General features: G+C 39.7%; 3 protein-coding genes across 6 annotated transcripts; 2 read left to right on the plus strand and 1 right to left on the minus strand.

Moving 5' to 3' along the window:
* Positions 1–1,892: 1,892 nt before the first annotated feature.
* Positions 1,893–17,355, minus strand: RCHY1 (ring finger and CHY zinc finger domain containing 1). Its single transcript, NM_001083754.1, has 9 exons — positions 16,867–17,355; positions 15,224–15,343; positions 14,640–14,755; positions 8,260–8,338; positions 6,273–6,317; positions 6,105–6,163; positions 5,987–6,013; positions 4,936–5,056; positions 1,893–2,553 (listed from the first exon to the last, which is right to left on the minus strand). Exons 1-9 carry the CDS (start codon positions 16,954–16,956, stop codon positions 2,425–2,427), a joined length of 786 nt encoding a protein of 261 aa, NP_001077223.1. The 5' UTR covers positions 16,957–17,355; the 3' UTR covers positions 1,893–2,424.
* On the plus strand, positions 16,304–44,766 carry THAP6 (THAP domain containing 6). Of its 4 annotated transcripts, none has more exons than XM_059887607.1 (5): positions 16,304–16,750; positions 18,097–18,199; positions 30,504–30,711; positions 35,075–35,200; positions 41,640–44,766. In XM_059887607.1, the coding sequence occupies exons 2-5, from the start codon at positions 18,120–18,122 to the stop codon at positions 41,892–41,894; spliced, it is 669 nt and encodes a 222-aa protein (XP_059743590.1). In that variant the 5' UTR covers positions 16,304–16,750; positions 18,097–18,119; the 3' UTR covers positions 41,895–44,766.
* Positions 44,767–59,505: 14,739 nt separating this feature from the next.
* On the plus strand, positions 59,506–70,025 carry ODAPH (odontogenesis associated phosphoprotein). The gene is made up of 2 exons (XM_059887787.1): positions 59,506–59,572; positions 68,003–70,025. Exons 1-2 carry the CDS (start codon positions 59,506–59,508, stop codon positions 68,365–68,367), a joined length of 432 nt encoding a protein of 143 aa, XP_059743770.1. The 3' UTR covers positions 68,368–70,025.
* The last annotated feature ends 2,064 nt before the right edge of the window (positions 70,026–72,089 follow it).

Below are 72,089 nucleotides of genomic sequence, written 5' to 3' on the forward strand. Positions count from 1 at the left end.
TAATGCTAATGCGTAAGACTTGTAAACAGTAGATGTTCAAATCAGAGCTTTGTCACTATTACATACTCACTGCTACTCAACCAACCAATGAGTCTATGATTAAAAGCAATAGTATAGGGACATCCCTGGTAGTCCTGGGGTTAAGACTCCATCTTCCAATGCAGGGGGCACAGGTTTGACCCCCGGTCAGGGAAACTAAGGTCTCATACGCTCCAAGGTGTGGCCAAAAAATTTTTTTAAATCCATATGATTTAAGTTTAGCAGATTAGGTAACAGAAATAAAAAGTAACACAACTGGAAAACTAGTCTTTCCTTATCTGTACACTGACTTGTAATACCTAACAAGATAGCCCATTACTAGGTTATACAGGTCCAGTACTTTGGCCACCTCATGCGAAGAGTTGACTCATTGGAAAAGACTCTGATGCTGGGAGGGATTGGAGGCAGGAGGAGAAGGGGACAACAGGGGATGAGATGGCTGGATGGCATCACTGACTCGATGGACGTGAGTCTGGGTGAACTCCCGGAGTTGGTGATGGACAGGGAGGCCCGGTGTGCTGCGATTCATGGGGTTGCAGAGTCGGACACAACTGAGCAACTGAACTGACTGAAGCAGACACATTTCTCCACTGACAAGATATTCTTGCGATCTCGAGTCATCTTTCTCTTCGTGGTACAGAGGAGACCCTTACAAATGAAAACTTCCTTTATAAATGTAACTTTCCCTTAAAAACCTTAACTTCTATCGTGTTTTCAGAGCTTCCACACAGCTCTTTCGCAAAAATAATCAGATCAAAATAATCTTTATGCCTAAAAGGCATATTCTGTGATGCCGTATTCTGCTCTCCTTCACTGTATAATAAATCACCCAACACTCAGTGCCTTAAAAAGGAAAAAGAAAAAAAGATATCCCATTCCTTCCCCAAATCCAGATCAGCACTCATGCTCTGCCCAGGCCGAGGAAATGGACCAAGGGACAGAACACAAGAAAAGCAGACAATATAGAATAAAGATCTGGGCCCAAAACCGGAAACCAATGCTGCTGCCTTAGCCAGGCAAAGAGATTTCAACAAAAGAAATAAATGTACGAGAAATGTTAGGATTTTTAAAAGACCACTTTCCTTATACACAGGCGATTCAACTAGATCAAAGTTGGAAACATAATTGGTGTTTAATAAAATATCTGTCAACCAATATATATACATTTTACTTCCTATCTAAAGCTTTTTATAAAAAAGACTAAGTAAATACTGGGACACTGGTGTAAAAAAGTTCATTGCAGTTGCTCAGTCGTGTCTGACTCTTTGCAACTTTTTTCCCACGAACAGTATGAAAAGGCAAAAAAACGTTCAGGATCAAATATTTTTGTGTACCATGTTTCTAAATTAAGAGGTATATTCAATTCCATCACAAGTCCCTGAAAAAGTTACATTCTATGCCACTTTGACTCATCCATACCTACTTACAAGCACTGAGAAGAAAGAACCCATCCCATTCACAACAAAGATAACCACTGCATACATAAGAAAAACAAGGAAAAAGCTAGTCAAGTATAAGGAACATTAGAATCTGAGGGCAGGAGCTTTCATCTCTATTGTTCACTGTTGTCTCTATATTGTCTAGAAGCATACTCAGCACATAATAGCTGCTCACTAAATACCTGCTGACTGAATGAATAATTATTCTTTGAAAAAATAATTTGGGGCAACTAAAACAATTTTTTTCAATGTTGATTGTCTTAAGGCTTAGAAGAGTTATATTATTTTACATTTTTCCCAATTACTCTTATGGAAGAATACCTCAAAACAAAGAAAAGTGGATTTCTTTTACATCATTAGACTATAATGCTCTGAACCAAAAATAAACAGCATTGGAAAAAACTTTCTATAAAATACTGTTTCAATATATTTTTATTAGCAGTTATTACATCAAAATTCACAATTACAGGATCCGAAGGACTGTCTTAAAAATTCTCAAGTATATGTAATTAGATTTTAACAGTAAGATAGAACATATCCTCATTACAGCACAGCCCTTAAAGAGTCAAGGATAATACTGAGAATTAAGTACAGTTCTATCAAGAACTCGAAATTAATTCTGTATGCATAGTGTCACTTAAAACAAAGTTCAAGGAAGTATAAGAAGTCTATGGATGTGAATTTCAGTGGCAAACATCATTGACTTCCAAACAACTGACACCAAAGAAATTTCCAATCAAAACATAAGCATGGTGCCTTTCGTTCAATGTAGAGCTATGATAATTCTATAAAGAGACCCTGAATCCTTAAGTCTTATAATATGTTTTTATGCTGTGACACTAATACAAAACACGTCACTCTAATGTATAGATTGTGACGCATCATGACAAAAAGATAGCCTTTTTCTATCAGAAAATCCTGATTTTTCCAGTGCAATATAGGCTGTTCATTGCTGATCTATTGAAATTCTATATTTTCCAGCCTGAGCGGTATTGTAGGATTCACAAATATTACACTTCATGCCTAATATATGGAACTGAACTGTAGATCTTCCATTGCAATCATTGCAGAGAATCTGAAAAGAGATGAATTCAAATTAAGTAAATTAAACCTTATTGATAGAAAGTGGTACTGTCTGTTCAAAATCATTCCTCAAAAATCATACTGAAGAGGTATCTTCCTGGCAGTCCAGTGGTTACGATTTCGCCTTCCGATGCAGGGGGTGCAGGTTAGATCTCTGGTCAAGGAACTAAGATCCCACATGCCTCACAGCCAAATAAAACCAAAACGTAAAACAGAAGCAATGCTGTAACCAACTCAATAAAGACCTTAAAACTGGTCCACATCAAAAAATCATTTTAAAAAACCATACTGAAGATGTGAAAACATATACATCTAAGTCTAAATATTTCCATAAATAGAATACCTTTTATTTGTTCACTGAAAGTTCTAAGAGGCTATTAAGGTAGCTCTAAATTTAGAAAACGAAAATGTGGATTTGCACTAAGAAGTCTTATTTTAAAAGTTCCCAAACAGCATAAATAGTACTAATACAAAAGTTAACACAGGAATACTCAAATCAACACTTATAATTCAAAACAACACACAATTTCATTATTTTTCACTGACACTTAGAAAATTATCTTAGTCAACAATTTTTTACATATTTATACTATTTTTGCTTGTTAATATATTAAGTTCCTGGTCTTAGATGCCTCAAGAATGAATTAAAAGTTCAAAAGAGTACTTTCTAAAGTTGAACAAAAGAAAAGAAAAGCTTTTGGTTCAACCCTAAAATGACAGTAAGATGCCACTTAGGAATTAGTCTCTTCTCATACTGAGATCTTGAAAAATAAAAAAGGGTGTTAACATGAAAATCAATCAATACATTACTATGTGAGGAAAGTATTAACTTTAGAAAAGCCACACCATAATAAGTAGAAAACATCCAAATTTTCTCTAAATTATAATTTTGAAAGTAACTTTTTTTTTTTCCTTTAAAGATTTTTCTTTGGACCATTTTTAAAGCCTTTATTGAATCTGTTACAATGTTGTTTATGTTTCCGTTTTCTGGCCCCGAGGCATATGGGATCTTAGTTCCTCAACCAGGGACTGAACCTGCACCCCTTGCTGCTGCTGCTGCTGCTGCTAAGTCGCTTCAGTAGTGTCCAGTTCTGTGAGACCCCACAGACGGCAGCCCACCAGGCTCCTCCATGCATGGGATTTTCCAGGTGAGAGTACTGGAGTGGGTTGCCATTTCCTTCTCCAATGCATGAAAGGAAAAGAGAAAGTGAAGTCGCTTAGTCGTGTCTGACTCTTCGTGACCCCCTGCACTGGAAGGCAAAGTCTTAACCACTGGATCGCCAGGAAGTCCTCCTGAAAATTAATTAAGAATATGATCTAAATGGAGAAGGTACTCACTGCCGAGATTTAGAGGGTTAAAGAATGACTGCTAGTGGTTACAGTTTCCTTTTGGCGTGGAGAAAATATTTTAAAATTGATGGTGGTTGTATCTCCAAGAATACACTAAAAAGCACTGAACTGTCAGTCCATTTTCAATGGACGAGTTGTACAGTATGTGAATTATATCCCAATAAGGTTGTTACTTTAAACAATGATCTAAACAGAATATAGCAGGCTATAGCCTCTAGTAAAACATAACGCAACTATCAGTATTACAAAAATGATCTTTCATCGACCTAACAATTATCCACACAAATTATGAAATGCTACAGTGTAAATTACACAGAAAGTGATTTTTATTTGGCTTTGTTAAGGGGTTTTTATCTTTTTATGTAGAAATATCTGAACTGAAGATTTTTGAAAATTTTTATGTCCAAAAATCATTAAAGCACCAGAAAGCTATCTACTTTTCAATTCTGTTCTGTAAATGAATATGCTAGACAGCATATATTGAGACTAGACAGCAGCACGTCTCAATTAATGGAGAAAAGATGATCATTCTCCACAAGACTAAAGGACAGAAATACTTCTTACATTTTAGACTGCAGGCTAAGACCAAATTAAAAAGTCTTGAATAAAAAGCAAACATTAAAAAACAAAAAAGCAATCTTCAAAAAAAAAGTAAACATGTTAGCCTTAAATAAAATTTAAAATAATTAAAACATAATCAAAATAAAATAGCAGACCAATAATGCACCTCTACTCAGTTATTATCAATTCACTCCGTTAAGTAATAAGTAAATAATTTAGAACGAAGTTTTTGCCTGCCATCTAGTGTTGGCAAGTATTACACGAAGATATTCTTAGATTTTCTTTTTTCCTCTGAGTTCAGAATAACTAAAATTTAAAGATTATTTGGTCCCTCCCATTAATCATCACAGTGACATCTATGCTGAAATAGTACTTTTTAGACAGATTTGAGCAAAAGGGCAAAAATAAACATGAACATCAACAAGGAACCTGAAAAGTCTTTTTAAGCATTGATTCTACTCACATCCACAGTCATGTTCTGATATTCTGAGGGCATAGGAGTCTGTGCTACCTCATCATCCCGTTGTCTCCAGGACCTACTCATATCTAAAGCAGAGCGCATACACAATGGACATCTGTAGCCTCTAGGAGAGATATAAAAGAGTTATTTTCCAAGTATTAAATGGAGAGTGTATCAACTCAGGCTAACTGGTACATAAACCATCTAAAACAAGCATTATTCTATACTTCAAGACCATCTCACAAACCTTTTCAATTAAATCTTGTATCATAGGGTATTTTTTAAACCTACTTCTTTTTCCTCAGTTCTATAAAATGGAGAGGAATTTCTTAGTATTCTTTGTAGAATATATGCAATATATTTTAAAAACCAATTAAACTGCTTTTTAGCTAAACAGCCTCGATTTCTTAATATATTCAAGCAAAGAAGAGATTGTATTCCTTAAAAACTATTCAGGTCATGTTTTCTTTCTAAAAATTCTGAAAATGTTCCCTTTTATCTGGCTCTTAAAATTTCTGCTCATCAGTTTGCAGGACCAAAATACACTTACACAATTTCCCCTTTTCTAACTATCTGCATCTCACTTTAGCATCCTTTCCCCACAACAAAATTAGCATTAGATAAATCTTAATATGAGTTTTGGATTTTTTTGCACCTCATCATAGTGGGCTAATACAACAGCTAATAATTTTGAGCAACATGTCTCAGCATGTTTGTTTTTACAACGCTATGACTGTCTCAGGCAGAGACCAAGCTCCCCAATTAGTAGCCAGAGAATGAAAGGTATGTGTCTCAAACTGCAAATGAGGTATGGCATAACAGAAACATGAGGACAAAGGCAAAGTCCAGTGTTTCTCTCCCAACATGCTTTGCCCAATTTAACAGTACTCATCTACCCTACCCAACTCAAAGGAAATATCCACCATATCCAAATATGGTACAAGTAACTGGGAGGTTTGCCCATTTCCTTCCCCACTCACCTGCCAAAAAAAACAAAAAAACAAAAACAGACATCTTACAGTAACAATTTTTTATAATCCCATCAAACACTCACTCTTTCAACATATCTTCATAACATGTTCTGAAAGAAAATAAAACATTATTTTAATAAAGCAAAAAGTATCTCCACCATTTCCAAACATTTTTGAGGGAAAAAAACAAAGTTACTTTACCTATGTAGAAGATGTCCACATGGCAAGACTTGAGCAGCAATACGAGATGTGTGAATGTCCTGTGAAAGCAAATAAAGTTGGTGGTTAATTACATGAATACAATATAAATCCTGAGTATTTTAAATTCAAAAGGGGATATTTCCAAAGCAAAAAATATTTTAAGCTCACCTCCAAACATATTGGACAATTCTGCCGGGAAACATTTTCAATACACTGTTTAAAAGCAAAATTAAAATTACCAAAAGCTTAACTAGATGTTAATTATATAAACACAGCATTAATAATAAAAACTAACAAAGGAAACAATACCAACAATACTAACAATACCAATTAAATGTAATAATGAACATTAATATGTCTCTTATATGTCAGACAAGAACTGAACAGTTAACTCTCACAACTATTTCAGGCTTTGCACATTACCTGAAACAATGAAATTGTCTAATACATCTTAATTATTCAAATTATCTTCATTTTACAGATAAAGAAATAGTAATAGTTCATATTAAAGAGATTTTACTACATGCCATATGTCAAGTTCATTACCTGTATTATCTCAATTAATTCCCACAACACTGAAACACATACAATTATTTATCCCATTTTACAGATGAGGTATTTGAGGCCTGTGCATGCATTCAAGTGTGCTTGGTCATGTCCAAGGCTTTGTGACCCCATGGACTTATGGCCCACCAGGCTCCTCTGTCTATAAAATTTTCCAGGCAAGAATACTGGAGTAGGTTGCCATTTCCTTCTCCAAGGGATCTTCCTGACCCAGGGATTGAACCCACATCTCCAGCACTGGCAGGCGGGTTCTTTACCACTGCAAAACCTGGGAAGTCCCTTTGAGATCTAGAGAAGCTAATTAACTCCCCAAATTACATGCTATCAAGAAATAGAAATATATGTGTGCTCCAACAGGCTGCCCATTGAGCCTGAGTTCTTAACTTGACAAGACAAAGTCTGATTAGGTGTGAAGAGGTAAGAGAAAGCATCAAGCCACAAATGATACCCAGGTTTTTTAGCCAACACCTGAGTAGATGATACCACCACTTACTAACATAGACAATAAAAAATAACCGAGAAACAAAACAAAAATACCACAAGAGAAACTGAGTATATGGTTTTCTAAAGACAACATAGCATATCTAAAGGCAACACAGCATAGTCAGTCAGCCTAAACTCAAGTCTGTAAAACCAAATCCAATCTTATATCATCTCCAAAATCTATTAATAAAGTACTTAAAGCCAGGACTAAAATCCTTAGGAGTCATCTTCATTCAGCCCCCATTCTCTCCTTTATACTTGTCACTATAGTCTCTGTTTTCATTATTCACCTCAGTTTCTTTTACTACCTCAGTATTTTAGGCTAGCTATTATCTAGTAGGGCTTCCCTCGTGGCTCAGTTGGTTAAGAATGTGCCTGCAATGCAGGAGACCAAGGTTCAATTCCTGGGTCAGAAGATCCCCTGGAGAAGGAAATGACAACCCACTCCAGTATTCTTGCCTGGGAAATCCCACAGACAGAGCTGGGCAGGCTAACAGTCCATAGGAATGCAAAGAGTAGGACACAACTGTGTGACTAACTTCCACTTTTTCATTATCTAGTATCTTTTAAAAACACCCTCATCAGATTCTCCATTCTCTCAATTCTTGGATAGAATCGGTACTATAAGCGATAGCTTATTAGATTTTCTCCTAAATAATGAAAAATAATTTTTAAAAGGCCTAGGACCATGATATAAAATTTCTACATCCAAGTTAAAAATATTTTTATTGAAAAGGAATACTCAATTATCTAGGAATGCTATATTAACAAAAGGTTACACTGCTCTCTATTTCTCCTGTACCATACATTTTAAAAGCTATTCTCAAAACCAGTTCCAATGATAAGAATCCACAGGCTAATTTAGAGGCTGTCTACGTTATAGTAACTGATGTTAAGTATTCTTACACCCTATAGAGAAGAAAAGGGAACTGTAGATCAGATATTCTAAGGTGTATACTTTAAAACATTTACTTAATACTGCTTAAAAATAAAAAGCAACATGACTATACTCAGTAACATCTGAAAGTTACCATGCTTTTAAACAAATTAGGATTTTAGCTGTTTTCAAAAATAATACTTTTTAAATCATACAAACTGAAGTACATACCTTGTGCTTCCCTTGGAGATTCATTGCAAGGCATAAGTTACATTTCAAACAGTGGAAAAAATCTTCCTTTGGACCAATCCTAAAAAATAATGTGAAAACAAAAGATTATATATGTTTTTATTACATATTTACTCATTATATATAAGTTCAGATTCACTATAAACAAAGTCCAAACCACACTGAAGAATATGAGGCGAATCCCTACTTCCCCAACATCATTCCCCAAATGTAAGCCCTACAAACAGAACGGTATCTTTCTTTCTGAGTATTTTTTTCTTCTATAAAACTGCATACACACACACATACAGACACACACTTTGAGTTTTATTTTTTACACAAATGGATTCTTTCTATCTATCCTGCTTTGCAACTTCTTCTTAACAGTATTCCTTGAAGACTATTCTATGTAAGAACATACAGAACCACTTTATTCTTCTTCAAAGTTACATAATATTAGATAATATGGATATATCTTAATTTTTTAATATTCTTTTACTGATAAAACTTACTATCTTTAGCTACTGAGATGACACAATAAATAACTCTTACAGACATCAGTCAACTACATATTGAGGATTTTTCACAAAATTCCTAGAAGTGGAACTGTAGGGTCACAGGGCAGTGCATCATCAGTTCTGATACTGCCAAACTGACCTCCAAAGACAGTACTAATTTATACTACCCCAGTGTGTAACAGCACCATGTTCCCACACCCTAGCCAATACTGGTTACCTATATGACAAATAAAAACATCACTTTTAATTTGAATTTCTCAAATGATACACAGAGTATATTTTACTCTTTATGAGCTACCTGGACTTCTCTTGTGGCTTGTCTGTTCACGTGCTCAGTTCATTTTTCTTAATAGGGCATTTGTCTTTTATAATTTTAAAGAAGCTCTTTAACTCAAATATATACTTGATTTACAATATTATATCAGTTTCAAGTATGTAGCATAGTGATTAGTATTTTTATACATTATACTCCATTTAAAATTACTGCAAAATGGCTGTTTCCCTGTGCTGCACCACCCAGAAGCACAACTTCACTATAGTCAGTCCTGTCCGATTCTGTGACTCCGTGGACTACAGCCCACCAGGCTCCTCTGCCCAAGGGATTTTCCAGGCAAAAATACTGGAGAGGGTTGCCATTTCCTACTCCGAGGATCGTCCCCACCCAGGGATCGAACCCACGTCTCTCGTCTCTCACATCTCCTGCACTGGCAAGCGGACTATTTACCACTTAGCACCACCTGGGGAGAAGGCAATGGCACCCCACTCCAGTACTCTTGCCTGGAAAATCCATGGAGAGGAGCCTGGTGGGCTGCAGTCCATGGGGTCGCTAAGAGTCGGACACGACTGAGCAACCCACTTTCACTTTTTACTTTCATGCACTGGAGAAGGAAATGGCAACCCACTCCAGTGTTCTTGCCTGGAGAATCCCAGGGACGGGGGAGCCTGGTGGGCTGCCGTCTATGGGGCTGCACAGAGTCAGACACGACGGAAGCGACTTAGCAGCAGCAGCAGCAGCAGCAGCACCACCACCACCACCACCTGGGAAGCACAATATATTCTTGCAGCTTCCCTTACCTCTATATCTTGCCCTCTCTGCTTCTCTCTCCACTAGTATCCACTAGTTTGTTTTCTATAACTAAGTCTGTTTCTGTTTTGTTATATATATTTACTATTTTTTTTAAAAGATCCCACGTGTAAGTGATAATATACAGCATTTGGCTCTGTGACTTCCTTCATTAATACTCTTTAGGTCCACCCACAATACTGCAAATGGCAGAATTTCATTCTTCACTATGCTGAGCAATATTCCAGAGTGTGTGTGAGAGAGAAGACAGTATGTGTGTGTACACATCTCCTTTATCTGCTGGTGAACACTTGCGTCGCTTCCATATATTGGCTACTGTAAATGATGCTATTATAAACTCTTGAGCAAATGTACCTTTTTGAATTAGTGTTTTCACTTTTTTTGGATATGTACGCAAGAGTGGGGGCGTCCCAGGTGGCGCAGGAGTTAAGAATCTGCCTGCCAATGCAGGAGACACAAGAGACTCGGGTTCAATCCCTGGGTCAGGAAGATCCCCTGGAAAAGGAAATGGCAACCCATCCTGCCTGGAAAATCCCATGGACAGAGAAGCCTGGCAGGCTAGAATCCATGGGGCTGCAAAGAGTCGAACAAGACTGAGCACGCAAGTGCACACACACAAATAGCACCCCGAGAATGGAACTACACACGGCATCATATGGTACTTCTACTTTTAGTGTTCTGAGGAACCTAATTAAAGGAGTTCTTTACATATCCTGGCTTCCCTGGTGGCTCAGATGGTAAAGAATCCATGCAGGAGACCTGGGTTTGATCCCTGGGTCAGGAAAATCCCCTAGAGGAGGGCATGGCAACCCACTCCAGTATTCTTGCCTGGAGAATCCCATGGACACAGGAGCCTGGTGGGCTACAGTCCATGGGGTCACAGAGAGTCAGACACAACTGAGAGCAACACTTTTATACATCCTGGATATTAATCTTTTTCAGTTGTATACATTAAAATTACTTTTTTGGTATGTCAACTATATTTTTTATATCTTTTATCATACATTCAATTCCTAGGTAATAAAAAGACATGATATTTCAATTTATGGCTTATGCGTCTCTTTTTTATTATTAATCTTTTTATTTTTTTGAAGGATAATTGCTTTATAGAATTTTGCTGCTTTCTGTCAAACCTCAACCTGAATCAGCCATAGGTATACATATGTCCCTTCCCTTTTGAACCTCCATCCCATTTCCTTCCCCATCCCACCACTCTAGGTTGATACAGAGCCCCTATTTGAGTTTCCTTTGCCATATAGCAAATTCCCATTGGCTATCTATTTTACATATGGTAATTAAGTTTTCATGTTATTCTTTCCATACATCTCACCCTCTCCTCCCCTTTCCCCATGTCCATAAGTCTACTCTCTCTGTCTGTTTCTCCACTGTTGCCCTGTAAATAAATTGTTCATTACCATTTTTCTAGATTCTATGTATATACATTAGAATATGGTATTTATCTTTCTCTTTCTGACTCACTTCACTCTGTGTAATAGGTTCTAGGTTCATCCACCTCATTAGGATTGAAATGCGTTCCTTTTATGGCTGAGTAATATTCCATTGTGCATATGTACCACAACTTCCTTATCCATGCATCTGTCGATGAACATCTAGGTTGCTCCCATGTTCTAGCTATTGTAAATAGTGCTGCAATGAACAACGGGATACATATATCTTTTTCAATTTTGGTTTCTTCAGGGTATGCCTCTTATTTTGAAAAAACTTTTGAAACCCATTGGTCATATACATACTCTCCTATATACTTCTAATACTATGGCTTATGATTTGATTTGATATGATATGATTATATTTTTATTTCATCCATTTGAAATCTACTATGTGAGACTATGTAAAGGTGAGACTGCTAGTTGTCCCCAACTTTCTCTTATCCTCTTCCTGCACAATATTAGCTGGGCACAGGGCTGTACTGAATAAAAATTACTTCCCAACTTCTCTGGAAGTGTGAACAGAAGAGACAAATGAAAATTCTGTTTTGTGCCCCTCGGAGAAAAGGGCGTACCTTCCCTTCACCTATTTCCCCCTTTCCACTGACAAGAATATGAGTTCTTTTAAATTGTGTAGACAAGGAAGTATCTTATAGATAGCAGGGCAAAAATAAGAGAAACCTGGGCTTCTGTTTAAATACATGGTTCAGACTTTTCCCTGAGAAACATAAATGTCTATTTTGAGCCAGCTGTTATTTAGCATTTCTGTTACAACATGCTAAAACCATATTCTAATGAATACAAAGAATTTTAGTAATCAATTTTTTGTTTCCCGAATGGATTATCAGTTATCTTAGTACCTGTTCTCCTGATCTGAAATGCCATTTTTGCTATAAATTCGTACGTTAAATATGTGAATGTGTGCGTGCGCACACGCACGCACACACACACAATTTTTCCCTTTATTTATTTGTCTATTCCTATACAAAGAATACGGAGAAGGCAATGACACCCCACTCCAGTACTCTTGTCTGGAAAATCCCATGGACGGAGGAGCCTGGTAGGCTGCAGTCCATGGGGTCGCTAAGAGTTGGATATGACTGAACGACTTCACTTTCACTTTTCACTTTCATGCATTGGAGAAGGAAATGGCAACCCACTCCAGTGTTCTTGCCTAGAGAATCCCATGGACGGGGGAGCCTGGTGGGCTGCCATCTCTGGGGTCGCACAGAGTCAGATATGACTGAAGCGACTTAGCAGCAGCATACAAAGAATATACCATTTAAATTACTCTCACTTTGTCATGTTTTGGTTATGTGGGAAGGCAATCCCCTTGTTGTTCTTCCTTTTCAAAATCTGCTCATCTCTGTATATTTTCTTTTTCAGATGAAATTTACAATCAGTCTGTCCAATTCCACAGGTAAAACCCTGCAGGAGACTTCCACTACTGCCCAAGACAGAATAATAGACAAGAGACTGGATCTACGCTCTTACCTAAAACTACTACCACACAACCCAAACAAAATATATGAAACAAGTTTCACTGAACATCAAGCAATGGAAGACAGTGACCTGCAAGATACAGGAAACAAACTGAGTGAGCCCTAAAACAGCCCTAGTTTATTGCCTAGAGCACTTTCAGGCAGTAGGACAAGTTGGAGGAACAAAAGCAGAGCCAGAAAGATTTGCTGATCGAAAAGATGAGCTGAGAGTCCAAGGAACTCAAGATTGGTGTAGCTCACAGGATAGAGTATCAGAGAGGACAGAGCTGCACAGGGGAGCCCCTCAAGTATTTAGCAGGATACACATCAGCTCATGCATGTGAAGAAACCCCCCAAGGCCAGAGAGAGAACCATTCAAGAGAACTAGAAGGAACAGTGTTCAGCAGTCAGATACGGTATCAGTGTTTGCTCCCTTTGGCCAGACGGGAAAACCTTAGAATTCATGGGGTAATGGGCTGAGTACTCAGGAAGGTATTGCCTCAGTGGTGAGGAATAATTACTCCTGGAATAAGCACACCTCCAGATTCATCTAACAAGTTATAAAAGCAAGTCCCAGAAGTACCAAACTGTTCAAAGTAACTTAACTATATCCCAAAATAAAGCTCAAGAAGATTTGCAGGAATATGAAAAGTTCCCAATAAGGTAAAAATCACAATGTCTGGTATCCAACAATGACCAGTCACCCAAAGGCAGGAAAACCAACTAAAAAAATAATTGAACAATCAAAATCAATCCAAACTGACACAGAGGTTAGAATTAGCAGAGAAGAACATGAAACCAATTATTATTACTACATTTCACATGTTCAAAGAGTTAATACAGATGTAAAAAATTAAAAAAAGACCCAAGTCAAATTTCTAGACATAAAAACTAGAAAAGGGGGTTTGCTTATGATTGTCACATCTTTTGGTATATTTGTTATCCTTCCTTAAAAACACCTTTAGGGACCTCCCTGGTGATGCAGTGGTTAAGACTCCAGGCTTCCAACACAAGGGGCACGGGTTCAATCCCTGGTCAAGGAGCTAAGATCTCACAAGGCACAGCCAAAAAACAAAACACTACATAGAAATGGAAAGTGATTTAAAATTCTACAATAGAAACAAGGAAAAGGACTCACATAGGACACTTGGAGCTCCAGCACTGGTACCATTCTAATTCTTAAAAACAGTGGTTTGATGTATTAGTATACTTTAAAACATACATTTGTTACATATATGCTTCTGGACGGAACACTTTAGGATTTTTAGAAAGAAAAAAATTCCTATATACCAACATGTCAACAATAGCTTGTCAGTGCAGGCTGGACCGAAGACTACTTTATTTTCATTCTTTCTACTTTCCTGTATCATCCAATTCTTAAGCCTATACTGATTTTATCAAAACTTTTGATAATTTTTTAAACTAATTTTCAAAAAGGAAAAATCTACCCTAATTTTCTACCTTAGCTTCCTACAAGCCACTTCATATAAAAGCATAATTTCTACCCCAAATTTAAAATTTAAATAGCCACACAATTGTTGATGGGCTAGTTAAATGATGAAGGCATGAAGAAACTTTTAGGGCAATGGAAATTTTTTTTTAACCTTGATTTGTGATGATAGTAACATAGTAGATATATTTGTCAAAAGCTACTGAACTGAACATTTAAAATTGATGCATCCCATAAGATGTAAATTCTGAAAGCCCTCTGTCCATGGAATTCTTCAGGCAAGAATACTGGTGTGGGTAGTAGCCATTCCCTGACATAATTATATTCCAATAAGGTGATTTTAAAAACTATTATTGCTAAGATATATTAGAAATAATTTAAAAAGAACTTTTTTACATACAGTACCTACAAATTCCACAGTTTTCACAATGATACTGTTTCTTGTCTTTGTCAAACAGATGGCATACACTGCAATAATATTCTCCAAACAATGTGCTACATTCCTCACAAGTCTGTTGTGCCTAAAAAACAAAAAGGAACTAAAAATATACAATTTACCAAAACATTTTGAATTACTAATTTAAATGTCCAGATTTTTTCTTCATGTACATGTGGGTTTTTTTTTTGACACTGAAATACATTTTATTAATAAAGAACATTGAGATAAGCACACCAACTTAAATACAAAAATGTTTTTAAACTCGACAGTCATTACACTAAAACAGATCTGACAACCTTATTCACAGTTATTATAGTTTACAGAACATTTAATTAATATTTCCTCTATTTATTCCTCCTCTCCCTCCCATTGCATGGCTCACACCTCTCTGTCTGTTAAACTGGCGACCACGGATCTTTACATGTTTTCCTACATTTAAACCCAAGACACTGCATACTTTAAGAGCTATTGCAATACTCCTGATTAAATTTTCAAAACCACCTTAGTACAAGTTTAAAAAAAAAAATAGAAATATGTAATAAAATCTTACATGCTGAATTTTTTCACAGTTTATGCACTGCACTTCCTTTACTTTAAAGCGATCTAGCTGATGATCTTCATTGTTATCATGACACAATCGGCAAGTATAAAGCTTGTCACAGCAAGGTGCCTAATCCCCAGGAGAGGGGGAAAAAAAAAAGGTATAAGAAGCAAGACAAGGCAAGTTTGAAAAAATGCAAAAAGAAATTTCTTTCCTTCTCCTCCTCCTGGAACAAGGTCAAAGATTACAACCAATGGATCATTTGGTAAACTGATAACTACACATAACATTTTACTGTTTTCCCATCAACATCTGGGTCTCTATCAAGTTGAACACAACCCTGCAGTTCAAAACAAGAATTATGAAAGATGGCTGTCCCTAAACTTAAAAGTTAATCCCACAATACCCTAAACTCATTCTCAGCATTAAGTAGCAGGCAGGCAATTTCTACTTAAGACATTTCAGACAAATTCCTTTACCAACTTTAACACTGAAGCATTAAATACTATAATGATTATATTTTAGTCCACTTAAGTTTACCACACATCAACTCTGTGTCTTAAAGTTTGGAGAACACAATAAACGTAAAAGACAGTCCTTGTTTTCAAGATTGGCAAAGACTGCCAGTTGTCCAAGGCAAGAAAGCGGACTCTCTCCTTCTTCCTGGACACATGATTGCCCAGCTACACTACTGTTTCCTTGCTGTTACTTCTGGTCAAATGACTTTAAGTTCTTAGCAACAGAATACGCACAGAATAAAATCAGTGCCTCTCCTGGGCCTGTTTATTAAGAAGCTAGACATGCCTCTTCCCCCATGCTCCCTTCTCCCTTTCCACCAGATGAAACCTGGGCAGCAATCCAGTTGATGACTATATGCCCTAAAACATGGTTAACAACACAACAGAGAAAATTTGTCCAAGGAGTGGTCATTAAAACAGCCTCATTACCAATCTAGATCATTCATTCACCTTGAATTGTGAGGTGAGGAGAAATAAACTTTTTATTCTTTAACTCACATTACTACTGGGTCTTTTTGTTACAGCAACTTAGCTTTACCCTAACTAGTACCTCAAAAAGTCTCTAGGCCAGTAAGCTAACCTTATATTATACTTTCCAGTACACTGTGAACTTTAAGATTCACTCATTCCTGAAGACTTCCTATGTCATGACTACCATAACATAGTTCATTCCTTCCGCTTACGTTTTCTGCCTGGCAGACTTAGGCCTACTCACGCTAAAATGAAGCTGGCAAGCTATAAAACTTATTTGAGATGAAAGTGTATTCCGAATCTCCACTCGCTTACCCGCCTTCTATTATTTCATCACACACCTGAAAGTGATCCTGGGAAAAGCCAGCACAGGCCCGGGGGCTACCTCTGTCTACTTCCAGCACCAAAAGACTAAATAAATGAACCCCCTGATAGGCAAGGCCAGGTTTTTGCCAAGCAAGAACTTCGCTTGCAAACTACAACACAAAGGTGGGGCCAGTGCTCGCCTTGACAAAACACGCTCTTTACGGCAAGAAGCCAGTCACAGGTAAAGTTATCCTGACAATAGCTTAGCCCTACAACAAACTTAAGCCCAAGCTTCACCTCCCGGCCCACTCCTACCCAGCCCGGCGGAAGCTCTTAAGAACCCAGTGAAATCGTCACCTTCAAGAGACATCCCCTGTCGTAATGCTCGCAGCCCCGCCGCCTTTGGGCTTGCCCGCGGGCGCCATCTTCCAGCGCCGAGAAAGCCATCGCCTCCACCTCCCCTCAAACTCCACGACCCCTTCCCCCAGGCCAAAAGCTACGCTCAGAGAAGCAGCGCCGCTCTAGCCCACCCCGTCCCGGCGGCAGCAGCCTCCGGAGCCAAGATGGCGGCAGGGCACGTGACCCGGGGCAGCCGGATTTCCGGCGCCCGGGACCACGGGGCGGAAGCGAAAGGAGGCGCAGTCTCCGTTGTCGTCGTTAGTCGCTTCCTTCACCGCTAACGGTAATAATTCTTAGGTTGTCTCCCCTTTTTCCCCCATTGCTACCCGCCCACAGCCTGGGCGCGGATCGGGGCGAGGAGGACCCCAGCGGCGCGGAGACGTCCGGTGGCCCCTGGAAGGGCCGCTCTCCGGCCGCGGCGACTCCTGTGACAGGGCGACCCCTCCCTCTCCCGGCAGCTGCCGTAGCCTCGAGAAAGGGGCGGAGCTCTTGCCTGGCCTCCGGGCTGGGAGCGAATCCTAGCGCGCGCGCGGCGACGACCGAGTAGCCAGGCGCTCGTCAGCGACCCTAATGCCTTTTTGTCCCTTTCTTCATTACTTCCTCATCATTCATTCAGTAGTATATTAACATTTACTATGTGCCAGTCACCAGCTACGCCATGGGAACGAAAGTGACCAAAAACGGTTCTGGGAACTCATACTGGTGAAGGAGAAAGAGAGTCCACAGACACCCTGAAATAAATGTAGGTTTACAGCTTGAAGAAGTGCTAGGAAGGGGAAGTGTGTGTTCCAAGAGAGCTAGTACTAGAGGGAATCTGACTTAATCGGGTGTCAAGGAAGGTTTCCCTGAGGAAGAAACGCTTGAGCTGAGAGCTCAAAATGAGCAATCTAGGAGGCATCAGTGTGCCAGGATCTGGTGACAGAGGGAACACATGCCTGTAAGAAGTAGTGGGAGGGAAATGTACCCACCCCCCCTGAAACTGACATAAGGCTTAGCTGAATATGACCTGCCTTGTTAAAGAGTCAAACCCCTAGAAAATTTTATGAGCAGAGCTGCGGGTTTTGAAAGAAAATATTTGCCTTTGGCTTTCTAACCTCATGTAATGTTACGTGGAACGTACTGGGAAAGGTAAATATGTACGCCTTAGCTTTGAGGTTACTGACGCTTGCCCCCTTAATTTTCTTTCAGTTCTCGTGTGAGTTGCTGAAACCATGGTGAAATGTTGCTCGGCCGTTGGATGTGCCTCTCGCTGTTTACCAAATTCCAAGTTAAAAGGACTGACATTTCACGTGTAAGAGTCTGCTGTAGTTAAGCCAAGTACTTTTTGACTGTTAAAAGAAGCAAAAGACAGGTCTACTTAAATCTTCATTTTGCAGCCACTTGCTTTACCCCTGAGCTATACCCCCTAGATCTTTGATTTTGAACTTTAGGTCTCAACTTCTTTTTTAATAACCTTTTTAATTGAATTTGAAGTGACAATAATAATTTTACATTTTTATAATTAGTTCAGAAGCTTAAGATACCTGCAAAGGTATCACAGATTAACAAAAATATCATCAAACCTTTTTGCTAATATTACTATTTTGCATTTTAACATACCTTCAAAGAAATTGTGTTGTTTACATGTAGTTTACAATCCAAATCAAGAATCTCTGCCAGATATATTCTGTCCTTTAAAAATAAATCAGGCTTATGTTTATGTTGATGTTTAAAAATAGATCAAGCTTATGTTACAGAGAAAAGGGTATAAATTACAACTTCAGACCAAGTTTAGCTGTACTGCAGATAAATCACTTCAGTTCAGTTCAGTCGCTGAGTCATGTCCGACTCTCTGCGACCCCATGAACCGCAGCACACCAGGCCTCCCCCAGCTCCCGGAGTTTACTCAAACTCATGTGCATCGAGTCAGTGACGCCATCCAGCCATCTCATCCTCTGTAGTCCCCTTCTCCTACTTGCCACCGATCCCTCCCAGCATCAGAGTCTTTTCCAATGAGTCAACTCTTCGCATGAGATGGCCAAAGTATTGGAGTTTCAGCTTTAGCATCAGTCCTTCCAATGAACACCCAGGACTGATCTCCTTCAGAATGGACTGGTTGGATCTCCTTGCAGTCCAAGGGACTCTCAAGAGTCTTCTCCAACACCACAGTTCAAAAGCATCGATTCTTAGGTGCTCAGCTTTCTTCACAGTCCAACTCTTACATCCATACATGACCTCTGGAAAAACCTTGACTAGACGGACCTTTGTTGGCAAAGTAATGTCTCTGCTTTTCAATATGCTATCTAGATTGGTCATAACTTTCCTTTCAAGAAGTAAGCATCTTTTAATTTCATGGCTGAAATCACCATCTGCAGTGATTTTGGAGCCCAAAAAAATAAAGTCTGACACTGTTTCCCCATCTATTTCCCATGAAGTGATGGGACCAGATGCCATGATCTTTGTTTTCTGAATGTTGAGCTTTAAGCCAACTTTTTCACTCTCCTCTTTCATCTTTCATCAAGAGGCTTTTTAGTTCCTCTTCACTTTCTGCCATAAGGGTGGTGTCATCTGCATATCTGAGGTTATTGATATTTCTCCCGGCAATCTTGATTCCAGCTTGTGCTTCTTCCAGCCCAGCATTTCTCATGATGTACTCTGCATGTAAGTTAAATAAACAGGGTGACAATATACAACCTTGATGTACTCCTTTTCCTATTTGGAACCAGTCTGTTGTTCCATGTCCAGTTCTAACTGTTGCTTCCTGACCTGCATATAGGTTTCTCAAGAGCCAGGTCAGGTGGTCTGGTATTCCCATCTCTTTCAGAATCTTCTACAGTTTATTGTGATCCACACAGTCAAAGGCTTTGGCATAATCAATAAAGCAGAAATAGATGTTTTTCTGAACTCCCTTGCTTTTTCCATGATCCATCGGATGTTGGCAATTTGATATCTGGTTCCTCTGCCTTTTTTTTTTTTTGCATATAGACATTGTATTTATTTTTTTATTTTTTTTTTTAAATTTAAATGTATTTATTTTAATTAGAGGCTAGTTACTTTACAATATGGTATTGGTTTTGCCATACATCAACATGAATCCACCACGGATGTACACGTGTTCCCAATCCTGAACCCCCCTCCCACCTCCCTTCCCATACCATCCCTCTGGGTCATCCCAGTGCACCAGCCCCAAGCATCCTGTATCCTGCATCGAACCTGGACTGGCGATTCGTTTCTTTTATGATATTATACATGTTTCAATGCCATTCTCCCAAATTATCCCACCCTCGCCCTCTCCCACAGAGTCCAAAAGACTGTACTATACATCTGTGGCTCTTTTGCTGTGTCACATACAGGGTTATCATTACCATCTTTCTAAATTCCATATATATGTGTTAGTATACTGTATTGGTGTTTTTCTTTCTGGCTTACTTCACTCTGTATAATAGGCTCCAGTTTCAACCACCTCATTAGAACTGATTCAAATGTATTCTTTTTAATGGCTGAGTAATACTCCATTGTGTATATGTACAACAGCTTTCTTACCCATTCATCTGCTGATGGATATCTAGGTTGCTACCATGTCCTGGCCATTATAAACAGTGCTGCGATGAACATTTGGGTACACGTGTCTCTTTCAATTCTGGTTTCCTTGGTGTGTATGCCCAGCAGTGGGATTGCTGGGTCGTATGGTGGTTCTATTTCCAGTTTTATAAGAAATCTCCACACTGTTCTCCATAGTGGCTGTACTAGTTTGCATTCCCACCAGCGGTGTAAGAGGATTCCCTTTTCTTCACATCCTCTCCAGCATTTATTGCTTGTAGACTTTTGGATCGCAGCCATTCTGACTGGCGTGAAATGGTACCTCATTGTGGTTTTGATTTGCATTTCTCTGATAATGAGTGATGTTGAGCATCTTTTCATGTGTTTGTTAGCCATCTGTATGTCTTCTTTGGAGAAATGTCTGTTTAGTTCTTTGGCCCATTTTTTGATTGGGTCGTTTATTTTTCTGGAATTGAGCTGCAGGAGTTGCTTGTATATTTTTGAGATTAGTTGTTTGTCAGTTGCTTCATTTGCTATTATTTTCTCCCATTCTGAAGGCTGTCTTTTCACCTTGCTTATAGTTTCTTTTGTTGTGCAGAAGCTTTTAATTTAAATTAGATCCCATTTATTTATTTTTGCTTTTATTTCCAATATTCTGGGAGGTGGGTCATAGAGGATCCTGCTGTGATTTATGTCAAGAGTGTTTTGCCTATGTTCTCCTTTAGGAGTTTTATAGTTTCTGGTCTGACGTTTAGATCTTTAATCCATTTTGAGTTTATTTTTGTGTATGCTGTTAGAAAGTCTTCTAGTTTCATTCTTTTATACTGAAGTGGTTGACCAGTTTTCCCAGCACCACTTGTTAAAGAGATTGTCTTTTCTCCATTGTATATTATTGTCTCCTTTGTCAAAGATAAGGTGTCCATAGGTGCATGGGTTTATCTCTGGGCTTTCTATTTTGTTCCATTGATCTATATTTCTGTCTTTGTTCTAGTACCATACTCTCTTGATGACTGTGGCTTTGTAGTAGAGCCTGAAGTCAGGCAGGTTGATTCCTCCAGTTCCATTCTTCTTTCTCAAGATTGCTTTGGCTGTTCGAGGTTTTTTGTATTTCCATACAAGTTGTGAAATTATTTGTTCTAGCTCTGTGAAAAATACCGTTGGTAGCTTGATAGGGATTGCATTGAATCTATAGATTGCTTTGAGTAGTATACTCATTTTCACTATATTGATTCTTCCGATCCATGAACATGGTATATTTCTTCATCTATTAGTGTCCTCTTTGATTTCTTTCATCAGTGTTTTATAGTTTTCTATATATAGGTCTTTAGTTTCTTTAGGTAGATATATTCCTAAGTATTTTATTCTTTTTGTTGCAATGGTGAGTGGGATTGTTTCCTTAATTTCTCTTTCTGTTTTCTCATTATTAGTGTATAGGAATGCAAGGGATTTCTGTGTGTTAATTTTGTATCCTGCAACATTACTATATTCATTGATTAGCTCTAGTAATTTTCTGGTGGAGTCTTTAGGGTTTTCTATTGTAGAGGATCATGTCATCTGCAAACAGTGAGAGTTTTACTTCTTCTTTTCCAATCTGGATTCCTTTTATTTCTTTTTCTGCTCTTACTTCTGTGGCCAAAACTTCCAAAACTATGTTGAATAGTAGTGGTGAAAGTGGGCACCCTTGCCTTGTTCCTGACTTTAGGGGAAATGCTTTCAATTTTTCACCATTGAGGATAATGTTTGCTGTGGGTTTGTCATATATATCTATTATTATGTTGAGGTATGTTCCTTCTATTCCTGCTTTATGGAGTGTTCTTATCATAAATGGATGTTGAATTTTGTCAAAGGCTTTCTCTGCATCTATTGAGATAATCACATGGCTTTTATTTTTCAATTTGTTAATGTGGTATATTACATTGATTGATTTGCAGATATTGAAGAATCCTTGCATCCCTGGGATAAAGCCCACTTGGTCATGGTGTATGATCTTTTTAATGTGTTGTTGGATTCTGACTGCTAGAATTTTGTTAAGAATTTTTGCATCTATGTTCATCAGTGATATTGGCCTGTAGTTTTCTTTTTTTGTGGCATCTTTGTCAGGTTTTGGTATTAGGGTGATGGTGGCCTCATAGAATGAGTTTGGAAGTTGACCTTCCTCTGCAATTTTCTGGAAGAGTTTGAGTAGGATAGGTGTTAGCTCTTCTCTAAATTTTTGGTAGAATTCAGCTGTGAAGCCGTCTGGACCTGGGCTTTTGTTTGCTGGAAGATTTCTGATTACAGTTTCAATTTCCGTGCTTGTGATGGGTCTGTTAAGATTTTCTATTTCTTCCTGGTTCAGTTTTGGAAAGTTGTACTTTTCTAAGAATTTGTCCATTTCTTCCACGTTGTCCATTTTACTGGCATATAATTGCTGATAGTAGTCTCTTATGATCCTTTGTATTTGTGTGTTGTCTGTTGTGATCTCTCCCATTTTCATTTCTAATTTTATTGATTTGGTTTTCTCCCTTTGTTTCTTAATGAGTCTGACTAATGGTTTGTCAATTTTATTTATCCTTTCAAAGAACCAGCTTTTAGCTTTGTTGATTTTTGCTATGGTCTCCTTTGTTTCTTTTGCATTTATTTCTGCCCTAATTTTTAAGATTTCTTTCTTTCTACTCACCCTGGGGTTCTTCATTTCTTCCTTTTCTAGTTGCTTTAGGTGTAGAGTTAGATTATTTATTGGACTTTTTTCTTGTTTCTTGAGGTATGCCTGTATTGCTATGAACTTTCCCCTTAGCACTGCTTTTACAGTGTCCCATAGGTTTTGGGTTGTTGTGTTTTAATTTTCATTCGTTTCTATGCATATTTTGATTTCTTTTTTGATTTCTTCTGAGATTTGTTGGTTATTCAGCAGCTTGTTGTTCAGCCTCCATATGTTGGAATTTTTAATAGTTTTTCTTCTGTAATTGAGATCTAATCTTACTGCATTGTGGTCAGAAAAGATGCTTGGAATGATTTCAATTTTTTTGAATTTACCAAGGTTAGATTTATGGCCCAGGATGTGATCTATCCTGGAAAAGGTTCCGTGTGCACTTGAGAAAAAGGTGAAATTCATTGTTTTGGAGTGAAATGTCCTATAGATATCAATTAGGTCTAACTGGTCTATTGTATCAGTTAAAGTTTGTGTTTCTTTGTTAATTTTCTGTTTAGTTGATGTATCCATAGGTGTGAGTGGGATATTAAAGTCTCCCACTATTATTGTGTTATTGTTAATTTCCCCTTTCATACTTGTTAGCATTTGTCTTACATATTGTGTTGCTCCTATATTGGGTGCATATATATTTATAATTCTTATATCTTCTTCTTGGATTGATCCTTTGATCATTATATAGTGTCCTTCTTTGTCTCTTTTCACAGCCTTTGTTTTAAAGTCTATTTTATCTGATATGAGTATTGCTACTCCTGCTTTCTTTTGATCTCTATTTGCATGGAATATCTTTTTCCAGCCCTTCACTTTCAGTCTGTATGTGTACCCTGTTTTGAGGTGGGTCTCATGTAGACAACATATATAGGGGTCTTGTTTTTGTATCCATTCAGCCAGTCTTTGTCTTTTGGTTGGGGCATTCAACCCATTTACGTTTAAGGTAATTATTGATAAGTATGATCCCGTTGCCATTTATTTTATTGTTTTGGGTTCGAGTTTATACACCGTTTTTGTGTCTCCTGTCTAAAGAATATCCTTTAGAATTTGTTGGAGAGCTGGTTTGGTGGTGCTGAATTCTCTCAGCTTTTGCTTGTCTGTAAAAATTTTGATTTCTCCTTCATATTTGAATGAGATCCTTGCTGGAAACAGTAATCTGGGCTGTAGGTTATTTTCTTTCATCACTTTACGTATGTTTTGCCATTCCCTCCTGGCCTGAAGAGTTTCTATTGAAAGATAAGCTGTTATCTTTATGGGAATCCCCTTGTGTGTTATTTGTTGTTTTTCCCTTGCTGCTTTTAATATTTGTTCTTTGTGTTTGATCTTTGTTAATTTGATTAATATGTGTCTTGGGGTGTTTCGCCTTGGGTTTATCCTGTTTGGGACTCTCTGGGTTTCTTGGACTTGGGTGATTATTTCCTTCCCCATTTTAGAGAAGTTCTCAACTATTATCTCCTCAAGTATTTTCTCATGGTCTTTCTTCTTGTCTTCTTCTGGTATTCCTATGATTTGAATGTTGGAGTGTTTAATATTGTCCTGGAGGTCTCTGAGATTGTCCTCATTTCTTTTAATTCGTTTTTCTTTTTTCCTCTCTGATTCATTTATTTCTACCATTCTATCTTCTACTTCACTAATCCTATCTTCTGCCTCCGTTATTCTACTATTTGTTGCCTCCAGAGTGTTTTTTACCTCATTTATTGCATTATTCATTATATATTGACTCTTTTTTATTTCTTCTAGGTCCTTGTTAAACCTTTCTTGCATTTTCTCAATCCTTGTCTCCAGGCTGTTTATCTGTGATTCCATTTTTATTTCAAGATTTTGGATCATTTTCACTATCATTATTCAGAATTCTTTATCAGGTAGATTCCCTATCTCTTCCTCTTTGGTTTGGTTTGGTGGGCATTTATCCTGTTCCTTTACCTGCTGGGTATTCCTCTGTCTCTTCATCTTGTTTATATTGCTGAGTTTGGGGTGGCCTTTCTGTATTCTGGCAGTTTGTGGAGTTCTCTTTATTATGGAGTTTCCTCGCTGTGGGTGAGGTTGTACTGGTGGCTTGTCAAGGTTTCTTGGTTAGGGAAGTTTGTGTCAGTGTTCTGGTGGGTGGAGCTGGAATTCTCTCCGGAGTGCAATGAAGTGTCTAGTAATGAGTTATGAGATGTCAGTGGTTTTGGAGTAACTTTGGGCAGCCTGTATATTGAAGCTCAGGGCTGTGTTCCTGTGTTGCTGGAGAATTTGCTCTGGAACTTGTTGGCCCTTGGGTGGTGCTTGGTTTCAGTGTAGGTATGGAGGCATTTGATGAGCTCCTATTGATTAATGTTCGCTGGAGTCAGGAGTTCTCTGATGTTCTCAGGATTTGGACTTAAGCCTCCTGCTTCTGGTTTTTAGTCTTATTTTTACAGTAGGCTCAAGACTTCTATACAGCACCATTGATAAAACATCTAGGTTAAAGATGAAAAGTTTCTCCACAGTGAGGGACACCCAGAGAGGTTCACAGAGTTACATGGAGAAGAAGGAGGGAGTTAGAGGTGACCCAAATGTGATGAGGTGGAATCAAAAGAGGAGAGAGCAAGCTAGCCAGTAATCACTTCCTTATGTGCGCTCCACAGTCTGGACCACTCAGAGATATTCATGGAGTTACACAGAGAAAAGAAGAGGGAGGAAGGAGACAGAGGTGGCCAGGAGGATAAAAGGGGGGAATGAAAAGGAGAGAGACAGATCCAGCCAGTGATCAGTTCCTTAAGTGTTTTCCACCTTCTGGAACACACAGAGATTCTGAGAGTTGGGTAGAACAGAGAAGGGGGAGGGAAGAGACAGAGGCGACCTGGTAGAGAAAAAGGAGAGTCCAAAGGGGGAGAGAGCAGTCAAGCCAGTAATCTCACTCCCAAGTAAAAATGGGTACTGAAGATTGGGTTCTTAAAGGTACAAAATTGATAACAAATACCAAAAAGCAAAGATTAAAATTCTAGAGTAGAGGTTGGATTTTCAAAAATACAATATTAAAGAAAAGAAGAAGGAAAAAAAAATAAAAGTCACAAAAATTATTTTAAAAAAATATATATATGGTTTGCTTTAAAAAAAGTCTTTTTTTAAAAAACTAATAGTAGGTTATAAAAATGAAAATTAAAGGAGTAATAGAGGACTTAAAATTTTTTTTAAGTTAAAAAGAAAAAAGAATGATAGTAAAAATAGTAAAAATATATCTAGGACTTTCTCTGGTGGTGTTGTGGGCAGTGTGGGGTCAGTTCATTTTTGGATAGTTCCTTGGTCCAGCTTTTATTTCTCAAGATCTAGGCCCCTTCCTATGTAGTCGGTACTAACTACAGGATTTTAATCTGTTGCACTGTCATTTCCAAGGCGGTTCCCTCGGTGCCGGGGTCCAGCCCCGGCTGATCCAGGGTATTCGAAGGAGAGATGGCTTCGGCGACCTATTTATTTATTTATTTATCAAAGATATAAAGAGTAATAGAATGAGGATAGCTCAGTAGGAAAATTCAGTGGAGAAAAAAAGCTGAGTAGCTTGGTTTACGCAGAAAATCAGTATAACCCGTGACACCAGGTTAGCTCTGACCACGGAGGCCGCAGGCACGCTCTCGAATAGCGGAAGGTGCCCCACCTTAGACACCTTCTCGAGTGGGTCTTAGAAGCCCAGGCAAATAAATGGTCGCAGAGGACCTCCGCGCTCCAGATGGAGACTCAGCTGGAAATTGAGGAGAAAATGACATGGGGAGACCAAGCTTTGGTGAGCAAGGCCCGTAGCTTTATTTCCAACAGGGGTTTTTATACCCTAAGTTACACATAGAGGATAATAGGGGATGCAAAGTCAGCAGTCTCTGATCCTTATCAAAAACCAGTGTTTCTTTCCTGCAAATTTATCGTATACAAATGGTTTAGGTGATTTACATCATCTTCTGGCCAGAAGGCCTATTAACATTTTATGACTCTTGACAAAGACTTATTTTCTCTAAGAGTAATTATTTTAAGGTTTGGCGCCATCTTCCGAAGGTGTTAGATAAAATTGCATTCCTATAGGGTGGATGTGTAATGGGTTTACAACAAAGGAAAGAATTTATTACCTTAAGGGTCTAAAGTTACTAACACCAAGGCCACTACTTATTTTTTCTACATACCAACTATTAATTAATACATATTCAAGGATACAATACAGGGGATGTGAAAACTTGGCAACAAGCATTGGCTCATCAATGAAATCTTTTACTAGTTTTTATTCTGACAGTTTCTAACTCTCTGAGAGGCTCTAACCTATTTGAATATCTTAAGCTTCTCGTGCCCCTCGAGGCTGGGAGACTGTAAACAATCGTATGCATAGCTGTAGGAGTCTGGGTAAACTTGTCAGGTGAATTAGAGAGCTATCTGAGGGGTTTGGATTTAAACACTACTAATTGCCCAGGAACTTTATTAATTGGAGCTGTAAGTTAACTCTTTGACAGAGAGAGCGAGATGGTGGTGGGGGACAGCCCCCAGTAAAGTCAGAGGTGAGAGCACAAAGCAATAAAGTAAGCAGACTCTGGTTTTTTGGGGGTAGATGCTCGAGAATATCCAGGGGGACTCCTGAGGCTCAATCCCGCCTTTGCGTATGCCGAGCCTCCTTCCTCATGACCTTTGTCACGAGTGGAATGCCTCTCGCCGGCTCCCGGCACCTCGGTTTTAGCTTCTTCTGTTTGCTGGTCTCTTCAGTGTCTGATTTCCGCCCTGACACAAGGGGGGCGGTGGTGGACACTTTTTTTTAGGCTCAGTTGTTCAGTCGCGCTGTGGGGAGGGACACTGCAAACAACACTGGCGTGTGCTCACAATGTCTCAGCCACACTGGGCCTGCTCCTGCTCACAGAGCGTGCACCCTGCCTGCCCACACAGCTCAGGCTCTAGGTTGCTCTGCCTGGAACCATCCGAGGCCGGCCCTGGGCTGCATGCACCTCCCAGGGCTAAGCCTCTCAGGTTCAGGCACTCGGGTAGTCCTCAGAGGTGCAGACTCCATTGGGCCTGCGTTTTGTGCCCTTCCCAGCTCCAAGCAGCTCGGGTGATGAGGTGTTTGGCGAGCGCGGTCACTGCAACTTATTGCCTCTCCCATCCCTGCCACTCGGTTTTCTGGGTGTACAACGGGCGCACCTTCTCAGGCGGATAATGACTGTCCAAAACCCCAAGAAGTCTTAGTTAGCAAAGAAGCCTACTTGCAGTTTGGTAGATAATGTCTCTCTGGGGCTGCAATTGCCCCTTTCTGGCTCTGGCTGCCTGTCACCGGAGGGGGATGGTCTGTAGCCGGCTAGTTCTGTTCAGTGCTTTGTTCTCTGCGCGGGCCTGGCGGTATCTTAGGGCTTTTCACGTGGTAGCTATCCCACAGTCTGGTTTGCTAGCCCAGATTATTTCGCTCTGATTACCCTCGGGGCATTCAGGCCCGATCCTTACTCTAAGCAATGCAGCCCATGCCTCCCTGCCCAGCCCCTGCTTGCTAGTGGCGGGTGCAGGTGTCTGGGCTGCTTCTCCGCTGGGGGAGTTACCATTGGGCTCGTAATCTGTGGGTTTTAATTATTTACTTATTTTTCCTCCCTATTATGTTGCCCTCTGTGCTTCCAAGGCAAGCCACAGACTTCGGCAGTAAGAGTGTTTCCTGGTGTTTGGAAACTTCTCTCTTTTTAAGACTCCCTTCCTGGGATGGAGCTCCATCCCTACCTCTTTTGTCTCTTTTTTTGTCTTTTATATGTTTCCTACCTCCTTTCGAAGACAATGGGCTGCTTTTCTGGGTGCTTGATGTCCTCTGCCGGCATTCAGAAGTTGTTATGTGGAATTTACTCGGCGTTTAAATGTTCTTTTGATGAATTTGTGGGGGAGAAAGTGGTCTCCCCATCCTATTGCTCCGCCATCTTAGGACAGCCCCCTCCTCTGCCTTTTCTAAAACCAGCTTGAACATCTGGAAGTTCACAGTTCACATATTGCTGAAGCCTGGCTTGGAGAATTTTGAGCATTACTTTCCTAACGTGTGAGATGAGTGCAATTGTGCAGTAGTTTGAGCATTCTTTGGCATTGCCTTTCTTTGGGATTGGAATGAAAACGGACCTTTTCCAGTCCTGTGGCCACTGCTGAGTTTTCCAAATTTGCCGGCATATTGAGTGCAGTACTTTTCACAGCATCATCTTTCAGGATTTGAAATAGCTCAACTGGAATTCCATCACCTCCAATAGCTTTGTTCGTAGTGATGCTTTCTAAGGCCCACTTGACTTCACATTCCAGGATGTCTGGCTCTAGGTCAGTGATCACACCATTGTGATTATCTTGGTCATGAAGATCTTTTTTGTACAGTTCTGTGTATTCTTGCCACCTCTTCTTAATATCTTCTGCTTCTGTTAGGTCCATACCATTTCTGTCCTTTATCGAGCCCATCTTTGCATGAAGTGTTCCCTTGGTATCTCTGATTTTCTTGAAGAGATCTCTAGCCTTTCCCATTCTGTTGTTTTCCTCTATTTCTTTGCATTGATCGCTGAGGAAGGCTTTCTTATCTCTCCTTGCTATTCTTTGGATCTCTGCATTCAGATGCTTATATCTTTCCTTTTCTCCTTTGCTTTTCGCTTCTCTTCTTTTCAAAGCTATTTGTAAGGCCTCCCCAGATAAATCAAGATGGTCCTAATTTAGTATTTTAGTCATTCTTCTGACAGCATAGGAAAGAAGGAGCAATAAAGTTTAATAATTATTCATTTGCTGAAGTTTTATTTTGTTGCTTTTGTGCCAGGTACTGTGCTATGTGCCAGAGAAAGATCTCCCAGCTACTTTGCTAAGTATAAGGAAATAAAAAATGAACATGTGTACCCCACTTTATTCCAAAAAAGACTTGAACCAGCTTGGAAAATTGGAAAAGATATGGCTATTAACCTCCAGATCTCAAAATGGTTCTGATCTCCAAAATTCCAAATTCCGCAGGTGTTCTCTGCATTCATTCACCAAGCATTTACACCCTTGTTTTGTATTAAATATTGTACTAAACAACTTTTTGATGTTGATAGAACATTGGAACTACAAGTGTCTCTGTTCATCTGGGATAAATTCATCAGATAGGAAAAGGCCCAAGTGATATTCTGCATCATCTATAGATGAAGAAAAACCTTCAGTTGTGAATTTTACTCTAAGGTATTAAATGTCTTTGGAAGCTTTTCTTCTTTATAATATGAGAAAGAATTAAATGAGGGCTATTTGCCTGCAGCATGTTTGGTACAAAAATCTGAGTATTAAAACTGAAAGTTATAAAACCATAAATTGCAGTGGTTTCCTAAATATTCCAGTTTCAAGAGTAATAACAAACCAGTTAAAGAATCAATTTAGGCACAGCCTTTTAATTCAAGTATATGTGTTAAATTAAACATCAATACTTTATGTATTTTTTTTCTAGATTCCCTACAGATGAAAACATCAAAAGAAAATGGGTATTAGCAATGAAAAGACTTGACGTGAATGCTGCAGGCATTTGGGAGCCTAAAAAAGGAGATGTGTTGTGTTCAAGACACTTTAAGAAGACAGATTTTGACAGAAGTACTCCAAATATTAAACTGAAACCTGGAGTCGTACCTTCTATTTTTGATTCCGTATCTCACTCACAGGTTTGTTTATCAGATGCTGCTTAACCATCATTACTCACTTTTTAGGGACTATTTAAGAACCTTCACACACTTGCTACCATTTTTTACTATTTGCTTATTGATTTGAAAACCATTCTTTAAGTTTTTTTAGATTTGTAAACTGTGTAAGCTTTTCTAAAGAGTAGTAAGAGTGTTTTACCAGTAGCCCCTCAGAAATGTTAATATCTGTACCTTACTAAGGTTTGGTGAAGCAAACTTGAGTTAGTATAGCTCAAGATTTGGGTCTAAAAATTGGAGGAATGTTAGAGTTGAACTGAAGTTCCAAGCTGGCAGTGCGCCTCACACTGGAGCAAAAGTCAAGAGCAGAGCCGCAACAGACACAAAGTATACTTTGAGAGCCACATATTCACACTTAAAGCCTGAGTAGAACTGGAAGGTAGAAAACCAAAAGATGAGAAGGAAAGAAGAGGTCAAAAACAAGAAGATAAAAGGATTGTTTAAGGAAACTCTAGTTGTATTCTGTGGCTTTTCTCAATGATTTTAGTGCCATGGATGAGCTGCTTCACCCTCAGTATCTCTCTTGACTTCATATACCTGAACGCGTACTCACTTTCAGAAACTCTAGAGATTGACTGATTCCAATGTGGAAAATTCAGGGAGGGCCTGTGGTTCCCATACCAATAGGAATGAACCTCTATTGAAAGGTATCTCCTTCCTGACAGCTGGAAACAGGAAGTAGTTCAGAAGATCTACTCCCATAGGGGTCTTGGTCACATTTGCAGATGTTCGTACCTCAGTACTTGAGTTATATAATGGAAACTGACTCAGTTTCTTCCATGTTAATAAATGTACAGTATCTTCTGCAATTTGCTCTAAAGGATTTGTTTCCTATACCATGGTGTCATCTATAGTCTTAAGCGAACCTTTAAAAATATGGACATAATAAGTCAAATAAGCAATAAATTACTAACTTCCAAAAGTTATTTCCTAATAACAAGGAAATCACAGAATCCAGAAGTAACACTGTTAACACTCTATGTGGATCTTTTCTGTCATTTTTATGTGTATGTTTGTATATAAATACATCTCTATTTATAATTCTTACAGAATACGATTATACTGTATATCCTTTTTATTTGCTTTGCTCTTTTTTTAACATTCATACAGTGCTTACTGTGTGCCAGGCAGTAATCTAAGCACTTTACATATATTTTGACTCTTTTAGTCCCCTAAACTACCATAAGAGTTAAATAATCTTATTCTCATTTGACCACTTGAGAAAATTTAGACCCAGAAAACTAGAATACATTCCCCAAGTCACACTGCTGTTAAATGGCAGAGGCTGGATTTAAACCCAGGTATTTTAGCTCCAAAGTTCACTCTTAACTATTATAATATTTTCCATGATGTTAAATATTTTTATATAACAATGGCTTTCAAATTTAGTCTACCTAAATATTATCCAGGGAGCTTGGCTTAAAATGCAGAATCCTAACCAGCTCTCCCAAAATATTTGATTCAGCAAGTTTGCTTTGGAGTCTAGGATCTGTATTTTTTGATAGGTACCCTGCATGATTGTGTTGCAGCTCAATGGATCACATTTTTAAGAGAAACCTATATGGAACATCAATTTTTTTTTTTAACTAAACTTTATACTGAAGTCAACATCAGTTCAGTTCAGTTCAGTTCAGTCACTCAGTTGTGTCCGACTCTTTGCAACCCCATGAAAAGCAGCACGCCAGGCCTCCCTGTCCATCACCAACTCCCGGAGTTCACTCAGACTCATGTCCATCGAGTCAGTGATGCCATCCAGCCATCTCATCCTCTGTCGTCCCCTTCTCCTCCTGCCCCCAATCCCTCCCAGCATCAGAGTCTTTTCCAATGAGTCAGCTCTTCGCATGAGGTGCCCAAAGTACTGGGGTTTCAGCTTTAGCGTCATTGCTTCCAAAGAAATCCCAGGGCTGATCTCCTTCAGAATGGACTGGTTGGAAAAAAAAAAAAAGAATGGACTGGTTGGATCTCCTTGCAGTCCAAGGGACTCTCAAGAGTCTTCTCCAACACCACAGTTCAAAAGCATCAAACAAATGCACACATCATAAGCGTATAGACCACTGGACTTTCACAAAGTGAATACACTCATGTAACTCCTCTCAGACCAAGACGGAGAAAGTTATCAATACCCCAGAAGCTTCCCTCATGCTCTTTCCCAGTCCCTACACCCTCGAAAGTACCACTATCCTGACTTTTATTGCTGTCAGTTATTGTAAATGGAGTCATATAGTACATACTCTGTTCTGTGGCTGCTTTCACTCAACATCTTGCTCTTGTGATTCATCCACATTGCAGCATGTGGTACTTACTAGTCCATGTATTTTCTTTGCACTATAATATTCTATTGTATTTGTTGTTGTTCAGTGCTAAGTAATGTCCAACTTTATGTGACCTCATGAACTTCAGTGCACCAGGCCTCCCTGTCCTCACCATTTCCCAGAGTTTGCTCAAACTCATGTCCATTGAGTTGGTGATGCCATCCAGTCATCTCATCTTTTGCTGCTCCCTTCTCCTCCTACCCTCAATCTTTCCCAGCGTCGGGGTCTTTTCCAGTGAGTCAGCTCTTCACATCAAGTGGCCAAAGTTTTGGAACTTCAGCTTCAGCATCAATCCTTCCAATGAATATTCAGGGTTGATTTCCTTTAGGATTGACTAGTTTGATCTCCTTGCAGTCCAAGAGACTCTCAAAAGTCTTCTCTAGCACCACATTTCAAAAACATCAGTTCTTCAGCACATTGTATAAATAAACTATAATTTCTATTCTACTGTTGATGAACATTTGGATTTTCACTTTGGAGCTATTATGAATGGTGTAACTACAAACATTTTTGTCCATGCCTTTTGATACACTTAAATGTACACATTTCTACAGAATATATGTATATTTATGTTAGAAGTGGAATTGCTGGATCCTAGGATCAGCTTGAGTAGATATCACCATAGTTTTCCAAAGTGGTTTTACCAACTTATACCCCCACCATCAGCTTATAAGAGTTCCTATGATTCTATATCCTTTCTCATATTTAGTGATATCATCTTTACAGTACATTTTTAATGACCATATAGTGATTGATCCAGTGTATGGACAATAAATACTTTATGTAATCAATCCTTACCGTTGTATATAGATTATCATCTTTCACTGTTTTTAGAAGCATTAGAATGAACATTATTGTAGTTAAATCTATGTACATATCCTTATTTCCCCAAACTAATTTCCTGGAAATAAAATAGCTAGACCAAAACTTACACACATTTTTAAGTCTTTTGCTTTTGATGCAAGCCTCCCAAAAGCCCATCGTAAAGTCTGTATCAGTCTACTGCCCTACTAATAGTTATGCATTAAAGTGTCTGTCCATCCTAATCCTCAGTGTAAGTTGTGTTTTTAACCTTTGCTGAAATTGATAGGCATAGATGACATCTTATTGTTTTAATATATCTTTGAATATTAGTGCATTTATGCATTATTTCCTGTGTTCATTAGACAGTTTTACTTCTTCTTTCCTGAATAACTTATTCAAGTCTTCTAGTTTTATCTTTTTCTAAGCTGTTTTATAACAACAATAGATATTGAGGATATGAATCATTTAACTATGTTGCAGTTACTTTTTGTTCTTTGTCTTTAGTTCTAATTATGGTGTTGGTTTGTTTTGTGTGAAATACATTTTTTTAAGTAGTCCTATATTTTCTCTTGTGCTGTCTGATTTAAGATTTTATAAATATTTCCCATGTATTTTTCTACTTCCTCATTGTTTTCATTCTTACATGAATTTTCATTATGTAGAAATTCATTGTGATTTACTGTACATAAATGATAAAACTTTTTCATAATTAATTCATTTTTCATGACTTATAGCCTTTCTCCACTTATTTAGAATGCCATTTTTTATCCTGAAGGCTCTTATCTACATGATCTACTCATATTTTTCTTAAGAGAATAGTCTTCTGACCCAAGGCTAGAACCCATATCTCCTGTGCCTCCTGCTTGGCAGGCAGATCTTTACCGCTGAACCATCTGAGAAGCCAAAAGAATAGTACACTATCTTAAATATTCTTTCCTTGTAGGATATTTTTAATACCTTGTAGGATATACCTTCCCTCATCATCATTCTTTTTTTTAAGGAAAATTCGTGTTTCCAGGTAAACTTTAAAGTTATTTTAGGGAAGTTCCTTTAAAGTAATCTTAGTGAATTTAAACTTTACTGACTGTTAAAAGCAATTTCCACTAAAAAAATATATAATAATTTTACTACAAAAAGTTAAGAAGGTTAAAAATTTACAAAAGGACAGAAATATCTACAATGATTGATTAACAATTAACTATTCTTAACAGGGGAAAAGAGAAAAGCTTCATTATAGGAAAAACTTCACCCTCAAAGCCCTTCCAGTTACAAACCACAATCACAAGCTTGTTGATACTTCCTCGTGTGTTGAAGAATTCCAGTCCCAGTTCATTTTTGTAAGTAAAATTACTGGGCTAAAGTTGATATTTTTAAGATGAACATGCCCTCTCTGTTAGGATTAAGCTTTTTAAAATCTTACTGAAAAATTAGGAGTTCAGGTTTTTGAGATTTTTTTTAATATGTAATAACCAAAAGTAATATTGCTTCCAAGGGCCATTATAATTTATATATACGTATTTAATTCAAAGAATGCTTTCACAAAAATATTTCAACCAGTCAGTTCAGTTTAGTTCAGTTGCTCAGTTGTGTCCGACTCTTTGTGACCCCATGAACTGCAGCACACCAGTACGCCTGTCCATCACCAACTCCTGGAGTTTGCTCAAATTCATGTCCATCGAGTCAGTGATGCCATCCAACTGTCTCATCCTCTGTCGTCCCCTTCTCCTCCTGCCTTCAGTCTTTGCCAGCATCAGAGTCTTTTCCAGTGAGTCAGTTATTCACATCAGATGGCTAAAGTGTTGGAGCTTCAGCTTCAACATCAGTCCTTCCAGTGAATATCCAGGACTGATTTCCTTTAGGGTTGACTGGTTTGATTTCCTTGCAGTCCAAGGGACTCTCAAGAGTCTTCTCCAACACCACAGTCCTAAAGCATCAATTCTTCGGTGCTTAGCTTTCTTTATGGTTCGATTCTCATATCCATACATGACTACTGGAAAAACCATAGCTTTGACTAGATAGACCTTTGTTAGCAAAATAATGTCAACCAATAAAATACAATAAATAATTCCTCCCTTTAGTTATTGGTATTGTAGGTTCTATGTGGAAATATCTAATTTTAAAAATAGTTATGTCTTTAGGTTTTCTTGAAGGACTATCATACACACACAGTATTGAAGCTTGCATTTATTTATTCATCTGATTGCTTTTTCATGTTAGAATCAGGCCTGGAATCCAGATCTGTTTTACTATCTTAATTACTATAGTTTTATAATAATGCTTAAAATCAGGTAGTGTTTATCAGTGTTAAATCTTCCAACTTTGTTCTTTTTCAAAGTTGTTTTGGATAGTCTTGGTCCTTTGCATTTTTATATGAATTTTAGAATCACTTTCATAAATTTCTACAAAATTCCTGCTAGAGTTTTGACTGGTATTCTGTTGAATCTACAGATCCATTTGGGAAGAATTGACATCTTAATAGTACTATTTTAAGTCTTCCAGCCCATCACTTCATATATTTAAACTTTTAAATTTTCTTAGCAGGGTTTTGTCATTTTCAGTGTAGTCTTTCGTTTTTTTTTGTCAGGTTTATCCCTAAGTATTTTGTATGTTTGGATGCTATTATAAACGGCATTGTTTTAATTACTGTTAGTATATGGAAATAAATTGACCTTTGTATATGAAACTGTATCTGTCAAACTTGCTAAACTCACATGTTAATTATCAAAGCTTTTTTGTAAAAGCTGTCAGGTTTTCTACAAAGATAATCATGATGTCTGTCATTGCTGCTGCTAAGTCACTTCAGTCATGTCCGACTCTGTGTGACCCCATAGACAGCAGCCCACCAGGCTCTGCCGTCCCTGGGATTCTTCAGGCAAGAACACTGGAGTGGGTTGCCATTTCCTTCTCCAATGCATGAAAGTGAAAATGAAGTCGCTCAGTTGTGTCCGACTCTTAGCGACCCCATGGACTGCAGCCTACCAGGCTCCTCCGTCCATGGGATTTTCCAGGCAAGAGTACTGGAGTGGGGTGCCATTGCCTTCTCCGATGTCTGTCATTAAAAACAGTTTTAATTCTTCTTTTCCAATGTAAATACCTTCATTTCTTTTTCTTGCTTTATTGCACTACCTTGAACCTCCAAGGGTATGCTGAGTAGAAGTACTGAGAACTGATCTTTATGCTTTGCTCCTGATTTTAGGAGGAAGGCATCAGTCTTTCACCATTGAAGATATTCATATGATGTTAACTGTGGATTTTTCATAATTGCCCTTTATCAGACTGAGGAAGTACCTTTCTATTTTATTCTTTCAGTTTTAGTGAGATATAATCGACAATACATCACTGTATAAGTTTAAAGTGTACAGTAATGATTTAATTTACATTCATCATGAAGTGATCATCACAGTAAGTTTAGATGAACATCTATCATCTCATATAAGCAAAACTAAGAATTAGAAAAAACTTACAATGTGTGAGTTGAAAATTATATTGGAGAGAATTAATGGCATGTTTGAAGGCAGGAGGAAAAGGGGACATCAGAGGATGAGATGGTTTGGATGGCAGTACCAACTCAATGGACATGAATTTGAGTAAACTTTGGGAGTTGGCGATGGACAGGGAGGCCTGGCATGCTGCAGTCCATGGGGTCACAGAGAGTTGGACACAGCTGAGTGACTGAACTGAACTGAATAGCATGTTAGGTATGTCAGAAGAAAAGATTAGTTAAGGTAAAGATATAGCAATGGGAACTATCCAGAATGGACTACAGAGAGAAAAGGGAATGTTTAAAAAATGAAAAACATGAACAGAGCATCAGTGAGAAGTAGCACAACTTCAGACAGCCCAATATACATGTAATTAGACTCTCCAAAGGAAAAGGAAGAAAAGTTGAAATAGAAAGGAATATTTGAAGAAATCATGGCCATAATTTTTCCAGGTTTGATAAAAACTATAAACCCACAGATAAAAAGCTCAGCAATCCCAAGCACGAGAAACATGAATAAAACTAAACTAGGCTACATCATAATCAAATTATTCAAAACCATTGGAAAAGAAAATTCTTATGTCTTGATAAATTAACCCCTTTATTATTAAGAAATGGCCTTCTTTATCCCTGGTAATATTCTTTGCTCTGAAGTCTACTTTGTCTGATAGTAATATACCCACCGTAGTTATCTGTTATTAGTGTTATCCTAGTTGAAACCTTTAGTTTCAACCTATTTGTGTCTTTTTGTTTTAAGGTGTGTTTTTTCTTGGTGGCATGTACTGTTGGGTCTTGATTTTTTAAATATAACTTGGTTATTTATAATCACTAATCTTTTCTATATATAATTTCTGCCTTTTATTTGGATTATTTAAACAATAATAATATAATTATCATATCACTTTATATCAGATTATCTAATGGGATATGGTTTGATTTAAATCTGTCATCATACTTATTTCCTGTTCCATTTAGTCTTTGTTCTCATTTTCTTCTTTTTTTGTCTTCTTTTCAATTAATTAAATTTTTTTATAATTCCATCTTATCTCCTTTTTTTAATTCATTCACCATAACTGTTAGTTGCTTTTGGGTCTATAATATCCATGTTTAACTTACCACAGGCCACATGATAAGTAATATTATTCCACTTAGTGTATAGTATACATATCTTACTATAGTATACTTTTATTTCTCTTCTCCAACCTTTTTGCTACAGCTGTCATACATTTCACTGTACATATGCTATGAACCACACATTACATTGATATTATTTTTGTTTAAGCAGTAAATTATCTTTTAAAAAGATTTAAATAACAAGAAAAAAAGGTATATGCTACCCATGTAGTTGCCACTGCAGGGCTTTTCATTCCTTTGTGTAAATCCATATTTCCATCTGGTATCATTCTGTCTGAAGGACTTAACTTTAATACTCCTTATAGTGCAGCTATGCTGGTGATAAATTCTTTCAGCTTTTATAAAATCATTACTTAGTCTGCTAAATAGTCATTATTTAGTCTGGAAAAACCTGAACAATCATTTAGTCTTCATTTTTGAAAGATATTGACAAATTCTGGGTTGAAAGTTTGGGAGTTTGTTGTTTTTAGTTTTTTTAAGATGTTGCTCCACTATATTCTCATATGCATGCTTGCTAATTAAAAATCTACTATCATTCTTATCTTTTTCCTTTGCTAAAAATTTTTCTTTGCTGCTGCTGCTGCTAAGTCACTTCAGTCGTGTCCAACTCTGTGCGACCCCATAGACGGCAGCCCACCAGGCTCCCCCGTCCCTGGGATTCTCCAGGCAAGAACACTGGAGTGGTTTGCTTTGCTAATGGTTTTAAATAATTTGATTATACCATAGTTTAGCTTTGTTCATGTTTCTTATGCTTGGGATTTATTGTTTCTTTATCTGTGAGTTTATAGTTTTTATCAAACTAGGAAAAATTTCAGTCATGATTTCTTCAAATAGTTCTTTCTTCCTCAACTTGTCTTCCTTTTCCTTTGCGGAGTCTAATTATGTGTATATTGGGCTGTCAGAAGTTGTGCCACCTCTACTCATGCTGTTCATTTTTTTGTATTTTAAATACTCCCTTTTCTCTCTGTAGTCCATTCTGGATAGTTCCTATTGCTGTATCTTCACCTTCACCAATCTTCTGAAATTTCTAATCTGCCATTGCTGCTGCTAAGTCACTTCAGTCATGTCCGACTCTGTGTGACCCCAGAGATGAAATCCCAGTCCCTGGGATTCTTCAGGCAAGAACACTGGAATGGGTTGCCATTTCCTTCTCCAATGCATGAAAGTGAAAAGTGAAAGGGAAAGTCGTGTCCGACTCTTAGCGACCCCATGGACTGCAGCCTACCAGGCTCCTCCATCCATGGGATTTGCCAGGCAAGAGTACTGGAGTGGGGTGCCATCATTCTCTTTAATATATTTTTCACCTCACACATAATAATTTTTAAGTCCAGGTGTCCTATTTGATTCTTTTTTATGTCTTTCACGTCTCTGCTTAACTTTCTAACATATATGATACAGATTAAATAATTTCATTAATTTCCTTGTCTACTGATTCTAACATTTGTTAGTTCTGGGTTGGTTTCTATGGATTGGTTTCTCTGTTATTGTGGCTCATATTTTCTGCTGTTTTGCATGCCTGGTAAAATTTTGTGTGCCACTTACTATGGATTTTACTTCACTGGATGCTGGATATTTTTGTGTCCTATATGCTTGAGCTTTGTTATGAGGTGTAGTTATTTGGAAACAATTTGGTCCTTTCAGGTTTTGCCTTTTTTAGGCAGGACCAGAACAGTGCTCAGTCTCAGGCTATTTGTTCTCCACCACTGAGGCAAGACTCTTCTGTGTACTCTGCTCAGTTCCCCATGAATCTGGTCTGGCTGGTGGGAGTAAAATCTGAGCTCAGGGTACTCCTGATCTTTTCTGGCCACTCTTTCCTCAGCCTTGAGCAGTTCCCTACACACATACTCTGATCTTACTCAGGGCCATACTTGACAGGGAGCTTCTGAAGATCTCCAGGTTCTTCTCTCTCCTATTGATACTTTGTTCTGTGAACTGTAGCCACCTTGGTCTCCCCAAGTACTTTGCACTACCTCCTCAACTCTGACTAACCAGCTCTGCCTGGGTTTCCTCTCCTTGCACTGACGCCTAGAACTCTCTCAAGGCAGTAAGTTGGGCAGTCATAAGGCTCATCTCTTTGTTTCCCATCTCAATCTCTGCCTTCCTTGCCTGATGTCCTTATGTGCAAAACATTTTTATACCTTTTGGCTGTGTGTTGAGGTCTTACTGCATCTACTCATTGCCACACATGGGCTTTCTCTAGTTGCAGTGAGCAGGGGCTACTTGATTGCAGTGCACTGGCCTCACTGGTGGCATCTCTCTTGTTGCAGAACACGCGCTCTAGGGCACTTGGGCTTCAGTAGCTGCAGCACTCAGACTCAGTAGTTGTGGCTTGCAGGCCCTAGAGCGCAGGCTCGGTGGTTGTGACACACAGGCTTAGTTGCTCCACAGCATGTGAAGTCTTCCTGGTCTTCTGCCTTAGCAAGCAGATAGCCTTTTACCACCAGGGAAGTCCTGGGTTTCTTTTGTCAATCCAGCCTCTTATTTCATCTTGGCTGAAAGCAAAGTCATTTTCACTAATTTTCACAAAGCTGAAAGCAAAGTCATTTTCACTAATTTTAAGTAACAGCTTTTCAAAATTATGTCAGTGGTGTTTTTGAATGAAAAAAGTATACCCAACAAATATACCATAACCAAAATAAGTACTGAGTGCTTAAATTATCTCTTTATATATCCAAGACCAGAGTCCTCTCTAAATCCATAACACCCAGCCTGAGGACCTGCTTCAGTGCTTTCCTGTCATCCCTTATAAAGTGAAATATTCATCAAATAAAGCAATTCCGTTAAAAGGTTAAAAATGTAAGTTTTTTGGATAGGTAAAACTTAAACTTAGCAGCCCACACTTAGGGACCAAAACTGTTATGGTCACGTGAGTGTCATGCTGTTTGTTCATAAGCAGATGCCTACCTCCAGGTGAGAAGTGCCTTCCACCCCTAGGATTCTGCCCTCCTTGTGTATGCCAGACCTTAGACAAACAAAGATGGGGACTCTAGGCACCTGAAACATCCCCGTCCTCTCCCTGTGGTCTTTGAACAACTCTTAGTATCACCAACTTAAAAATGTTCTCTAAGCATAGTATTCGGAGAAATAACTGAGGCCTAGTTATAACTTTTTATCTAACTGCTTGTCTGTCTGGTTTAATAACTTGGTGTTTATGTTTTCAGGAACATAGCTACAGTGTGATGGACAGCCCAAAGAAACTTAAGCATAAATTAGATCATGTGATCAGTGAGCTAGAGGATACCAAGAAAAGTCTGCAGAATGTTCTAAACCGAGAAAAACGTTTCCAAAAATCATTGAGGAAGACAATCAGGGAATTAAAGGATGAATGTCTCATCAGTCAAGAAACAGCAAAAAGACTGGAAGCTTTCTGTTGGGACTGGTGTCAGGAGAGCATAGAACAAGACTATATTTCATGAAATAATTTCATGTTATGTTCTACTTAAAATTGGTAAAATTGATATTGGCTTTTAAGGAAATAATTCTCATTTACCATCATTAAATAATGTCCATCATTCCATCATTTAGAGTGCCCTTTGGGTCCTCTGCAACCTCATGCATTAGAGTTATTATCCAAAGGCTTTTTTTAAAAGATACACAAAATTTTGTGCTAGTTATCATGTTTTGGAGTAACTTGTGAGAGTTATGTTTTTATAGGCCTAAACTATATGGGCTTCCCTGCTGGCTCAGAGGTGAAGAATCTACCCACATTGCAGGAGACCTGGGTTCAATCCCTGGATTGGGAAGATCCCCTGGAGAAGGAAATGGCAACCCACTCCAGTATTCCTGCCCAGAAAATTCCATGGACAGAGGAGCCTGGAGGGCTACAGTTCACGGGATCACAAAGAGTCAGACATGACCAAACAGTGAACACTTTTAGACCTAAACTAGTACCACATCACTATTTTAAAATGTTAAGAGATCAAGAAAATTCTGTAGGACTAAGGAAATGATTTTAGATCAGCTACATTAAGCTCTAGTAGTCGAAAGTGGACACTTAAGCAGCATCAGATTTTTGGCTTCAAAGGAGTATCTTTGCTTATAATACATGTCCATCTAGAATCCAAATCAAGGTGCTTTTATTATCAATAACACTAAAAGATGTTTTTACAAGGCATCCCATGGTAGTAACCTTGAGAACAACATAAGGTGCAGATCTTTTGGCCTTTAAGGTTGTTCAGAGCCAAGTTAAGAAGACCCCTGATGAGGTCTTATTTTTTCAATACAGTACATCATTTCTCCTCACTAGGAGCACTTTGATGTAAACCAGCATCGCTTTAACACATTTTTAAAGAGGATCATAAATCTGATTTTTAAATGGTTACTGACAGTTCTTCTGAACATTTTGTTTCATGACTGTTATTTCATCATAAAGGTATATCTCCAAAATCTGAATGCCAGTAGTAACTGGATACTTTTAATGTTGTTTTGTATTTTACAGAAAGTAGTATTACTAACATTTTTTTAAGGTACAAAATACAGAAAAAAACATTAAAAATAATGATGTGGCTCTTCTAGTTAAAATAGGAATTAAAAAGAGGGTTATAATATTTTCCTTTAATTAGGAGACAAGATTGCTCTCCAAGATTTCATTTAGAGAAATAGATAAGCAACAATTTTAGAATAGCTTCTTACTGAATTTACAGATGAATAACTTTTAGTTATTTTCTGACTGATCCAAGAGTCAGAAATTTAAGTTTATCTCCTGATTTCTTAGTAAAAACAACTGAAATTAGTCATAAATACTGTGCATTAGAATAAAAAGTACTAGCCCCAAAGCAAGTTCTACTTTGAAGCATATGTATATACGTAAACTCCATTCATATGTGTGTGCTATAATAGTTAGAATTTGAATATCAGTTATTTCAATATGTTAACTAGAAATGAACTGCATTTTGTGTTAAAATGTTCATTATAATTTTATTTGTGTTACATTAATATCAGTAAGGATACAGTCGCTTGAATTTTTTATATTCAAGAAATATATAATGCATGTTATATTTTTATGTAAGATTCCAAACCTTCCCACTAAATGGGATTTTACCCACATTTGAAAGATTAGCATTATGCTAAGAAATCACTGAGGTGCTATCTTTTTACTACCTTTAAAGTATTCTTTAGCTACCCATTATTTATTTGAGTTATTTAATTGTGCATTCATGGTGGACATGCTAATAGAAGTTTGGTATGATCTTAGGTTTTTAAAGTCAGTGGGCAATGGAGAAAAATAAAAGGATAGATCCAAACACTGCATCCAAATTCTAGATCTCTCCTGGCTGCTTAAAATAAATCAAGCCCAGTAGACCTTTCCGAGAATCAGTTCCCAGTTTCTGCCACTATCATCACAGTTACCACAGTCACTTTTATTACTGGTATTCCGTGTTCATAGTGAACTAAGATTTTGTCTTCTTTTTCACTGGTCTCACTGTCATTGAGAAAGAGTGAGCTGTGGGCAAAGTATTGCTATCGTCAAGAATCCGGAGCTGCCCATTTGCCCTTATGGAGAAAGGATTACCAGTAGAAATGTGACATAACTAGAGTCCTCCCCACCTACCATCCAGGCAAATGCCTGAACGTGTACATACCTCAGTTCCCTATAGCTCAGATATAAAGAATCTGCCTTCAGTGCAGGAGACCTGGGTTCAATCCCTGGGTCAGGAAGATCCCCTGGAGAAGGAAATGGCAACCCACTCCAGTATTCTTGCCCAGAGAATCCCATGGACAGAGGAGCCTGGTGGGCTATAGTCCATGAGATCGCGAAGAGTCAGACACGACTGAGCAACTAACACACACACACACTGTTCCCAGAGATTCCAGCTTAGCCTGAGGACGAGCCGTCCTGTGCAAAACAGAACCAGGCACCCCTCACCCCCATCCAGAGGATCCTTAAGCAGCCAAGGTCAAGCTAAGGGTTTCACTTTGCTTTCAAGCTTACAATAGCCTCTGGATCCTGGAGCAAACCATTACACCAGTTCAACCTCAGCACCAAATCAGGTACAGTGGACTTGATACAGTGTTTTTCTCATATCAAGTTCAAACCTCTGGAAATAGACTTTGGTTGCTAAAAGATAATCACAGTTATACCACTGTCATTAATTTGAGAAAAGATGAAATTATTAATATTTATATATATTTAGTCTTAATAAAAAGATAAAAGAAATAATTGAGAGTAAAGAATCCATTATGTATTTGAAAAATAAAATATTTTTTCTAGTAATGTGCTCTATATTGGTTTTATACACTCAGTTCAATAAAATGAACAGCAAAAAATCAAGAGTATGTATACAGTGGTTTTGCTTTCATTTCGCCTGCATTTTTCCCTCCACCAATAACTGCTGTCTTTTAGAGTCTGCTAGATTAGGTAACCCAGGTGGCAGGCCTGCTTCCACCACAGTATGCATCTGCCATAGACCCCTTTCAGCCCTCTCCTTTCAGCCTCACTCAAAACTGGCAGCCTTCATGTTACCAGCAAGGGCAGTATTCTGAGATTTGAAATGTGCTACCATCAGAACCTAGAGATGCTTATTAAGCATCGTGCTTCCTTATTCCTAGTGGGGGGCTTCCCTGGTGGCTCAGACAGTAAAGCGTCTGCCTACAATGCGGGAGACCGGTGTTCAATCCCTGGGTTGGGAAGATCTGGAGAAGGAAATGGCAACCCACTCCAGTATTCTTACCTGGAAAATCCCATGGACGGGAGAATCTGGTAGGCTATAGTCCATGGGATCACAAAGAGTTGGACACGACTGAGCGACTTCACTTCACTTCCCTGGTGGCTCAGCTGTTAAGGAATCCACCTGCAATATGGGAGACCTGGGTTCAGTCCCTGGGTTGGAAGATCTGGAGAAGGGAACAGCCAATATTCTTCCCTGGAGAATCCCATGGACAGAGGAGCCTGGCAGGCTACAGTCCATGGGGTCGCAAAGAGTCAGACAAAACTGAGCAATTTTCACATTCACATTTCACATTCATAGTGGGAGATAGAAGTTGTACTACTAAATTTGTCTTTTATTCAGAGGGGATGGTCTAGCGTGCCCCTGGTCACTGGACTCCTCCCCCACTCCGCCTCAGATTTTCCTTGTGTGGTTTAGTTGGCTAAATCATGTCTGACTCTTTGCGACCCCGTGGACTGCAGCATGCCAGGCTTCCCTGTCCATCACCAACTCCCAGCAAGCTCAAACTCATGTCCATCAAGTCGGTGATGCCATCCAACCATCTCATCCTCAGTCATCCCCTTCTCCTCCTGCCTTTCCCAGCATCGGGGTTTTTTCCAATGAGTCAGTTCTTAGCATCAGGTGGCTAAAGTATTGGAGCTTCAGCTTCAGCATCAGTCCTTCCAAAGAATATCCAGGACTGATTTCCTTTAGGATTGACTGGTTTGATATCCTTGCAGTCCAAGGGACTCAAGAGTTTTCTCCAACACCACAGTTCAAAAGCATCGATTCTTTGGCACTCAGCTTTCTTTATGGTCCAACTCTCACATCCATACATGACTACTGGAAAAATCATAGCTTTGTCTGTACTGACCTTTGTCAGTAAAGTAATTTCTCTGCTTTTTAATATGCTGTGTAAGCTGGTCATAGCTTAGCAAGAGTCTTTTAATTTCATGGCTGCAGTCACCATCTGCAGTGATTTGGAGCCCTCAAAAATAAAGTCTGTCACTGTTTCCATTGTTTCCCCATCTATTTGCCACAAAGTGATGGGACTAGATGCCATGATCTTAGTTTTCTGAATGTCGAGTTTTAAGCCAGCTTTTTCACTCTCCTCTTTCACTTTCATCAAGAGGCTGTTTGGTTCCCCTTCACTTTCTGCCATAGGGTGGTGTCACCTGCATATCTGAGGTTGATATTTCTCCCAGCAATGTTGATTCCAGCTTGTGCTTCATCCAGCCTGACATTTTCTCCTGGCAATGTTGATTCCAGGTTTTACTTCATCCAGTCCTGCATTTCACATGACGTACTCTGCATATAAGTTAAATAAACAGGGTGACAGTATACAGTTTTGATGTACTCTTTTCCCAGTTTGGAACCAGTTCACTGTTTCATGTTCAGTTCTAACTGTTGCTTCTTGACCTGTATACAGGTTTCACGGGAGGCAGGTAAGGTGGTCTGGTATTCCCATCCTGTTAAGAATTTTCCACAGTTTGTCATGATCCACACAGTCAAAGGCTTTGGCATAGTCAGTAACAGAGAAGTAGATGTGTTCTGGTGTGGTAGACCCCTGAATTTCATGAGTTTCATCTCACCCTCTAGAGCATACTTTATCAAGTCTTCAGATTTACTAGTCACAGCTTGCTCATCCCATTTGATTAACATAATCTGTCAATATAGTGATTTTCTATAGAATGTCTACATGGTCTGGGTCTCTTTCAATTAGAGGCAAGAGAGTTATAACCTAGGCTGTTAATGTTGCTTTTTGTTAGTTCCATGTTAATATGATCTGTTTTCTGATCCTGTTTGTGTGTGTGTCTTTTTAGTAGGGATGGTAAAGCAGGCACCCAGCTGATCACTGGGTCGCCTACCGTGCACCCAGAGCCATGTTAATCGACTCTAGCAAGATGTCACAGCTGGCACTCGGCCATTGTCAGGCCTACTCCTTGGTTGAATTTGCTTTAGTCCTCTGTCATCCTGCAGCCTCTGTCTAAATTTTGCAGGAGCCAGAGTGGTGAATTAAATGGAGATAAAATGGGAGCCACTTCTCCTACATCCTGTAAGATCTGTAAAAGTTTTACCAACCCCACCCACAAATCAGAAGCCAAGGGGTCTGAAAAAAGGGATTAACATAACAGGCCTGAGACTGCTATCCTTAGAAAGGCCTGACTGTAGAATTGACTCTCGGCTAGCATCTGGGAATTTGGATTTCAGAAGGATTTCCATCATTCCCTAACTGATAAGAAGGCCTCTCTGTGCCTTAAGAGTTTGTAGATACAATGTGGTTTATGAAGAACACCTGCTTTCCTTCTGGGAGTCTGGAATTTGACAATGTTTTAGGCAAAGAGTGCCCATATAACCAGCCTCCAGTAAACCTTATACACTGAATCTTTCATGAGCTTCCCTAGTAGAGTTTCATACATGTTGTCACAATTCCATGCTACACTGAAATGACTCTTAGAGGCTTACACCTGATTACCTCCAGACTTTGCTTCCTCAAACTTCTTTTCACCACACTTCTAACACTCAGGAGAAACAACGATGCCCACACTCCCACATCCCTTACCTTCCTCCCAGCTGTACTTCCAATCACAGAAGTATACCCGATGCAAAGCAGAAGCTGGAAGAGATGAAATTGGCAGAAGAAAACATTGGATCAGGACCAAGGAACCCAGGAGCAGTAGCCAGATACAACCTATAATAAGAACCGCATGGGGGTCCATAACGAGCACCAGTAACAGCAGTTTAAGAGGAAATGCTGAGAACTTAGCACAATCAACACGTATTTTTCAAGTTTCAGGAACTGAATGCCAGAAAATACACTAGACCCTAGATAACCAATAGAGAAAACACCAGTTCCTGTCCTCAAGGTTAGAGACTAGTAGGAAGTTCCAAAAGCAATAATCTGAGAATGCCAAGGAGTGTATTTCAGGAGAGTGGGCTCCCTGGTGCCTTTCTCCTCACTGTGCACTGCTTTATTATTAATAGTAGATGCACATGTGCAATAGAATTCATACCACAGTATCTTAAAGTTTAAGTGTTTGAGTCTCGGTCTCCTTCATTTAATATTTACTTCAGCTGGTGGCTCAGCTGCTAAAGAATCTGCCTGCAACACGGGAGACCTGGGTTGGATCCCTGGGTTAGGAAGATCCCCTGGAGAATAGAACGTCTACCCACTCCAGTATTCTGGCCTGGTGAATTCCATGGGCTGTGTAGTCCATGGGGCCGCAAAGAGTCAGACATGACTGAGTTACTTTCACGTTCACTTTTTAGGCACATAAAGAAATTTATAGACTAGCAAATTTAACATCATAACCCATTGAGTGTGCTGCTTTCAAAGCCCCATACAGTATTGTAAGGGATGCAAAAATGACAAGGTGAAGGCATACGCAGCCTACAGGGATGCACACGTATATGATGCAAACAGAAGTAAGCAAGGTGGCAGGACCGTGGCAATTAAAGTAGGTGACTATGAAATGTATGGAGCCTCCAAGCTCCAAAATGGAACTCAAGTGTGTCGATGTAGACACTTTTAAAGTTCTGTCACAGGACTGGGACTCTATTAGCAGCGTCCTCAGATGTAAGAGTAGGAGACCAAACCACCTGGGGAGAATCAAATAGACCCAGGTTCAAGTCTCAAGCCTGCCGGTTTACAACATATGGGACCTGGGCCAAGTTACCGAACCTCTATGAGCATTCACAAAGTGGACCGTATACCTTCCTCATCAATATAATTGATGAGAATTATATTTAACTGGTTGTAAAACATAGACCATACAATGAGCTTTCCATGCATTGTTTTTCTTTCTTTAAATCCTATGGCAAGATAATGGGGAAAGGAGATAAGAACAGGAAGAAGGGCAGAGCACAAGAGGGGAGAAATGCTCTTGATAGGGAATAAGAGGAGTACAAGCAGCAGTGGCCAGGTGATCTATTTGTGCCTTAAACAAACCTTCCCTCTCTGTGGCAGCTCAAGGACGAGCAAGGAACATCGTCCCACTGAAAGTCAGGAAAATTTTATTTAATCACATCCTCCCATGTCAACTCTGAAAAATCACTTAATCCATCTTAGGTATGTCTCATTCACTCATTCATTCATTCATTCCATTTCATAAAGCACTTGAGACAGTGCTACTCATCAAGTGGTTCAGAGACCAGTGTCCAAGTAAAGGAGTTCACATAAGAAAAGAAGTCAACTACATCGCCAAGCCCACTATTTAGTCAACATATTTTCATAGTGAGATTTTCTCCATGAATAAAGCAATGTGTTTTAGGATATATTTGTTTTTTGGCCAGAGCATGCGAGATCTTTGTTCCCCAACCAGGGATTGATCCATACCCCTTGCCTTGGGAGCATGGAGTCCCACTGGACCACCAGGGAAGTCCCACTGAAACTACGTGTTGATCTACATTCTAGGACGAGCACCTCATCTCACTCTGACCTGGCTACTTTGAGTTAGCACTGTCTCATAGTATCTGGTCACTTACTAAATAGATACTTTGATTAGCAAGGTGAAAAGACAGCCTTCAGAATGGGAGAAAATAATAGCAAATGAAGCAACTGACAAACAACTAATCTCAAAAATATACAAGCAACTCCTGCAGCTCAATTCCAGAAAAATAAACGACCCAATCAAAAAATGGGCCAAAGAACTAAATAGACATTTCTCCAAAGAAGACATACAGATGGCTAACAAACACATGAAAAGATGCTCAACATCACTCATTATCAGAGAAATGCAAATCGAAACCTCTATGAGGTACCATTACACACCAGTCAGAATGGCTGCGATCCAAAAGTCTACAAGCAATAATTGCTGGAGAGGGTGTGGAGAAAAGGGAACCCTCTTACACTGTTGGTGGGAATGCAAACTAGTACAGCCACTATGGAGAACAGTGTGGAGATTTCTTAAAAAACTGGAAATAGAACTGCCTTATGATCCAGCAATCCCACTGCTGGGCATACACACTGAGGAAACCAGAAGGGAAAGAGACATGTGTACCCCAATGTTCATCGCAGCACTGTTTATAATAGCCAGGACATGGAAGCAACCTAGATGTCCACCAGCAGATGAATGGATAAGAAAGCTATGGTGCATATACACAATGGAGTATTACTCAGCCATTAAAAAGAATACATTTGAATCAGTTCTAATGAGGTGGATGAAACTGGAGCCTATTATACAGAGTGAAGTAAGCCAGAAAGAAAAACACCAATACAGTATACTAACGCATATATATGGAATTTAGAAAGATGGTAACAATAACCCTGTATATGAGACAGCAAAAGAGACACTGATGTATAGAACAGTCTTATGGACTCTGTGGGAGAGGGAGAGGGTGGGAAGATTTGGGAGAATGGCATTGAAACATGTATAATATCATGTATGAAACGAGGCGCCAGTCCAGGTTCGATGCACGATACTGGATGCTTGGGGCTGGTGCACTGGGACGACCCAGAGGGATGGTATGGGGAGGGAGGAGGGTTCAGGATGGGGAACACATGTATACCTGTGGCAGATTCATTTCGATATTTGGCAAAACCAATACAATATTGTAAAGTTTAAAAATAAAATTAATTTAAAAAATAAAATAAATAAAAACAGGTGAAATATAAATTTAAAAAAAAAAAAAGGAAAGCTAAATAGATACTTTGAACTTAACCATGGCTCCATGGCTCCACAGAGTCCCCAACAGATTTGTGTCAGATAATAAATTTCCCAAATCCTTGTAGTAGAGCTTGTGCTGTTGAAAAAAAATACATAAGATCACATCTGCCTCGGCAAATCTAGGTCTCATGCTTTTTAAAACGGACATGTTTTATTAAACAGAGATAGTGAAGCATACTCTGTTAGTGCAGGACACTAACCACAAATACTGGAAATGAGCACCTTGTGGAGACGGGCACCAGCTGCAGACTTGCCAGCAAAGTGTACTCAACATACAATTTAAGTAGAAGCAAAAGGTATCAGTGCTTATAAAAGAGGTAGACTTTATAATGGTACACAAAGTGTTGCCAGCCTATACAGCTGAAAGGAACTACCTCTGAAATCCTGAGCATTTAAAAAAAATGTTTTGGCTGCAACTCTCTCTCTGACACTTGTGGGTAGGTCTTAAGAGTATTGAGATGTACGTTTCACCTTTCTGTGGCCTTCACCATTATCTGGATATATCCTTGTTGAAAGGATACGAAATGATGTTAGCCAGCAATAAAATGTGGCTATCCAAAGGATCCAGCCCACAAAGTGCCATAGGGACCAGAAAACTAGAATGAAATGAAGATAAATTCTACAATTTAAACCTAAAAACAATTTCAGCAAGCTACTTTTAAATGTACCTTACGGCAAATGCACTCTGCATGCGCCCTATGGGAGGATTGTTTATAAGAGCACAAAATGGAAACGAATTCAAATTCCATCAGGCAGAGAATCGATAAATAAAACTATGGTGCACCCATACAAGGCAATAGTAAGCAACAATTCAAAAGAAAGAGATCCATCTATATGAATTGGCATGTGAAGAAAAGACATTTAAGTGAAAAAGAAATAATTTAGAACGCAACTCAAAATATTATCCCATTTATAAAAAAATTTTTAAACCCACATGCAAAACAATTTTTGAGTGTGTGTGTGTGTGTAAATACATAGAAAAAGGAATAGAAGGATATGTGGCAAATTGTTAAAAAGTGGTTAATTATTGGACTTCCCTGGTGGTCCAGTGGTTAAGAATCACCTTCCAATGCAGGGTACATGAGTTCCATCCCTGGTCAGGGAACTAAGATCCCACATGCCGCAACTAGAGAGAAGCCCACACCCTGCAGCAAAGAGCCTGAGGGCCGCAACTAAGACCCAATGCAGCCTAAACAAGTAAATAAAATGTTTAAAGTGGCTGGTTCTATACAGAAGGAAGAAAATATTTCCAGTAGGGTAGAGGGAGCAGGAAAAGAAAGAAGGTGTGGGGAGAAGGAGAGAGAGAAAGGAGAGGGAAGGAAAGAACAAGTTTTAACAGCATTCTACAAATTTAAATCAAAGCCATGCCATTTCTGAAAAAACTAGTAGCTGCTTGTCACCATTACCCTCATCATCTCCTGGAGACATTGGTGAATGTTAAGATACAAGTCTTAAAGTATTACCATTTCCTGTAATTCCTGAATATTTCAAAGAACTCTCTCAAACCCCTGCCAGCTTAACTACTGCAGTTTATAGAAACCATTGTCTGGGTAAGTATGATGACAAGATTTTAATTAGCTTGCCTATGACTAGCCACCTAGCAGAAACCTAAAGAAAACTGCCTTCATTCCCTGTTGAGAACCTTCCCATTCAGCTTTCCAACTGACTCAATACCTCAGAAAATTAAAAAACAGGAGTTCAAAGTACTGCTGTGTGAGAGGTATTGCACACGCTCACAAGTCACAATTTTCATAAATCCTCATGTTCTGCCTTTTCTTAGTTTTGTTTCAGATATCCAGGTTCTAGAAGAAACGTTTGTCTGAAACAGAAAGTTATTATTTTTTCAAGAGTAATTATAGTTGATATTTACATAGCCCCAATTTCCACTGAAAGTGTTTAAATGGCATTAACTCATTTAAACTCACAACAACCCTGTGAGGTATGCACTATTATTATTCTAATTTTATAGAGGAGAAAATTAAAGTTGGGTAATTTGCCCCTTGGTCTTACAGCTTGTATAATGATACATATTCTCACAAAGAGATACATTGTTATCAACCCCAATCTACAACCCAGAGATTTCAATTCACTAAATACTGAATTGCTCACTGAAAACACCTAAAGGCCAGACTTCACTCCTGAATGGAAATTCAGGAGCTCAAACTGGGGCAGTTTAAGGTTGAAGGATAAAATCTATACGCACCCTGTGTCTGAAGCTGGGGAAAGCCCATAGTGACTCATCACCGCAACCTGGATCTGTCTGATGCTACTGCCAGGCATAAACAGGGCGGCTGAGCACACAGGATGAAGTCACCTGACCGCATTCGTAGCCAAGACACTCAGGTATCCACAGCTTCCACCTGCGGGGAAGTCTGTCTAGTCACCCGGCTTCTCTCAGCTCTCAGGAAGAACGCATGGAATGATAAAAAGAATCATCTTAATTTCTTCAAAGGCCTTACCTTACCCAACCACTGGAACTGACATAGTTTTCTACTCCCTATTTCTATAGTTTGTAAGCACATACAAGAATATAAAAATTAATAGCTCTTCTTTCCATTTAACAAGCAACACTAGACTAGAATCTTTATTCTCTATGCGATTTGCTACCGTTAAGACTGTGCTGGTAATACTTTAGAATCAATCTTACCATACCGCATGCAGTGCACTGGGTATGGCTGCAGGTATAGCTGGATCCAGGGGGTCAAATGATGTCAGAATCTGCTCTCTCTCCAATCGGTTTTATTGAGCAGACTCTCTTTGTGTAGGTATGTCTCTCCCCAACTTCAAGTCCAAAGGCAAAATTTATGTGCCTCTTTTCCAGTCACTTATACAAAAGTTCCAGGATTGGCTTTGACTGGGCCCCAGTTGATTTGGCTTGAGTCAAATGCCCAACCCTAAACCAATTTCTGTGGCCATAGAAAAGCAATGTGATTTGCAAGTGTAGGATACAGACAATCCTGAAGCCAGGGAACTTAGGCTAATCAGTAGCACTGGGCCAGATGTTGGGCAGGGCAGGCAAAAGATAACAGCAGTGGAACTCAGAGCAGTGTTGTCTCTGAGAGGTGTGAATAGTGGGGATGTGGCTTCAGAGTGGAGGTTTTAGTAAATCTTTTCATGTACTTTGTCTACCAGGATAAGGCAGGAAGGTGTAGGAGTATTTTGGTCCTTATGACAGTGGTAGATAAAGATACCTTTAAATGCACAATTTGGTTAACTGGGAAACATACAGAATCATTTCATCATTCTATTTGACCTAGAAATTAGATTCTGTTTCTGATCTTGTGACAGACTGGTTTTCCAGCTCATCGTGGGCCAGATTCATTCACATTCATTCATCCATATGTTCATGCATTCATGCAGGCCAGAAGAATCCACTAAGAGTCTGCCATGTAGGAAGCACTGGGGTCACCCTGAAATCAATGGTACCCTAGAAGGGGAATCTCCGAAAGAGCATCCAACCCCTTCTCTCCCTATCAGCTGTCATTCTCCCCACCAGCCTTGCAAAGTAGGTCCATGGGGCTCTGACATCATAAACCCAAATACACCCCTCACCCAGCTTAAATCATTATTAAACATGGACAATCTTGCTTCATCTATACTCCCACTCCCCATCCTCTGATTATTTTGAAGTAAATCCCAGACAACATACAACCTGTAAATATTTCAGCAACTATCTCTGAATCCATCTTTATCTTTTTGTTAAAATCATTTATCACTATCATATTTGCAATAATTACTTAATATCATCAAATATCCAGTCAGTGTTTACATTTCCCCAGTAGTATTTTCTTTAACAATTTGTTTATTTGAAGCAGGACCCAAATAAGGTCCAAATGTTGTAACTGTTTATGTGTCTTAAATCTCTTTTAATCTGTAAGTTCTCCCTCTACCTCTTTTTATTTATTTAAGCCTTGAAAAAAAAATTACGTTAACAACCAGCTTTTGTCCTACAGTGCATGCCTGAATTTTCAGGATACTTTCACAGAGCCTTTATAACAGTAAGCTGACAACCAGGGGGTCAGAGTCCACCTAGCACAGCGATTAGAGCATGAATTCCAGAGCCTAACTGCCTGTGTTCATATCAAGGCTCTGCCACTTAATAGTCACATGAACTGACCTCTCTGTGCCTCAATTTCCTCATCTTTAAGTGGGGTTCACAATAGTACCTTCCTCATTGGGTTATTTTGAGAATTAAATGGCTTGATGTATGCACAATAATTAGAATAGTGGTGCACAGAACACAGCAAATGATACATTATACAGATGAAACTGAGTCAGTCAGGCTGACAGGTCCAAGGCCTCACAGCTAATGGGTGGCAAGGCAGAGACTAGCACCCTGATTTATCCCACTGGCTTGATACTGTTTCAGACCATTGATAAATGAAAGCTCTCACGGGGTGGGCATCACTCCGCCCCTGGCCAGGATGTTACTGCCTTTCTGTTGTTAAATCACTGGGATGACTTTAGGAAACTTCTCCAGGTCTCATCTCAGTCTCCAGATCCGCAAAGTGGTGGAGATGGAGATAAATCTCAGGTGCCTGCAATCCCTTTTAGGAGAAATCCCAGCAGAAGACGCCCTTAGCAAGCCTAGCAGGAGAGTCATACAGTCTGCTCCACGTTGGCGCCAACCACAGAAGCCTATAGATTCCCGAAAGGAGTGTGATCCACCCCCAGGCCTCCAGGAAATGAGCCTCGCAGCGCTAACCGCTACTCCCTCAGCCTGACTCAGGGGGCAGGCCGGTACCCATCACTCTCCCCAGGTTATCCGTAATCCTGACTCACGGCGGCCCTGATGGCAGCTTCCCGGCTTATTCACACGGCCAGGTAAGGGGAACGCCTCCTCCAGACAGCTTCAGCGGTTTCTGCAGCAGGAAACCAGCCTCGCTGGACGTCTGTCGCGCCTTTGGTTACCTAAGGCCTGGCAGCAAAACAGGGACTTCATCTCATCAGGACTGCGGAGGTGAGTGAAGCTAGGTGCTGCTGATCATCCACAAGCAGTCGTGCTGGGGTCCTTGAGCATGTGATAGGCGGCTCTGCAGAGTGCCCCTCAAAGCCGCAGATGGACATCCAGCAGTTCTCAACTTGTAGGGTCTGAACAACAACATGCAAATAAAGACCAGCAGTAAAGATATGTTAGAGGGACTTCCTGGTTGGTCCAGCTGCTAAAACTCCCCACTCCCAATGCAGGCCACCTGGGTTAGATTCCTGGTCAGGGAACTAGATCCCACAGGCCCCAACTAAGATCCAGCGTAGGGCTTCCCTGGTAGCTCTCTGAAAAAGAATCTGCCTGCTAATGAAGGAAACACGGGTTTGATCCCTGGTCCTGGAAGATCCCACATACGATGGAGCAACTAAGCCCATGTGCCACAACCACCGTGCTCTAGAGGTTGGGAGTTGAAATTCTGGAGCCTGGGCACCCTAGAGCCTGTGGTTGCCAACAAGAAGAAGCCACTGCAATGAGAAACCGGCACAGCATAACTGGAGAGTAGACCCCTACAACTAGAGAAAAGCCCACAGGCAGCAAGGAAGACCTAGCACAGCCAAAAATAAATCATTTTTTTTTAAAGACCCTGCTCAGCCAAATAAATAAATAATAAAAGTTTGTTTAAAAGATATGTTAGGATTTTCTGTCAAATAAAAATTCGATGAGGGACTTCCCAGGCAGTCCAGTGGTTAAGACTCCATGCTTCCAAGGCAGGAGGCATGGGTTCCATCCTTGGTCAGGGAACTAAGATCCTGCATGCTGCTCAGTGCAGCCAAAAAAAAAAGAATTGTATGAAACTTTAAACATTTTTGTTCCTTTTGAAGTTTTATTTCTTTACTTCATAAACTTCAGGACAACAAATGCAAACAGAAAAAAAAATTCTATTACCATTTTGCTTTTGTTACTTACTTTCATCAACATTTCAAATGAAAGGTCATCAGAAATCCAATACAAAAAGAAAGAGGAACAGAATAAATAATACAAATGTCCATCATACAAAATATTTGGCTAAATAGTTTGCAGTAAATCCATAAAACACAACACTGGCAGTAGTTACAGAGAGTACGTGGATCTAATTTTATTGGCATGGCAATGTGATTCTAATACAGAATACAAAGTATTAATAGTCTACGTAATACACACCCATTGGCGCAAAGCTATGGGTGTCTCTGCTTTGCAGCCCCCAGTGCTTTTTTTATCTTAACACTCAAACCTTTTCCTGTCATTCCTTAATTAATATTTAATGTCCCTGCCAGACTAGACACTCCATGAGAGCAGGAACTCCATCTTTAGCCCAAGCACCTATACCAGCCCGAGACGTGGCACAGGACATGTGGTCAACAGAACCGAACCGTGGAATCTCAGGAACTAAGCTTGTCCCTGCTTCCTTTCCAAATTGCTGATGCATTGTTGACTTAACCATCTATTTCTAGAATTTTTGCCTAGGATTATCATCAAGTCTGTGGAATTTACCATTCTTCTAGTTGGTGAGTGTTTGCATTCTTATTCACTTTGGTTCTCAGTTTGCACAGTCTCTCTCATTAGATTGCCAGCCTTTTGAAGCCAGGGACTGTGCTCTGTTTTGTTCTTTCTGCAATGGCCAGGAAAATGTTCTGCTCAACCATTTGGTCTTTGAGCTATCGAATGAGTTGGCAAGTATAAGCTCCTAAGAGAACAAAGAATTGAAGTCACTGTAATTTAGCTGCAATCACAACTCCCTTTCTTTTTTTTTTTTTCACTTTTGTATTTTTATTCTTGTTACACCTTTTATTTAATATTCGTTTGCAGAGCCAGTGTGGGCAGGAAGAGGGGAGACAGGCTTTGGATTCACACCAACTTAAAAATCTCAGCTCTGCCACCCCTCAGTGGTGCAACTTTGGATACATTGCTTGAGTACTTCTCTGGGCCCTGGTTTCCTTGTAGGTAAAATGAAGATGATAACATTTGCCTCGCGGGCCTCGCGGATTATGGACATTCAGTTATACAATGCAAGCTACAGGCTTAGCACAGTGCCTGACACATAATAGATGCTCAATAAACGTTATCAATATCTATATTGACACAGTAGAAGACGGTCTCTTAGCCAGTTCAGCAGCTTAAAGGAGGCTTCCAGTCCTTATACAGAGCAGTCTGGTGGGTGCCCGCAGCATGTTGAACATTTGAAACCGGAAGCTTCTCTGTAGCGCCTTCATGTACGTCTGCTCCAACTACCTGAGTTGTTTTTGTCTCCAAACCTGTTCTGTGTTGTCCTCAAACCTCTTTATCCCAGCTGAACTTGTCCTTGTAATTGAGTGATTTTTTAACTAATTAATTAATTTGGGATGGGCTGGGGAGGTGGGTTCAGGACGGGGGACACAGGTACACCCATGGCTGATTCATGTCAATGTATGGCAAAAACCACCACAATAGTCTTAAGCAACTAGCCTCCAATTAAAAACAACTCCCTTTCTTGTGCCGGGCACTGTGGTTGGAGCTCTGTGTCAATTACCTTTCATTCATCACAACAATCCTCAGAGGGAAATACTACAAGCCCCATTTTACCCCTGAGGCTTCAAGTCACCCACCTAGTAAGAAAAAGAATCAGGGCTGGAGCCAGTTTTTCCTGACTCTGAAGTCCATACCTTTTTTAACCTTTATTTTATTCAAGTATAGTTTATTTACAATGTGTTAATTTCTACTGTACAGCAAAGTGACTCAATTATACGCCTATATACATCATTTTTCATATTCTTTTCCATAATGGTTTATCACGGGATAGTGAACATAGTTCCCTGTGCTACACAGTAGGACCTTGTTGTTTATCCATTCTCTAGATAAGTTTGTATCTGCTAATCCCAAACTCCCAACCCACCTCTCCCCCTATGCCCCACATCCCCTTGGCAACCACAGATGTGTTCTCTGCATTTGTGAGTCTGTTGTTTCATAGATAAGCTCATTTGTGCCATATTTTAGATTCCACGTGGATTTCGTATGATATTTGTCTTTCTGACTTACTTAGTATGATCATCTCTAGGTCCAGGGGCCATGCTTTTAATCACTTGCGACCATGCCCTCCCATTCCTCCAGTAGCTGACAAGAAACAAACTGGGCATCTTTGGGGCAGTTTGATGAATCAGAGGGAGTCCTGAAAGGACAACTCACTAAGTTAACCTCCCAAAATTTTCATGTCTGCTTAGATAACGACCATGACGGCTACTAGAGAAGACAGTTTTTCAACTGTTGCTCTTGGCTCCTGAACCAAAGCAGAAAAGACATAATCCCTGATCTGAAACCTGTGAACAGCCTCGTCAAACCGCTTCAGTCCCTGAGCCTTTGGATAACCCCCTCCCCATCCCGTTTGGCTTTGTGAGGTAAGCTATACAGAAGGAAACAGTGTGGAATATTTCCTGGACAGATCCTTTCTCTTGCCGAGGAGACCTATGAACACAAGTAAAGAGAAGGCACTAAGAGAAAAAGATTTAAAGGAATTAGAAGTATAGCGGAGGTGTGATTGTCCACAATCCAGCTCCAATCAAGGATGGATAGATGATGTTTGGCCGTCATTATAACAGGCTCTGGTTGATAAATACTGTCTGGTATTTCCTTGCTGACTTCTTACACTCACACCACAGGCCCTGATGGCTGTGGTCCATTATGCAAATACAACTCCCTGAATCAAGCTGTGGGTGACTCACCCACCCCCTTTAAAGCCACGTTGGGTTCGAGGCAGTGACTGCTCAGGGTAGAAGCCATGGCTCACAGACCCTGCTTCTCCTACTGGCTATTGGTCTGCTGGTTGGTGGTAACTGTGGCAGAAGGTAAGGGTTTTGCTTTTATTCTCCTGCGGGTCCACTAATTAATAAGCTGTGTAAAAAGAATGAATTTGGCTCCATGATTATACATATCCATGAATTGGAAACATTTACGTCAGCTTCCATCAGCATATGTTTTTAAAGAGAAAGACACTGAATTTTATCATCGGAAGATGTTGGTCCTAGTCTCAGTCCTAGCTATATGACTTCAGATGCACTTAACTGCTCTGAAATGCATTTCCTCTTGTGTAAAGTGACGGCATGAATGACACCCATTATTATGGGGGTTGTTAGGACCACATGAGCTATCCTTCAAGAAAAGCTCTTCAAGCTTCAAGCACTATATGAATACTAGTTATTATTGCCATGGAGCTAACAATATCCGCCCTGAATTACAGCAATGTCCACCTCTTTGATTTCCTAATCATGTCTAGTCAGTTGTGTCCTGGTGCTGTGGAGGTGAGCCTAGACTTCTTGCTTTGAGATTCTATGAGATTCAATTTCTCCACTGCTCCTTTCTCTTTCCTTTTCCCCCACTACAATATTTCCAGGTGGCCTGAGCTAGAGAATTGGTTTGCAAACCCTGGGGACAAGCAAGAAAAGGAGGAGAGCCCCAGGAGTCATACCAGGCCCTCCACCCCTTTCATGTGGCCCTGGAACTTTGCAGGGGTGCAGCCAGACCCTAGTGGACCCTAGTCATCCCCCAACCAGTTCACTGCGCCCATGCACCACAGCTCATAACAGAGTGGAGGGGAGCCAGGCCATTGGAGCTGGTGGTTCCAGAAAGTGAACCACTCTTCAGGAAACCCTATAAACATGTAGCTAAATAAGTTATAATGAAATTAGAGGTTTATTCACTTTTTTTAAGCACCACTAAAATGTGGTTTCTGTTTTGGGCTCCCTCTTCCCCACTGTCCCTCAGACTGGCCTCAAAGTCCTTCAAATGCAGCTTCACTCTCTCCAGGCAGCCCTGGTTCCAGGTCATCACTTGCTTACACCTGTCCTGGCTCTGCCAGACAGGATCACGTGTGGGTCCCTGAACTCACCCCGTCCTCTCTCATCTCCATGGCAGCAGCAGTGGCTAGCGCTTCCCCTGCTTTCACCCGTTTATTACAATTCTGCTTCATAGGATGTCATTTAGTGTCACTATGGTACTATGTGTGTCACAGAAGTCACTATGTCACCTTCACAACAGTTTTCTTAAGATATGTAGTTTTAAAATTGCAATCTCCTTCTATCTGACATTTTTGAATTCTTACAGCAATTCACACATCGCCCACGGTACTTGCTGCGTTATGCTCTGTATTGTAAATCCATGTATTTGTAGCATCTCCCCATAGGCCCTGTTTCTTCATCTCTGCCTTTGCCGCAGCTCCTAACACAGTAACCTGCACACTGTTGAGTTGACTAGACTCACAGCACAGGATTGAAAGAGGCCTGTGTGAACTTGTGTGAAGTGGGCTCCAAAGTCTTTATCTGTAAAATCAGGGACTTGACCAAAATAGCTAGTCATTCTGTGAGTCTATGCAGTGGATTAAGTTGCAGTTATTGTGAGCAAGTTAATCACAGGACTTATATTTCTTTTTGGTTCGCCTCTGAAGGCACCTGAGAATGTATAAAAGAAGAACTGCATACTTTTATATCAAGCATAAAGCTTACTTCTCTTAAAAATCAGGGTAGCGCACTACAAAACAGCTATTGTCTGCCCAAACAACCACAGACTACAGGTAATTATATTTTCTAAAAAGAGGTCATCTCATCCTTACTTTTTTTTAAAAGTACTAGTTGGTGTACTATGAATTTCATGTCTAGACTATAATAAACCCACTTAAAATTGATGTCCAAACTCCAGCAATAGTTTGGCTTATTTTATTATCCTCTAATTTTGAATGTAAATTATTTTTGAAAATTTTATGGGTTTGGCAGGACTTCCTTGGCAGTCCAGTGGTAAGACTACACATTTCCACTGCAGGGCACATAGGTTTGATTTCTGGTCTGGGAGATAAGATCCCACATGCCATGTAACCAAAAAAAAAAATTTTTTTTTAATTTTTTTCTGAGACTAGAATGAAATATTCACTTAGACTTGCAAAAATCTGCAGAAATGTACTCAACACCCATTAATACAATCCTCACCTGCCTGCCTGGCCACTCATTCAACTCATCTGTTATGTACTGGGCATAAGTACTCATACTAAGCGAAGGACTGTTTATAGCAATGACCAATAGGGGCTTCCCGGATAGGACAGTTGGTAAAGAATTCACCTGCAATGCAGGAGACCCCGGTTTGATTCCTGGGTTGGGAAGATCTGCTGGAGAATAGAAAGGCTACCCACTCCAGTATTCTTGGGCTCCCCTTGTGACTCAGCTGATAAAGAATCCTCCTGCAATGTCGGAGACCTGGGTTCGATCCCTGGGTTGGGAAGATCCCCAGGAGAAGGGAAAGAATACTCACTACAGTATTTTGTCCTGGAGATTTTCATGAACTGAATAGTCCATGGGGTCGCAAAGAGTCAGACACAACTGAGAGACTTTTTCACTTTCACTTTCAATGACCAATAGAGTCAACAGTCCTCCTCATCTTCATGGAGGTTCAATAACCTACTAGCTCAGTTCAGTTGCTCAACCCCATGGACTGCAGCACAACAGGCCTGCCTGTCCATCCCCAACTCCCAGGGTTCACTCAAACCCATGTCCATTGAGTCAGTGATGCCATTCAACCATCTCATCCTCTGTCGCCCCCTTCTCCTCCCGCCTTCAATCTTTCCCAGCATCAGGGTCTTTTGCAATGAGTTGGCTTTTCGCATCAGGTGGCCAAAGTATTGGAGCTTCAGTTTCAGCATCAGTCCTTCCAATGAATATTCAGGGTTGATCTCCTTTAGGATTGACTGGTTGGATCTCCTTGCTGTCTAAGAGACTCTCAAGAGTCTTCTCCAGCACCACAGTTCAAAAGCATCAATTCTTCAGTGCTCAGTTTTCCTTACAGTCCAACTCTCATATCCATATCTGAGCACTTTACATATCTTATTTTAGACACTACAACAAGCCAATAAGGAGCATTGTCTTCTCCATTTTAACAAATAAGGAAAGGCAGACTTGGAGGACACTATCAATTAAGTTATGGAAGCTGTCAATAGTCACACAATTATTAAATGGTGGAGCTCATATAAGTCATAGAGCTCAGGGATTCTATGCTGTTTTTAAAAATTATGAAAGTATGATAACATTTACAAGTGACTTGGAAAATGCAGAACAAAGTTATATATAGTTCCACTGTATATTACAATTATTTTTTAAGTAGATAAATTAAGATTTTTAGTTGGAGTTAAAATAGAAAACTCTCAAAAATTAATAGAATGAATAGGCATAAAAGTAGAAGGAGGTAGTGGACCTGAAAAGCATTTTGAACAAATTCAATGTAATTATGGTTTATACAATTTTCACGCAACAGCAGAATACAAATCCTATTCAAGTTCCCAAAGACTGTAAACCAGGAGAGACTGGAATATATCCAGGGGTGTGAAACAAGATCCAAAAATTTCATGGTCTAAAGGTACTGAAATCATACACAGTCTGTTCTCTTAAGGGATCCTGTGCTTTTAAACACTATGCTATTCTCTCAAAATGTTTCCAATCTGCATTTAAATATTTGACTGACTTTAATCTAATTAAGATTACAGAAGAGCTCTCATTTTTGATATTCAGTATCTTTGGTGTCATGTCAGTATGCTACATAGTGAGAAATATTTGCTTATTAATAATCACATTATCCCTGAGAGGTAGGAAAGTGATAACTTTTGCAATTATGGAAGCTGAGATCTCTCTCCGTCTGATCAAGTGCACTGTAGGCACAGTGCTAGTGATCAGGAGACCAGGTACGCATGATGATCTCGCAGGTACATCAGTGGAGGAGGAATATAACCACTGAATACTAATCACATAACCGATAAATATGGTGAAAGTGGACTCACGGGTGCTGTGGAAGCATATTGCTAAAGGCCTTAAGCCAGCCTCAGGGCAGGGAAGACCTCCTTGAGGAAATGAGACGTGAAATCTGCATAGAGATAAACCAGGCAAAGAGAGCGGGAAATGATGTTCTTGGCATCTGGAACCAACTTTTTAAAAGCCCAGGACCATTGATGATTGCTGTCAAAGTATTTGTCAACATTTGTCAGAAGAGAGCATTGACTAATACTGGACAAACCAGGGATTTCTCTGGTGGTCCAGTGGTTAAGACTCTGAGTTTCCAAAGTAGAGTGCACGAGTTCAATACTAGTGACAACACTAATACTTATTTGTGGGATGGCGGAAACAGAGTCAGATTCCTATGGATTAAATAGGGTGAGGGAAAGGGAGTCAGAATGTGTAGACTTCTCTTTGAAGTGAGAGAAGTAGAAACAAAGAAGTTCATGGCAGATCACCGAAGTTTTCTCTCTGCAATATGAAGCAAAGTAATCTGCTTAGAAAGGCCAGGAGAATTGCGAAGATAATTCTTCAAATGAATGAAGAAGAATGAGAATGTTGAAGGGGCTTTGAAGAGACTATGGGAGGTTTAGAAGACAGAGAGAATGGATCAGAACAAGGACAGAGAGAATTCAGGAGCAGTATTAACTCTTCGGAGACCATGAATGGCATCAACCCACTCACTCAGATGTGTGGCCTGAACCTCATAAAAAGCCTGTGACAGTTCCCCAAATAAGTCCCTAAAGTTCCCACATGTTACAACACTTGAGCTAGCCAACCAGGAACCTGCAGTAGTCACCACGTGTGTAGTCTGCTGGGGGAATGTGGTTCTACGTGAGCTAGTTACTGGGAGGAGCATATATCTTGACCTTGAGTACCGAGAAATTCCTGGAATAAGACAGCATTGACTAATATTGAACAAACCAGGGACTTCTCTGGTGGTCCAGTGGTTAGGACTCTGAGTTTCCAAAGTAGAATGCACAAGTTCGATCCTTGGTTGAGGAATTAAGATCTCACATGCTGCGTGGCATGGTCAAAAAAAAACAAAATAAAAAAGTTTTTTTTAATTTTAAAAAACACTAGACATCCCAGAGTCAGAGAAACACTAACAACTCTAACACCCCAATGTCAGGAGGATTTGGTAAGTAGCCTCAGTTTTAAGAAGTAAAATGAGCACAAAGGGTGGATATTTTTAAAAGCTAGAATCCAATTCACTGAGTGGCAGAGCCCAAGACCTAGCTAAACCTTATCTGATAGCAAAATGTCCCAGTGGAGCTCAAGAGTAAGGCTAGCTTCCTCTCTAGCAACTGGATTCTCAGCAGAAAGTTTTTATGTTAAAAAGGTTCATAATTAATCTGATTGTATAGGAGGAAAGAATGAGTGATATGGCATTAAGTCATCTTCTGTAGTTTGAAATGCCTTAATCTAGTTTCAACCATAACATTTTAATACTCAGTAGCCTGAGTGGATATGGGAGAAAGAGTCAGTATTTAATTCACCCATTCAAGCTGGATTAACAAAATAATAGAGGTGATTATTATAAAGATATTTCCAAGAAACTTAAGTACAGCCAGCCCTCAAAAAGACCAGCCCTGGAAAGTCAAGAGCCGAGGTTACTCTCACAATCGCCCTGTTACCACATAGGTACTTGTCTCTTTTTCTCTTTGAGAGGCCTTCCCCATTTTACAGCTATGGAAAGACTGGCTCAGCTGGCCAACTCCTGACTCTCCAGCCTCTCCCCTACACCTTCTCCTTACATCCTCCACTGTGTCACTTTGTTGAAATTCTTGGATGAAATCTGATTTGTCACTGGCCAGTCAATGAAAGAGTTGAATGTCTAACAATAGTCCTGTGAGGAATTCATTTTTTCCATCATTCACACTCAGCTGCCCTTTCCAGACTTGTATTGGCAAGTTTCTAAAGGAGAGAAGGGATAATTTTCTAAAGGAAATCTTGCTATTTCATAGCCAATTTGATTAAATGATATAGCTAGAGGAAAGACCTTGACACTGGATATTGATCCAAATTTCTTCTTGGAAACTTGTCACCTGGTCCTCACTGCTCATTCCTCTGCTGCCTGTAGATTCTCCCTCTGTCCTCTTCAAGGAGCAATTTCACTGCTGGGGAAGTGAAGCAAGTTCTTTTGGATTAATAGCCTTCGGGGGGACAGTTACTTTTCTTAACATTGCATTTTTTTCCACCAAATTTTATTTATTTATAATTTATGCACAATAAAAGGCAACATCTTAAAAGTGCAGATGAATCACTTTTTACATATATGCATATGTGCATATAATCATATGTGTGTACACATATATTTTTGTGTATATTTATATGTATGTGTATAAATATAAATGTGTATACATATCTCCATATTTATGTAACAACCACCCAGATCAAGATCGAAACAATTCACTGGTTCCTTTCTCCACTAAATAACACCTACACATAACCCTAAGCTGTTTTTCACTTTTTTTTAAACCATTCAGTTCAGTTCATTTGCTCAGTTGTGTCCGACTCTTTGCGACCCCATGGACTGCAGCATGCCAGGCCTCCCTGTCCATCACCAACTCCCAGAGCCTACCCAAACTCATGTCCATCACATTGGTGATGCCATCCAACCCTCTCATCCTCTGTCATCCCTTTCTCCTCCTACCTTCAATCTTTCACAGCATCAGGGTCTTTTCCAATGAGTCAGCTCTTTGCATCAGGTGGCCAAAGTATTGGAGTTTCAGCTTCAGCATCAGTCCTTCCAATGAATATTCAGGGTGACTTCCTTTAGGATGGACTGGTTGGATCTCCTTGCAGTCCAAGGGACTGTCAAGAGTCTTCTCCAACACCACAGTTCAAAAGCATCAGTTCTTCGGTACTCAGCTTTCTTTATAGTCCAACTCTCACACTCATACATGACTACTGGAAAAACCATAGCTTTAACTAGATGGACCTTTGTTGGCAAAGTAATGTCTCTGCTTTTGAATATGCTGTCTAGGTTGGTCATAACTTTCCTTCCAAAGAGTAAGCGTCTTTTAATTTCATGGCTGCAGTCACCATCTGCAGTGATTTGGGAGCCCTCAAAAATAGTCTCTCACTGTTTCCATTGTTTCCCCATCTGTTTGCCATGAAGTGATGGGACTAGATGCCATGATCTTAGTTTTCTGAATGTTGAATTTTAAGCCAACATTTTCACTCTCCTCTTTCACTTTCACCAAGAGGCTCTTTAGTTCTTCTTCACTTTCTGTCATAAGGGTGGTGTCATCTGCATATCTGAGGTTATTGCTATTTCTCCTGGAAATCTTGGTTCCAGCTTGTGCTTCATCTATCCTGGCATTTCACATGATGTACTCTGCATAGAAGTTAAATAACCTGGGTGACAGTATACAGCCTTGACATACTCCTTTCCCAATTTGGAACCAGTCTGCTGACCTGCATACAGATTTCTCAGGAGGCAGGTCAGGCGGTCTGGTATTCCCATCTCTTTAAGAACTTTCCACAGTTTGTTGTGATCCACACAGTCAAAGGCTTTGGCATAGTCTATAAAGCAGATGTAGATGTTTTTCTGGAACTCTCTTGCTTATTTGATGATCCAGCGAATGTTGGCAATTTGATCTCTGGTTCCTCTGCCTATTCTAAATCCAGCTTGAACATCTGTCATAGATTAACATAATTTTCCTTGTTCTTGAATTTCATATAAATGGAATAATACACTACATACTCTTTTGTGTCTAACTTCTTTGGCTCAACATAGCATCATAGGATACATCCATGTTGTTGTATTCATAATTCTTGGTCTTTATTACTGAGTAGTATTTTATTATATGAATACATAGTTTATTTATCCTCACCTATTGATGCTTTCTGTGTGTATGTACTTAGTTCCTTCAGTCATGTACAACTCTTTGTGATCCTTTGTACCATAGCCCGCCAGGGTCCTCTGTCCATGGGATTCTCCAGGTGGAATACTGGAGTGGGTTGCCATACCCTCCTCCAAGGGATAGTCCCAATCCAAGTCTCCCACAATGCAGGCATATTCTTTACCATCCAAGCCACCAGGGAGCCCACTGATGGTTTCCAGATTTAGATTAATATGAATGAGAGTGCTATGCAGATTTCCTTTGTGGTTAAGACTCTGCACTTCCACTGCAGGGGGCCCAGGTTTGATCCTTGGTCAGAGAACTAAGATCCCACATACCCCACAGTGTGGCCAAAAAAAAAAGCTGCTTAAAAAAAAAAATTCTTGAACTAATCTGTAGACATACGCACTCATTTCTCGTGGATAAATTCTCCAGCATGGAATTTCTGGGTCACAAAGAATGTCCATGTCTCATTTTACTGACCTAGACAGTTCTCTCAAACATGTTTTAGGGAGACTCTAGAATTCTCCCTTCCATTCTTTCTCCTCTGCTACACCTGATGACTCTCCCCTCTGCTCCTGTCATCAGGCCTATTTCCTGACATGCACTTTTCTCCCCACAGGACAAGAAGTGGTCACGCCTCCTGGAGACTCACAAAATAATGCAAACCCTACAGACTGCGAGATCTTAACACTCACCCCTCCCCCTGCCACAAGGAACCCAGTGACTAGGATCCAGCCCATCACCAGGACACCCAGGTGTCCCTTCCATTTTTTCCCGCCACGATGGCTCCGAGTCTACATTAGGTTTCCATACAGGCCTTATCCTCCTCCAACGTGGAACCACCATTTTCAATTCCATCCATATTTTTGTCCATACAGTCGCCTTCCTCCTTATTACAATTACTTCCCCAGGAGAAGACTCTGGAGAGGAAGTTCCTCTGAGGAAAGCAGAGAAAAGAGAGAAGCCCCAAATGTGCTGAAGTAAAAGAAGCCAAGGCCTCAGAAAAGACTAGAAAAAGATTTGTGCTTTCAGTTTTCAACTAAAACAATTGGGTTGGAAAATTATGCATCTTAAACTCCACTGACTGGAAGTTGTTCTCCTTGTCAGCAGTGATCGTATTGGTTTATAGGTTATTCATGATAACAGAATAGAAGCAATAATGACATTATTCTTATCCTTTACTTTTTATGATCACAGCATGTTTATGCAAGAAAAGTTCTAATATGAGTGGTTCCCATAATTCCTATCATCCTGCAATACCGGAAGAATCATCTCCGTCTTCTAAATCACAGTGAAGAGCATTTAAATAAATCGAGACTGCTATAAACCAAATGGAGACATTAATGACACCCTTTTATGCTTACTGGAAAACTCACAAAGCAAGGCATATTTACAAAGTGATCTTTAAAAGAAATTGTAAAAGACAGAAAGTTTCGTTTTATTCTGTTTGGCAGTGGTTATTCATTCACTTTTAATTGATATGATATTATATTAGTTCCAGGTTATTTAACACAATGATTCAATATTTGTATATATTACAAAATGATTACCACAATAGTTCAGTTAACATCTGTTACCATACATAATTACAAAACTTCTTTCTTATGAAGAGAACTTTCAAGATCCACTCAGTTTTCCAACAACAACAAAAAATTATAAATATTAAAACAAAAAGCTATGGGGAGTTTAACAATAGGTACTATTTTAAAGATACTATAAACTAAATTACCTAACCAAAAAAGTTCTTTTTAAACTGCAATATCTAAATATACTTTAATGTTAACTATTTAAGCCACCAATGAAAACTAGTTTGATATGTATCTCACTGTTTCTCCTATTATCTTCGTATGCATGCTAAGTCACTTCAGTCGTATCCAACTGTTTGTGACCCTATGGACTGTAGCTCGTCAGGTCCCTCTGTCTGTGGGATTCTCCAGGCAAAAATACTGGAGTGAGTTCCCATTCTCTTCTCTTCATATAGATACTAGTTTAAATTATATACTTCCCCTAAAACTTTCAACAAGATTCTAGGCTCAAAATTCAAGTACGGAGATGTTCTAGTAAGTCTAGAACTCCACAGACACAAATTCAGTCAACTATAGTTCCAAATAGGAAAAGGAGTACGTCAAGGCTGTATATTGTCACCCTGCTTATTTAACTTATATGCAGAGTACCTCATGAGAAATGCTGAGCTGGAAGAAGCACAAGCTGGAATCAAGATTGCGGGAGAAATATCAATAATTTCAGATATGCAGATGATACCACCCTTATGGCAGAAAGTGAAGAGGAACTAAAAAGCCTCTTGATGAAGGTGAAAGAGGAGAGTGGAAAAGTTGGCTTAAAACTCAACATTCAGAAAACAAAGATCATGGCATCTGGTCCCATCACTTCATGGGAAATAGATGGGGAAACAGTGGAAACAGCGTCAGACTTTATTTTGGGGGCTCCAAAATCACTGCAGATGGTGACTGCAGCCATGAAATTAAAAGATGCTTACTCCTTGGAATGAAAGTTATGACCAATCTAGATAGCATATTGAAAAGCAGAGACATTACTTTGCCAATAAAGGTCCATCTATTCAAGGCTATGGTTTTTCCAGTGGTCATGTATGGATGTGAGAGTTGGACTGTGAAGAAAGCTGAGCGCCGAAGAATTGATGTTTTTGAACTGTGGTGTTGGAGAAGACTCTTGAGAGTCCCTTGGATTGCAAGGAGATCCAACCAGTCCATTCTAAAGGAGATCAGCCCTGGGATTTCTTTGGAAGGAATGATGCTAAAGCTGAAACTCCAGTACTTTGGCCACCTCATGCCAAGAGTTGACTAATTGGAAAAGACTCTGATGCTGGGAGGGATTGGGGGCAGGAGGAGAAGGGGACAACAGAGGATGAGATGGCTGGATGGCATCACTGACTTGATGGACCTGGGTCTGAGTGAACTCCGGGAGTTGGTGATGGACAGGGAGGCCTGGCGTGCTGCAGTTCATGGGGTCGCAAAGAGTTGGATATGACTGAGCGACTGAACTGATAGGAACCTTGTATTGTGAGAAGGCAATATCAGCAACAAATCCCACAGGCTGTGTTCATTTGTTATTGATATTTCTTTAGCCATTCTGTAAAATACTGCCTCCTTTTTGTGTGTTCACCTTGCCTGTAGTTTAGGAACCTCGGTTTCTCATATGTGGTCAGTGGCTTACATCTGTTCCTCCCAAAAACTATGTGCAAAGTTGCTGCTGCTGCTTCTACGAAGGAAAAAAAGTAGGAGTTTGGGGGCACACAAAGTCATGGAGATGCTGGGAATGCTGCCTGGGAAGTGGAGAGAGATATAAAGTCATCATGCTCTGTTTCCTCACTATATTAAAAGATAAAAAGAAAAACACTGTTTTCTTTACTACATAGCAGATTTTCATCCTAAGAACAGATATTTGCTTAGAAATCACAAGCTTAAGTAAACCTGTATTTGAAATCCTCATTAAGTTAAAAAAAAATCTATATTTTGTAATAAACTTGCTCACTCATTTGCTTTCTTTTTGGTTGATGGGGCATAATCTGAAAAGGGCCAACCTTGGGCAAACATGAAGACAGATCAGTGCTGTATTTGAACCTCACCTCCCTCCCTGGACCTCCTGCTTTATTACCTCTCACTCTCACCTCTCACTGCTCACCCAGCTGTTCCGTGAGCTCACCACACTCCACCGCCCAAAACCAACCTGGTTCTGACAGGCCTTTCTCTCCCCAGACATTTGAACTGCAATCCAGTATCTCAGCGTGGTTCAGTCGCTTAGTCACGTGCGATTCTTTGTGACCCCATGGACTGTAGGGATCGCCATTAAATCTGCTCTGAAATCCAATCCCTAAAGGCCTTGTTGGTGATCTATAGACCTCAGGAAAACTAAGACAAACTAAAAAAGGTGTAACAGCTTCAGTGCATCTGTTACAGAAACTGGGCTACTCCTGGGGTATTTCACAGTAAGACCCTTTTTCGAAATGGCCTCAGATAAAATTACATCATTTCTCACCCTTGAACATGCATAGAATAGCCTACCTGAGAAACAGCCCACAACCACAATTAAAAGTATAGGCCTTTGTGAGTTTCCAAATCCAAATATTACTGCTCCGTCATGTCTGACTCTTTGGGATCCTTTGGAGTATAGCCTGCCAGGCTCCTCTGTCCATGGCATTCTCCAAGCAGGAATACTGGAGTGGGTAGCTGCTATTCCCTTCTCCAGGGGATCTTCCCGACTTAGGGATCAAACCCAGGTCTCCTACATTGCAGGCAGATTCTTCACCCACTGAGCCATCGGGGAAGATCCTTGTGAGTTTGGGTTAGTACATTTTTCTTTTAAAATATGGAGGTACCTAGTAGGTTTATTTGCCTGGAAAATCCCATGGATGGAGGGGCCTGGTGGGCTGCAGTCCATGGGGTCACTAGGAGTCGGACACGACTGAGCGACTTCACTTTCACTTTTCACTTTCATGCATTGGAGAAGGAAATGGCAACCCACTCCAGTGTTCTTGCCTGGAGAATCCCAGGGACAGGGGAGCCTGGTGGGCTGCCGTCTATGGGGTCACACAGAGTCGGACACGACTGAAGCAACTTAGCAGCAGCAGCAGCAGTAGCAGGTTTATTGACTTAGGGGGATCATTTTCAAGTACTAATATGTCAAAATGAACTAGTTTACAGGTGTTCCTCTCAGCACATAGATGGGAT

The sequence above is a fragment of the Bos taurus genome, chromosome 6 (genome assembly GCF_002263795.3).
Source record: "Bos taurus isolate L1 Dominette 01449 registration number 42190680 breed Hereford chromosome 6, ARS-UCD2.0, whole genome shotgun sequence".
NCBI classification, from domain to species: domain Eukaryota; kingdom Metazoa; phylum Chordata; class Mammalia; order Artiodactyla; family Bovidae; genus Bos; species Bos taurus.

What these genes read in the sequence shown, in the direction of transcription:
- RCHY1 (NM_001083754.1), bottom strand. Translation starts at nt 16,956, where the DNA reads ATGGCTTTCTCGGCGCTGGAAGATGGCGCCCGCGGGCAAGCCCAAAGG. An exon ending in ACAGGGGATGTCTCTTGAAG is followed by an intron (nt 15,344 to 16,866) that starts GTGACGATTTCA and finishes CCTGGGGATTAG; the next exon opens with GCACCTTGCTGTGACAAGCT. An exon ending in TATGAAGATATGTTGAAAGA is followed by an intron (nt 5,057 to 5,986) that starts GTGAGTGTTTGA and finishes TATCTCTCCTAG; the next exon opens with AGGCTACAGATGTCCATTGT.
- THAP6 (XM_059887607.1), top strand. Translation starts at nt 18,120, where the DNA reads ATGGTGAAATGTTGCTCGGCCGTTGGATGTGCCTCTCGCTGTTTACCA. An exon ending in AAAGGACTGACATTTCACGT is followed by an intron (nt 18,200 to 30,503) that starts GTAAGAGTCTGC and finishes TTTTTTTTCTAG; the next exon opens with ATTCCCTACAGATGAAAACA. An exon ending in ATTCCGTATCTCACTCACAG is followed by an intron (nt 30,712 to 35,074) that starts GTTTGTTTATCA and finishes TATTCTTAACAG; the next exon opens with GGGAAAAGAGAAAAGCTTCA.
- ODAPH (XM_059887787.1), top strand. Translation starts at nt 59,506, where the DNA reads ATGGCTCACAGACCCTGCTTCTCCTACTGGCTATTGGTCTGCTGGTTG. An exon ending in GGTGGTAACTGTGGCAGAAG is followed by an intron (nt 59,573 to 68,002) that starts GTAAGGGTTTTG and finishes TTCTCCCCACAG; the next exon opens with GACAAGAAGTGGTCACGCCT.